Source organism: Cupressus sempervirens, chromosome 5 (assembly GCF_028749045.1).
Source record: "Cupressus sempervirens isolate cs-2001-9-10 chromosome 5, ASM2874904v1, whole genome shotgun sequence".
NCBI lineage: Eukaryota > Viridiplantae > Streptophyta > Pinopsida > Cupressales > Cupressaceae > Cupressus > Cupressus sempervirens.
The window spans coordinates 396,197,128-396,269,216 of NC_143122.1; positions in this window are offsets into that span (position 1 = coordinate 396,197,128).

The window sequence follows — 72,089 nt, forward strand, 5'->3', positions numbered from 1 at the left end:
TGAGATTGGAAACCCTCATTTGATTTAAATTGGGTGATTCATAATGGATTTGATTAAATTCGAGAGAAGAGTTCTGAAAAGAAAACTAGTTTTGAATTACTTAAATTTAATTGTTTAAATTTCATTGCTCTATCAAATCTAGATTGGAAATTTTATGTTTTTAGCAGGTTTCCATTTTTGGAAAGTTTCTATTTTTAGTAGGTTTCCATTTTCAAAAAGTTTATATTTTTAGCAAATTTTTCGTTTTTAGCATGTTTCCATTTTTGAAAAGTTTTTGATTTTAAAAGGTTTCCATTTTTGGAAAGTTTATGTTTTTAACAAGTTTCCATTTTTGGAAAGTTTCCTTTTTAACAGGTTTCTTTTTTTTGAAAAATTTCTATTTTTAGTAGGTTTTCATTTTTTGGAAAGCTTCCATTTATAGTAGATTTTCATTTTTAGAAAGTTTCTATTTTTAGCAAGTTACCATTTTTGGAAACTTCCCATTTTTAGCAGGTTTCCATTTTGGGAAAGTTTTTCCAAAGCTTAATAAATATAAAATTATTTTGGTAATAATTGATTATTATTATTATTATGCATTTTAATAAGCATTATTAAAATTTTAAATTTAATTATTTGAAAATTTGATTTATTACTTTATTATTTAAATATAATTTTAAAGTAAATTGAAAATCAAAAAAATTAATTGGGAGAATTAATGTTTTCTTTTATAACCTTGGATGTGTTTATATGGTTTAGATATATGAAAATGATTTTTAATACAAGGGAAATTTTATTATTCGAAAACCTTAGTAATTATAATACTTTGAGAAGACGAAAACATGTTATGAATGCTTTAAAATAATTGAGAGGGGGGGTGAATCAATTATTCAAGGTCCAAATGTCCTAATAAATTTTTTTTTCACTAAGTATAATAAGCCTATTTAAACTAACCATGCATCGAAGCTAAACTTTCTTCTTAACAAGTTACTTATAAATCAACATGCAAGAATAAGACATGAAAGATCAACACATAACATAGTGATTTACGTGGAAACCCAATTTGGGAAAAACTACCAGTAACATGCTACTCCTTTCTCACTCTTCTGAAGTGATGCCCTATTAAAGGTTACAAAACACATCGTTAAATGTGACATGGTTAAAGGATTTCAACCACCCTTTTAGAAGTGGGCCTAGTTAAAGGACTTTAGAACATTCACTTGGAATATCACCCTATTAAAAGATTTACAAAATGGCTGTTAAACCAACCTAAGTCCATAGAATTTTTTCCTAACTAATACAATTGCTAGAGAGTAGCAATAAGGCCTTTTGATATGATATAACTCACAACATAACTTATAGATTTCAAATCTCAATTCAGTTCACAAGTTTGCCCGGCTTTTAGTCTCTGTAGCTCTGACAACTTGTCCTCCTTTCATACTTTGTCTCCTTGAGTCTTCATGCTCGTTGTGCCAATGCAATCACCTCTGTGGTCACCTATTGAAGCAGAGTCTCTGTACTCTGTTCTTCCCTCTTGATGCCTTCTTCTTGACACCACACACTCTCTCCAACCTACTTGCTTCATGACCTATAGCTCCTTAAATAGAAATCTTGAATACTTTTCCCACTCTAATCTTTGGTTTGAATAGATTAGGTAAGATACGATGTATCTACCCCTTATCTTGTTTCTTCTAGAAACATCATGTAGAATCCTCCTATATTCGCCTAAAAATGGTTAACCTAGAATTCTGTGCCACCAACTTATTATTCTTATCTTCCATCTGGTTCACAAAATTCAAGGTAACAATCTTGTCAGCTCAAATCTGGTGAATCTTTGACTTTTCAAATAATGCAGCAGCTCAACATTATTGACTTTCTAATGCTTGACACATATTGTGTTACTCGATACCTACTATGGATTCACTCAGCATCAACTAAGTTTTACTAATGCTCGGCACCTATTACATTTTATCTAGCTCGACACTTGAACTTGCTCAACATTCACTAATGAATTTAGTCAAGCTTTGTAGACAGCTTTGTTACAACTTATTCTTCTAGAGTTTCTAAGTGTAGCCAAGCTCTGTATCTTTAAGTGTGTTATCAATACATCATTTTACCATTGTCTTAACTGATCCTTGTACTTCATTACAAAACCATAACTCAACCTTTCCGTTAGGTGCTTTTGTTACATCTTATTGATTAAATCAACTTCATCAATCAACTAAGTGATAGTACTTGGATCTTATAAGCAATTGTCATTCCAAAAAATAGTAGGTTTGTCATCAGTGACAAAACAATGATTGAAATAATTCTTTATCAAAAATCTCCCTTCAATCTCCCTTCTTCAACAATGATCTTTTCAATCAGATTTCAACAATCTCCCTCTTTGGCATTGAAGGCAAACCTAACTGATCAACCAAGTTATCAAAATGCTAACTAGGTTAAAATAGTAAGTCAAATGCCAAAAAGAAAACTTTGTATCCAAAAATATTCATTCTATCAGCAACTTTGAAATTCTTACGACTCCCTTTGAATTTTGTAAATAACTCCCTCTTTTAAAGTATTAGGGATATCTCTTTTGTTGATACACTGTCTTTCTCCTTTTTGTTCTACTCTCTCTCTGATCTTGTCATCTTGATTGATTCTTGTCTATGTTGTTTTCTCCTTCTTAGCTGCTATTTCCCCTTTTACACATTTAATCCTGTAGATTTGATCAGTTTCTACTATTTCTCCCTCTTTGATAACAATGTCAAAGACATATTGTTTCAACATCTTATCATACAAGTGTAGCATTTGTGGGAACTTCAATTTCTCTCTCTATCACCTTGCTTGTGACTTATTTGAAATTTTAACATTTTAATTATTTTAGGAAAAACCTAAAGTAAAGATCCTCTACATCAATTTATATCATTTGAGAAATCTACTCATTTGATGCAGGGCAGTCTTGATGTTACTTAAACAACTTTAGATAGGGGTATCACCCCTAACTTACCTCTAAGATACTCAAATTCATCTTTAGGTAAAGGTTTTGTGAAGATGTCAGCAATTTGGTCCTTTGAGTTGACATATTCCATCTTCACTTATTTGTCTTCCACCAATTCTCTTACATAGTGATACTTAATTGCAATGTGCTTTGTTTTGGCATGCATCACAAGATTCTTTGATATGTTGATGGCACTTGTGTTATCACAATAGAGTATCACAAGTTTAGTTATCTCTTCCTTCATACCTTTCAACATGTGCTTGATCCATATAATATTAGTGCAGTTGATAGCAACATCAACGTACTCAATTTTAGCTGTGGACTGTGAGGTACAACTTTGCTTTTTGCTAGTCCAAGTGACTAATCTTTTACCTAAAAGGAGCGCTCCTCCATTGGTACTTTTTCTATCATCAATATTACCTCCCCAATCTACATCACTGTAGGCATTCAATTCAAACTTTTTAGTCCTCTTGTAGTATAAACCAAAGTCATATGTTCCTTTTAGGTACCTCATTATTCTTTTTATTGCCATAAGATAATTTTCTTTTGGGTTTGCAGAAAATCTTGCCACCATTCCAACAGATAATGCAATGTCTAGTCTACTGTGTACAACATACTATAACTTTCCAATCATTGATCTATACATTGTTTGATTTACTTCAGCTGACTCATCATTCTTGGATAACTTATGTCCTATTACCATTGGTGTATGGACTAGTTTTGAATCCTCTAAGCCTAATGTTTTGATTATCTCCTTGATATATTTTGATTGGCTCACAAATATGCCATGTTTCAATTGATGTACTTGCAATCCAACAAAGTATTTTATTTCCCCAAACATTGATATCTCAAACTCATGTTTCATTTTATTAGCAAAATCTTTGCATAGTGCATCTTTTCCTCCAAATATTATATCATCAACAAAGATTTCAATATCAGGATGCCTTTACATTTTTTTGCCTTGATATATAGGTTGTTGTTGTCATCTGTTCTCTCAAATCCTATCTTCACAAGATATTTGTGAAATCTCTCATACCAAGCTCTAGGCACTTGTTTCAAACCATAGAGTTCTTTATGTAGTTTGCAAACCATATCCTTGTTGTTCTCATCAAAAAATCCATCTGGTTGTTCTATGTAGACTTCCTCTTCTAGTATACCATTCAGAAAAGCAGACTTTACATCTATTTGATAGACTTTAAAACCTTTGTAAGTAGCATATACAAGTAGAGTTCTTACTCCTTCCATCCTCGCAACAGGAGCAAAGGTTACCCCATAGTCCAATCTTTCTTCTTGAGCATAACCTTTACAAACTAGTATGGTCTTATTTCTTGTGATCTTACCATTCTCATCTAGCTTGTTCCTAAATATCCACTTGGTACCAATCACATTTTTATCAACAAGTCTTGGAACTAAAGTCTAGGTTTTGTTCTTCTTTATCTACTCAATCTCCTCTTCCATAGCTTTACACCAATCATCATCTAGTAGTGCATCTTTCACTATTTTGGGTTCAATCTTGCTCAGCAAACATGATTCATTTCCTAGTCTGTTCCTTGTTATTGGTCTGACTTCCTTGTCACCAATGATTTTTCTACAGGGTGATATCTTCTCACATACTTGGGTAACCTTGGTTTTGTCATTGTTTCCATGTTAGCTCTTTCAGCTTTAGAGTCACTATGCACATCTCTTTCAAGTAGCTCAACATCTCTTTCATGTGTACTAATTTCAGAATTAGAATTGGCATTATCTTCATTTTGTAACTCGGCTTTTGAATGTAACTCAACATTCACTAGTTGTGACTCGGCCGATACTAAAACTTGTTACTGATTCCCAACTTGATTGGCAGCTTCTTCTTCAGCAGACATTCCTTCATAGAGGTACACAAAGGATTTGTGCTCTTCTAATTTCTTGGATTCATCAACTTGAACTTCTATATGCTCATCAAAGTTTACATTGACACTCTCCACAATTTTGTTAGTGTTAGTAAACACTTATATGCTTTACTTCTAGTGGAGTATTCAAAGAATATGTCTTCATCACTCTTTGCATCAAACTTGCCATTACTAGAATCTTTAAGAATATAGCACTTACAACCAAACACTTTGAAATGTTTTACATTGGGTGAGTGTTCATACCATAATTCAAAAGGTGTTGCATTTGTACCTTTCTTGATTTGTACTTGATTCAGGGTGTAAATAGTTGTACTTACAGCTTCTCTCTAGTACTTTAGAGCAACATTCTTCTCCATCATTAATGTTCTGGCACAGTCTATCATTGATCTATTCCTCCTTTTTGCAATGCCATTTTGTGGGGGAGTTCTAGGTGCTAATGTTTGTCTTTTAATTCCTTTGTCATTGCAAAATGTCTCAAATTCTTTTGATGTGAACTCTCCTCCTTTGTCTGATCTTAGGCATTTCAGACTCTTTCCTGTTTCTTTCTTAACCTTGGCCAAATACCACTTAAACATTTGAAATGCATCAGATTTTTGCTTTAAGAACATGACAGTCATCATCCTAGAGTAGTCATCAACAAACAACATTATGTATCTATCTCCTTTGTAGCTTTGCACTTCTATTAGGCCACATAAATCAGTATGAACTAACTCTAGTACTTCTTTGTAAGTATAGATTTTTCTTTTGAAACTTGACTTGGTCATCTTTCCTAGCTGATACTGTTTGCACATTGTATTGTTAGGCTTCTTCAGTTTGGGCAATCCTCTAACTTTCTTTATTTTTTTGATGCTAATAAGATTATCAAAGTTGACATGACATAGTCTTTTATGCCATAGCCACACATCATCAAATCTTACAATGAGATAGGAAACACCCTCCATATTTAGGTAAAATAGATTACTCCTAGTTTGGTCTCCTATTCCTATTAGATTTCCATTAGTGTCACAGATTTTGGTAGTTTTATTTCCAAATTCTACTTTGCATCCTACATTGCCTAACTATGAAACACTTAGCAGATTGTAGTTCAATCCTTCAACATAATATGCATTATCACATGAAATTTTCTCTGTAAACTTAATGAAATCTTTTCCTTTGATTAGGTATGGAGCATCATTTCCAAATCTAACATTATTTCCACCATACTAAGTAAAGGTAACAAACTTACTTTTGTCTCCTGTCATGTGATGTGAGCACCCACTATCTATGATCCATCTATCATTCTTGTTTACACAGGTTACCAGTGCTATTGCCGAATCTTCATCTGACTCATTCTTCATAGCTACATAGACTAACTCGTCATCATTTTCATTAGAATTCTCTTCCTCAACAATGTAGCACTTTTTGCCTTTTTCTTTGTAATCTCTACCATCATCTTCTCTTCTGTTCTTGTGCTTGTTGCCTTCTTTGTAGTTCTTTTTCTCTGTGCATTTTGCAGCAATATGTCCAACTTCATTGCAATTAAAATAAATGATAGGTAGCTTACCTTTGAATTTACTTTTGCCTCTATGAAATATTCTGGCCAGTAATGCTTCCAATTGTTCCACATCTTCTTCATCTATGCTGTTGTCACTGGATGCATATTTTATCTTTCTTTTCTTCTTCTTTGGTTTCACCTCTTCAATGTCTTTCAATAACAACTTGGCTTTGAAAGAAGATTCAAGATTCTCAGGTCTATAGTTATCAAAGTTGAATAACTCAAATGCAATAAGTCTACCCACTATACCTTCAAGAGTTAGTTTGTTTCCTAGTATGCATCTTAATTCTTGGATGGTTAATACTCTAATAACATAGATGGGGAATAAAGTTCTTAAGAATTTTCTATTAACAATTTCATCATCTAAATGACCACTCAAACTTATTATTGCACTTACTACTTCCTTTATTCTAGAGGCATATTGAGTAATGTTCTCACCTTCCTCCATTCTCATGTCATCACACTTTCCTTTGAGGCTTTCTCTTTTTTCTCTTTGGACATTCTAATCTCCTCTATAAATATCTAACAAGGCTTTCCACATCTTGAATGTAGAGGTACATCCCTTGATGTCATCAAATTCAACATAGTTGAGAGCAGATGCAATCTCTAGCATTGCCTGATTGTGCTCCTTTTTCTTCATATCTTCTGTAGTAGGAACACTAGCTATATGAACATGTTACACTTTAATTGAAGTTTGTGCATGAACACCTATTGATCCAAGGTGCAATTTCATTAAACTTTTCCATTCAACAAAGTTATCTTTGTTGAGCTTGGGAACTTCTCTCTTAGACATCTTGATATTTTTTCTTCTAGTACCTTTAAACCAAATCAGTAGACGGATCTGATACCAATTGTTAGAAATGATTTAGAATAACTAAGAGGGGGGGGGGGGAGGGGTGAATCAGTTATTCAAGGTCCAAATGTCTTAATAAAACTTTTTTTTCACTAAGTATAGTAAGCCTGTTTAAACTAACCATGCATCCAAGCAAAACTTTCTTCTTAACAAGTTATAAATCAACATGCAAGAACAAGACATGAAAGATTAACACATAACTTAGTGATTTAAGTGGAAACCCAATTTGGGAAAAACCACCAATAACATGCCACTTCTTTCTCACTCTTCTGAAGTGATGCCTTGTGAAAGGCCTGGCCTGTTAAATGCTAAAAATGCATTGTGAAGTGTGATCTGGTTAAAGAATTTCAACCACCTTGTTAGAAGTGGGCCTAGTTAAAGGACTTTAGAACATTCACTTGGAATATCACCCTGTTAAAGGATTTACAAAATGGTTGTTAAACAAACTAAGTACATAAGATTTTTCCTAATTGATACAATTGCTAGAGAGTAACAATAAGGGCTTTTGATTTGATATAACTCACAACATAACTTGTAGATTTCAAATCTCAATTTAGTTCACAAGTTTGCCTAGCTTTTAGTCTGGCTCTGATAGCTTTTCCTCATTTCAAGCTTTGTCTCCTTGAGTCTCCATGCTCATTGTGCCAATGCAATCGCCTCTATGGTCACCTATTGAAGTAGAGTCTCTGTACTCTATTTTCCCCTCTCTATGCCTTCTCCTTGACACCACCCACTCTCTCCAACCTACTTGCTTTATGACTTGTAGCTCCTTAAATAGAAGTCTTGAATACTTTTCCCACTCTAATCTTTGGTTCGAATGGATTAGGTAAGATATGTTGTATCTACCCCTTATCTTGTTTCTTCTAGAAACATCATGTAGAATCCTCCTATATTCACCTAAAAATGGTCAACATAGAATTCTATGCCACCAGACATCATTCTTATCTTCCATCTGGTTCACAAAATTCAAGGTCACAATCTTGTCGACTCAAATCTAGAAAATCTTTGACTTTTCAAATAATGCAACAGCTTGGCACTATTGACTTTCTGATGCTCAGCACATATTGTGTTACTCGACACCTATTGTGGATTCACTCGGCATCAACTAAGTTTTACTGATGGTTGGTACCTATTACATTTTATCTAGCTTGGCACCTGAACTTGCTCAGCACACACTAATGAATTTAGTCAAGCTTTGCAGACAACTTTGTTACAACTTATTCTTCTAGAGTTTCTAAGTGTAGCCAACCTCTGTATCTTCAAGTGTATTATCAATACATCATTTTACCATTGTCTTAGCTGATCCTTGTACTTCATTACAAAACCATAACTCAACCTTTCCCTTAGGTTCTTTTGTTACATCTTATTGATTAAATCAACTTCATCAATCAACTAAGTGATAATACTTGGATCTTATAAGCAATTGTCATTCCAGCAAATAGCAAGTTTGACATTAGTGACAAAACAATGATTGAAAACATTCTTTATCAACAATCTCCCTTGAATCTCCCTTCTTCAACAATGATCTTTTTAATTAGATTTCAACAATGTGAACCTTGATTATAATAAAAAACTCTATAAACTGTATCACTTGGAAATGAGAACTGAAGCCCTGGTTCTATACTAAACTCTTATGTTTGAAGAAAACCTAAAGAACTATGAAAAAAAATGTTCAAAAGACTCTGATGAGATGTATGTGGTTATACATTTGGGGCTTTATGTTTAAAAGATTTTTTAATGATTTGTTGAGAGTTGAGACTCGTGTGGACTCGAGAACATTAGTAAACATGTGACTTAAAAATGATATGGAAACTAGAAAACCTTGAGTTAAAATTGAATTGTTGTATTTTCAAAACCTAATGAGTTATGTAAGTTACATTGTTATGTACTTCATGTGATGCGTGGTTTACTAGTGTTGGGGTTCGGGTTTGACTTAGTACTTTGACTAATCAAAATGTTTACTAGAGGCTCAGAAGTTTTGTTCTGTGATGATGTTATGTATATGATATTTTATACTTGACCATGCATTGTCTATGATGAGTTTGATATGTTGTTTGTTGATGCTTTCCAATTTCTTGTATAAGACTAAGGTGATTGTTATGTTTTATCTTCTAATCCTTTCCAATTGCTTGTATAGAACTGATGTGAATGTTGTGACTTTTATGGTGTAACATTTGAGTCTTCAATCAATTATATTTTGATGCTTTTAGTTGCTTGTATAGGACTAAGGTGATTAATGTGTCTTATCTTTTGGTGCTTTCCAGTTGCTTGTACAAGACTGAGGTGATCGTAAGATTTGCCTTTAGGTACTTTCTAGTTACTTTTAAAGGACTAAGGTGAATACTATGTTCTAGCTATAGGTTCTTTCTAGTCACTTGTCAAGGATTGAGGTGAAAACTATGATTCTATAATTTGTACTTTTATGAGCCTAGGGTAGGTAATCTATGTGTACATTGGGAAGTGGCTTGCAATGGATGCTGGAGCCCAGAGTGGTTACCTAAGTAACCCATTGTAAGTTTTTTTAATAAGTGATAACATTTTATTTAAATGGGTTTTAAAATAAATTAATAAGAGTCATTGTTTTTCCTCATCCATGCCTCGAGTGCTAGTACAAGATAGGATGGGAGTAGAGATGATGCTTGGTTACGATCTTGCTTTGTTAGTATGCCTTGTTTGTACGAAAGGATATTAGTCCCACACAGAGACACTAGAGGGCCAAAGTCCAGAGAGGATGCCAGGGTAATCTTAGATTTTTTCTCATGTGATGAATCTTGCCCACTTACACTAGTAGATTTCTTACGTTTCTTTGATGCCTTTGGGTTAAGATGATACTTGTGTCTTGGTACCCTCTAAGATAGTTTTCTATTAGGATTTCCTTGACCTAGATGTTGGTTTTGACTTGTGGTTTGATTCTTGTATGGGACTTAAGTTTATCTCCTCAGTGTGATGAGAGTGGGCCATTTGGGTTCCATGAGGTTAGGTGGTAGTGCTTTTTACTTTTACCTTTGAGATCTGACTGTTGGATGTTGTTGCTGGATGTACCTATACAGTTGATCCTTTCTTTTTGATCTTGTGCTTTCTATTGGATAGTTATACCTTTTTATATTGTATTCGATTTCAAAGATCTTATGAGATGATGTATTATATTCATGATGTATATTCTTTGAGCTTTTCATATCCTGTGACTTGTACAATGAATGATTAAGTATTCTTATTATTGTCAAGTGGCATCCTATAATTGTATATTATTTAAATAGATTCGTACTTGTAGTTATTCTTTAATGTGGATTTGTTATAAATCAGATTTATTATTAATTAAACTTAAATGTGATTCAACCTCATGGGACCCTTAAGAGATGTAATCTATTTTATGATGGTTGTTATGTATGTGAGTTAATGCTTCCACTATATTTGATCTCTTGATGTTATCTTAAAAAAAAAAGGTTTGACAAACTTAGTGAAACTTTTGGTTAATTTATTTTGGGTTCCCTAACGAGGCATTATAGATAATCTAGCATTTGAAGAGTTGGTATCTAAATTTTAGTTGTAGAGATTGAAATACTCTAACCCTTATCACATTGGTTGTAACAAGGATGAGCACAAGTTACTGGTAAGTGAGTGATGCCTTGTGAAATTCAAGGTCGAGGACTACTTTGATGAAGTTTTGTGTGATATTATGCCTACAGATTATTGATATATTCTTTTGAATAGACCTTAGAAGTATGATAGACAAGATTTGCATGATGGTAAATTAGATTAGTATACTATTTGGGCCAATGGAAAGAACCAAGTATTTTTACCTTCGATTGAGAATCTTGAAGAGAATAATTATACCACAATAAGAGTCTACTTGGTTGAAGGAAATAAATTTGTTAAGGATATGAACAAACATAATGTTTTCTTTGCTTTGATCCCTAGAAAGATTGAGAAACAAGATGAGCTTGAGCATGCACCTGATGTTAGATCTTTGTTGACAAAGTTTCAAGATGTTATTTCCAATAACATACTTGATGGTTTAGCTCCCATGAGAAGTATTATTCACTATATGGATTTGATACCTAGAGCTACTTTTCCTCATAAGGAACCACATAAACTAACACTTGCAGAGAATGAAGAATTGACAAGTGCAAGAATTACTTGAGAAAAGTTTGATTAGAGAAAGTTTGAGTCCTTATGCAATACCTACTATATTAACACCTAAGAAAAATGGAGAATAGAGAATGCACACTAATTATAGAGCTATACACAGGATAAAAGATAACTACATGTTTCCTTGCCTAAAATGGATGACATAATGGATCATTTTATTAGAGCAAAGTATTTCACTAAAATTGATCTAAAAAGTAGATATCAACATATTAGAATCAGAGGAGATGAAAATAAAAATTATTTTAAGACTAATGAGGATTTGTATGAGTGGTTGGTTATGCCTTTGGTTTAACTAATGCACCTAGTACTTTAATGATATTTATGAATGAAGTTTCAAAGAAATTCTTAACAAAATTTATGATCGTATATTTGGATGAATTACTAATCTACAACAAGACTAAAGAAGAACACCTAATGCATATTAGACAAGTGTTGTAGAGGTTAAAAGAGGAAAGTTCATTGATAAACCTAAAGGAATATTATTTTATGAAGGACAAGATTATATACATTGGTTTTCTTATCTCTACTAATGGATTGAAGGTGGATCTTGAAAAGTTAAGATCTATTCTTGATTGGCCTACACCTAAAAGTGTTGGATAAGTTAGATCATTTCATGTATTAACAAGTTTCTATAGAAATTTTATTAGGAATTTCAGTTTAGTATGTAATGCTATGATAGAGACAATATGAGGTGATAAAAAGGAATTCAAATAGACACATGGAGAAAATAAATTCTTTGAAATATTGAAACAAAATGTAACAAAACTACCTGTGCTTGTTTTACCTGTTTTCATTGAAGTTTTTAATTATGATGCTAGTGGGAATGCAATTAGAGCTATTTTCAGTTGAGATGGTAAGCCTATAGCTTTCTATACTGAGAAATTAAATAATTCTAAAAGAAATATTTAGTCTATGATCAAGAGTTCTATGCAATTACTCATACCTTTAATAAACGAAGACATTACTTGATGCCCAAGGAATTTGTATTGTACACTAATTATAAAGCATTAAAATATTTGGGAAGTTAGAATAAGTTGAATTAGAAACATATAAAGTGGGTTGAGTACATGCAAAACTTTTCGTTTGTGTTGAAGCATAGAAGTGGACAATCAAATAACATAGAAGATGCTTTAACTAGAAGAAGAAGCTTGCTGACAAAGATGAGAGTTGAAGTACTTGGGTTTGATGATTTAAAGAACTTGTATGAAACTGATCCTAATTTTATAGAAACTTGGAAATCTTGTAAGAATCACCTAATTGATGATTAGGATAAGTGGGTTTATTATTTGATTTGGGAAGACATGTTGTTTAAGGGAATTTAGCCATGTATGCCAAGAGGATCTATGAGAGAAAACATCATTAAGGAGAAACATAGTAGTGGACTTACATGATATTTTGGGATTGATAAGACAATGAAGTTGATTTATAAGAGATACTTTTGGCTACATATTTATAAGGATTGTTCAGAAGATGGCAAAGAGTTGCAAAATTTTCCAAGTAGCTAAAGGAACTAGTTAGAATGTGGGATTGTACTGCACCATTTTCCGTTCCTTGTAAACCTTGGAATGATATCAGTATGGACTTTGTTATGGGATTATCTAGATCTCAGAGAGGTAATGATTCTATTTTTTTTGATAGTTGACAAATTTTAAAAGATGGAACATTTCATACCTTGTAAGAAGACATTAGATGTAGTATGCATAGAAGATCTATTATTGAGAGAAATTGTGAGAATACATGGATTGCCTAAGACTATTGTTTCTAAATGAGATACTAGGTTTACTGGTTACTTTTGGAGAATACTTTGGAAGAAGTTAAATAGCAAGCTTAAGTTTAGTTCTTCATTTTATCCACATAAAGATGAACAAACTAAAGTTGTGAGTAGAATTTTGGGTAACTTGTTGAAATGCTTGATTGGAGACAAACCTACTAATTGGGTTTTGATTTTGGCACAAGTATAATTACGATACAATTCAATGAACAAAAGTACTAAGTAGACTCCTTTGGAGATTTTGAATTGAACACATCCTAGAGGTACTACATAATTGAGGAACTTGAATACTAAGTTGAAACATAGTGGCAAAGCTGAGGAATTTGTAGAATTTATGAAGAATTTGCATGAATAAGTGAGGAGTAATCTAAAGGACATTAATCAAGAATATAAAGAGAAAGCATATAAGAAGAGAAGACATAAATTTTTTGAGGTTGGTGATGAAGTGATAGTGCATTTGAAGAAGAATAGATTTCCTATTGGAACATATAGCGAGCTCAAGATGAAGAAATTTGGGCCTTGTAAAATTGTGAGGAAGTTGATAGTGGAAATGCTTTTGAAGTTTAATTGCCTGAAGACATGGATATTTCAACTAGTTTCAATATTTCCAACATATACGAATATTTTGAATTTGATGAAGAAGCATCTAATAATCCTAATTATCCTAGGAAGAAGACAAAGGGAATTGAAAGAATCCTAAATACTAGAATAAGAAAAAGTACTAGAGGAAAATATTACGAGGAGTATCTAGTTTAGTGACAGAATAAGCTAGTTGAAGATAGTTCATGAATATCTCAAGTTGAGTTGGATCTTTTTTATTCTTCTCAAAATATCAGGATTTCCTAATGTGGACATCAATATTCATTTAACCCATGTGTCTAATGCAAGAACATGTTGGGTTCTTTGGAAATATTGAATAAACCAAAAATATTTCCTATTTATTTTTCTTGTTTGCTATTCATAGAGTCACACTTGTTGTTTGTTTTATTTCTTTATGCACAATTGGTTACCTAATGTATACCTATCATGGATCATTCTTGTATGTTCACATAACTTCATTTGATCTCTCTAAAGAGTTATCCTTTCTCTTTTCTCATATCATGTTTATTTTCTGGCATGTCAAGTAACAAATGGTTATTTTCTTCTATGAGGTTTTTGTGTTATCAAGGATGTTCAAAGCCTTGGGGATCTCTTCTTGGATCACGTGTGGACCTATCTTTGATCATGCATATGTTTGTTTACTTAGTTGTGTGGTTGTTTATTTCCCCTTTGGGGATGGACCTATATTTTTTAATAATTGTATCTACCAAGCTAACTTGTGGTCTTGATGGCTATATTTATGAGCTAGGATTAGAGTAGGTAAGCAAGGAAGTAGAATGAACTAAGTAGAAGAATGATAATAGAAGTTTGCCTATATAGGCATGATATTTTAATCTTGCTAATTATATTTTGATTGAAAATGGTTGTAACCAGGTAGACCTTATGCCTTTAAATATGTAAAGAATATTGTCTCAACACATGTACATTGGACTCTATATAAATTGGCGTTTCTTTAAGATTTGTGTTGGCTTCCTTGTGTAACTCTAGCAGGGTAATTGGTGAGTGTTCCTTAGGTCCACATACCCAAAGGTCCCTTGCATCAATTTTTCATCATGTACTCATAATAAAAAACACCATACTTAGACTCTAAGATGAACATAATGATGTCAAAAGGGAAGATGTGAAGCTAGGTCTTCTAGCCTCAAATTTCTTCTATAAGGCCTTTAGGGATGATAAATATATTGTTTACTATAGTTTAGAAGACCAATTTTTGGACATATCCAAAGGTTTATTCCTAGGGATAATAATGTGTACATGATCCCAATCATGACAGAGAAAGTGTGAAATTTACCTTGTCTATGGGTGCCTTCAAGACACTAAGACCATGTGGTTTCCCTCATACTTTATTATAGTTTTTGAGATATAGTAGAATTCGATGTAACTAATGCCACTAGATACTTATTGAAAACAAGCAGGCTTCTTAAAGAATTAAATTACTCCTTCATTTTTCTATTTCCCTAAATATAGGAGTTACTCACTTTTCATGATTTCAAAGCCTTTGTAAAATGGTCTATAAAATCTTTTATTAAGTTTCAGTTAATAGAATTAAATCCATGCTTGATAATCTCATTAATTATAACCAAAATAGATTTTTCTCTAAGGTACAATTCCTTAATGTAGCCATTACTACCCATAAATTACTCCACTCTATGGAGAAATAAAAGCTCTCAAGGATGGATTTCACAAAAAATGAATGAAGTTTAAGTCAGAGAGTAGAATAAGTACCAAGCATAGTGATAACTGAGAAGTATGGTAATTGAGTATAGTTATGACTGAGTAGATACATTACCAAAGGACAACAAGGTTATTGAGAACTTGAACACATATATATATTGAGTGACACAAGAAGCATGTGAATGTTTATAAATACACAAAACTTTATTAAGTTGATCCCTATAGAGATAGGAAATGGTTTGAATAGATCGAGACAAAGATTAGGTAAGATTTATGGGATTGCAACATGACTTTATGGATCCCTAGCTACAAGTATTGACCAATGAAGTAAAGAGGCATATTGTGATGATGAGGACGAACAAGAATAATTTATCTAATTAGTCGTGAATTTTGGAAGTTTCCAAGCCCTAATTAGATCACGTGTGATGGAAGTTTGATATTTTCTATATAAAGAGAGATCAAGAACAAATTATTAATTTATGAGAGATGAAGTTATGTTGAGAGAATGATAATTTGACAATATTTTAGTAGAATAGAGTTATAGGGTAGTGAATGAGGGCATATTAGTTGAAATCAATCACTAGAAGGTGATATCAATACTAAGTATATTAGATCTGAAATAGGAAAAGTAATTTGCACATTTTTAGATCATTTACTATTACTTTCTTACCATTATAGAAAAAATCTCTAAATAGAGTGGACCTATCAGTCCTTGTGTAAAATCTCCTAGCCGAGTGCACACTTGAAGAGTGTTGCTAAAATCCTTTAACAAGGTGGATGTTAATTGATCCTATTGTATTACTCCTAACAGAGTAAGTCACCAAAAGTGACATTTTTGTATGCACTAATAGAATACCTTATTACTATAGTAGTGAAGGATTTATGGGTGTCCTCCCCACTATAATTTTACCTCTAACCAAGGGTTAATGTTTGACCAAATATGAGTGTCAAATTTGCTGATGATGCATGTGATGTTATTACTATTATTGTTCATAAAGTTATTCATCATATTTTATTATAAACATGCATGCAAATTGAGTTCATGTATCAAGAGGGTAAACATTATTAAGGGATACAAGTTTCAAGAGATATTGATTCACCTCCCTCTCAACATCTTATCTTTTCATAATATTTCAACAACTTGTTTAGCGGGCTAGAATTTTGGTTAAGACATGTTCGTATTGATATGTTTGAGGTAGTAGATGCTAGAATGTTTAGAATAACTTGGGGGGGGGGGGGGGAGGTGGTGGTGGGGGGGGATTAAACAAGTTACTCAAGGTCCGTAAGTACCAATTGAATAATCAAACAATTAAATATTATTAGTTTTTCTTATCGTACTGTACTTCAATCTCTATTATAATTTTAGTAACAAAATTAACTAGTAGTTCATTGTCCTAATATAACAAACTTTGTTGAATGTAAACATTTGAAATTTAAACCACCATAAAACATTCAACACAAGTTTGACACTATGATTTAACATGGAAAGCCAATTTGGAAAAAACCACCAGTAACATGTCACCACCTTTTCACTCTTTTGAAGTGAGCCCTATTAAGAAGCAACCCTGTTAAAGGTTTATAATACACACTATTAGATGTAACCTGGTTAGAGGATTTAATCACCCTATTAGGAGTGGCCTTGCTAGAGATCTTTAGATCATTCCATTAGAATGTCACCTTGTTAAAGGATTTATATAGATTGTTAAGTCCTTGAATGACTGTTAGGTCAACCTTTGACTAAAAGGATTTCAATACAAATTGTTTACAATGATTAGAAAGAAAATAGTAGGGTTTGATATGTATGTTTACAACTCACTTTGCAGATTTAGATCTCTATTTAGTTCATGTGTTTATTATCTAATAAGCCTTCCTTGTCACCTCTGTCCTTGATTTTCTTGGCAACCCTTCAAGCATTCACCCTTCTCTTCACAACAAACTTAAGCCTTCTTGTTTAGATTCACTTATCAACCTCAAAAACTTGAAACAAAAACAACTTTTCTATTTTGTTCTCTTCTTTGCATATCCCTCTTTTGCACATTCCCCATAAAGTTCATCTGAGCACCTCCTTAAATAGGTAATTATGTCCTTCTCCATTTTCACAATCACTGCAGATCTTAGGGTTCATGATTTGATCCAAAAAATTCATTGTATTTGTTCATCTTTCTTCTTTTCTAAAAACTTCTCATCGAATTCATTCATTAGGTATCTTACCTAATCCTCTCCTTGAAATAAATTATCTAACTCATGAATCTTATCTTCAACACACTTTCCATATCCCAAGAAATCAATCGAGTTAGCTAGAAGTCATAATTTCTCATACGCATTCAAAATACTATCAGTTGACCATTACTAGGTTTTGACACTCAGTCATCATTGAATTGCTAGGTCATTATAGAGCTTCTAGCTTAACATCAATACTGTCTACCTAGTCGATATTGATGCTCGATCAACACTAAATTTTATCAACACTTATTGTTGCTCAGTTGACACTAGCATCACCAACATGAACTTAAAAGTCCCTTGATCTTTTACTCTGTTGCTTGGTCAAATCTTACATAAGTGATCTATATTGGCTTGCATTGTCAAGGCTTGAACATCAACATGATTTAAACAATCACTTTGTCTTGTCAAAGTCTAACTAATCAAATGTTCATTGTAGCTTTCTCTTCATAACTCAACCTTTCCTCTAGGTGCTTTTGTTTTGAGAAAATTCTAAAAATATCTTCACCAATTAAATAGATATGACATTTATATTAGATAGAAACATGTCTCACCAATAGATTTGACATCAATAAAAATACAACAATTGTTCCACTTGTAGTTTCCAACAATATACCTCTTTGGCATTGATGACAAAACCTCAAATATATAAATACAATCCCCCTCTTTGTTACCATGCAATCCAAAAGATTTCACTTCCATGAGAAACCGATATCCTTAGTTTCATTCTAGTTCTCATCCATGCAATCTCAAAAACTCCCTCTAAGTTTTGATATTCAAATCTCTCCATCTTACATACATACTCTCCCTCTTTCATTATGTATTTTTATTCAAGTTTCTCTCTATGTATCTCTCTCTCTCCTTGAAAACAATGCCAAAGACACTATCTCTCCTAACTTCATGTTCTTCACACATCTTGATTATGTTACAGATATTTACATGTCATGCTGAATTCTTTCATCTATCATCTATTTATGACTGATATGATCTTCTTCTTTATTGTTCTTGACTACCTTAGGGACCTCCTAAAGTAGAATTGTCTGCATCAATGTGTAGGATATGTTGATTAGCACATTTGATGCAATGCACCATTTCTCCTAAAGTTTTTTTGCTTAGGGGAATCACCCCCACTTTACCTCTAAGATATTCATGAGCATATTTAGGAAATTTATTAGTGAATAAGTCAACAATTTGTTTTTTGGTGTCTACATATTCTAACTTCACTTCTTTGTCTTGAACTAGTTCTCTCAAGTAGTGATACTTGATAGCAATCTTTTTTTTTTTTTTGTGTGTATCAAAAAATTGTTTGATATGTTGATAGCATTTGTATTATCACAATAGATGACCACTAGATATGTGATCTCTTCCTTCATTCCTTTCAATAATTTCTTGATCGTATGAATAGTTCACTACAATTGCCACATACTCAACCTTGGTTGTTGATTGGGAAATACAGTTTTATTTCTTGCTTGTCCATGAAACCAATCTCTTTCCTAGAAAGAATGCATCTCCACTAGTACTTTTTCTATCATCAATATTTCCTGCCCAATTAGAGTCAGTGAATACCTTCAGTTCAAAAATCTCACTCCTCTTGTAATACAATACATAGTCTTTTGTACCTTTCAGATAACTCAATATGTTTTTCACTGCTATCATATGATTCTCTTTAGGATTTTATTAATTCTAAGAACTATCCCAACAACTAATGTAATATTAGGTCTACTATGAATAATATATTGCAATCTTCCAATCATTGATCTATATAGTATTTGGTTTACATCAACAGATTCATCACTTTTAGATAACTTATGTCCTGTAGACATAGGTGTGTTCACTGGTCTTGATTCTTCCATTCTAAAATTTTTTAGTATCTCCTTGGTATATTTGGACTAAGTAATGAAAATACCAAACTTCATTTGATATACTTGGAAACCAACAAAGAATTGGATTTCACCAAACATTGACATTTCAAATTCCTTCTTTATTTCATCTGCAAATGATTTGCATAGAGCTTCTTTTCCTCCAAATATAATGTCATCAATTTTTTTTAGATAGTAGTACCTCATTATTCTTTGCAATCTGCAAGTATAGATTATTGTTATCATTTATCCTTTCAAAAACAATCTTTGCCAAATAATTGTGTAGTTTTTCATACCATGCTCTTGGAGCTTGTTTCAATCCATATAGAGCTTTGTTTAGTTTACATACCATATTATTCTTGTCTAGGTCTCCATAAATCCTTCAACTTGTTCTATGTACACTTCCTCCTCAAGTATACCTTTCAAAAATGCAAATTTGACATCCATTTGATATAACTTAAAGTTTTTGTAGGCAGAATATGTAAGCAGAGTTTTGACTCCTTCCAATCTTACCACCAGAGCAAAAGTTTCTCCATAGTCAACTCCTTCTTGAGCATATCTTTTTCATACCAATCTTTCCTTATTCCTTGTAACTTCACCTTTTTCATTTTTTAAATTCCTAAAAACCCATTTTGTTCCAATTACATTTTTGTCCTTATGTTTAGGTACTAGGGTCTAAGTTTTATTCTTCTCAATTTGTTCAATTTCTTCATTCATTGGTTGGATCCAATCTTCATTGTCTAGAGCATGTTTCACTAATTTGGGCTCAAATTCACAAATTTAGCATGTCTCATTTCTAAGTCTCTTTCTTGTCATAACACTAGATTCTACATCACCAATAATTTGATTAGACTTATGATGTCTTCTTACATACTTAGCTAGCATAGGTGGTCTCCTTCTTTTTTCTTCAATAGGTTCATCTTGAAAAATAATCTCAAGTTCATTATCTCTTTCTTGTTTAGGTTTAGGTTCTGGTTCTACATGATCAACATTATCTATCTGATGGTTGGTATTGTTTGTCAGTGACTCGATAGCTTCTACCTATTGCTAGGTACCCACTGTTTGCTACTCAACAACCTATTGTTACACCTTGTCATTACCTCTTTGCTGGGAATCTGTAGCTTTGTTTTCTTTCTTAGTAGGAGTGCTAGGAGAACCATCATCCACATATATGATTGTTTTGTAATCTTTAGGTCCTTTCTTACATTCAATGTCATTTCTTTCTGCAAATTCATCAACTTTCACATTTGCACTTTTCAAAACTTTGTTAGTATTAGAATTCAAACACTTTTAAGCTTTACTCTCAGTGGAATATTATAAGAATATACCTTCATCACTCTTACCATCAAGTTTTCCATTCCCATTGTCTTTAAATATTTCACATTAGGAGCATACCCATACCATAGATCAAAAGTTGTAGTGTTTGTACCTTTCTTGACTTGTACTCTTTTTAAGGTATAGACAAAAATATCGATAGCTTCTCTCCAATATTTCTATGATACATTTTTCTCCATCATCAATGATCTAGCACAATCCATTATTGATATGTTTCTTTTTTTAGCTAGCCCATTTTGAGGAGGGGTCCTTGATGTTGACATTTGTCTTTTAATTCCTCTATCATTGTAGAATGTGTTAAAACCATTGGAAATGAATTCACTACTTCTTTCAAATCTCAGACACTTCAAACTCTTCCCTATTTCTTTTTCAAATCTAGCCAAATACCACTTAAATAATCGAAAATCATCAGATTTAGCTTTGAGAAACATCACAGTCAGCATCCTAGAGTAATCATCAACAAATAGAATGAAATAATTATCTCTACAGTAGCTTTGAACATCAATAGGTCCACATAGGTCACTATGAACCAATTCCAAAATATCACTAGATATTTTTCTCTAGAAACTAGACTTTGTCATTTTTCCCAAGTGACATTGTTTACACATAGCATTGTCAGGATTCTTTAGTTGTGGAAACCCTCTTACTTTCTTCATTTTACTAATGTTTACTAAATTGTCAAAATTCACATGACATAACCTCTTGTGCCATAACCAAACATCTTCTTGTTGTGCAAACAAACATGTTTCATCAGATAAATCTAGATAGAAAAAGTTACCTCTTGTTTGATCATCACTTCTAATCATCTTGCCATCATCATCATATATCTTGGGATTTCTATGATGGAATTCAACTTTGTACCTTGATTTTTTTAATTGTGAAACACTAAACAAATTATAGTTAAGTCCTTCCACCCAGTAAATATTGTCACACTTGATTTTGTCAGTCAATTGAATTGTACCTTTACCTTTCACAACACATGGAATATCATTACCAAATTTAACACAACCACCTTTGTATGGTCCAATGTCCTCAAATTTTTTTCTATAACTCGTCATCTGATTAGAGCATCCCTTATCAATTGTCCATCTTTTACCTTTGTTCACATATGAAATTAAATCAATTTGATTATCTTCATCTGAATCCTCTTTCATAGCAACATAAACAACTTCATCATCATTGTTTTCAGATTTAGTGTCAATTTCTCCTTTAGAAATATAAAAATATGTCTTACCTTTTTCATCATTTTTCTTCTTATAGTCCTATTCATCTCTCCTTCCTTTGTACTTTCTTTTCCTTCTCTCATCCTTGTCTTGTTTATCAGGACATCTTGCAACAATATGACCAACCTTGTTGCATGAAAAACAAATAATTAATAATTTGCCTTTGTATTTACCTCTACCTCTTCCAAGTCTTTTTGCAATAAGTGCATCAAGTTCATAAATCTCATCATTAGAAGTGTCACTGTCCCTCTTCACATGTTTGGCTTTTCTTTTGCTAAGAACCAATTATGACTTAAAAGAAGATTCAATAGTAGTAGGTGTATAATTGTCAAAATTAGACATCTCAAAAGCATTAATTCTACCAATTACACCTTCCAAAGTTAAATTGTTACCTGGAGTACATCTCATCTCTTGTATTGTAGAAACCCTAATGGAATATACATGAAGTAGAGTTCTTAATACCTTGCTTACCACAATTTAATCTTTAATCTCTCCATTGCACCTCAAATAGCATTGCCAACCTCTTTGATTCTTGTGCAATATTGCACTATGTTCTCACCTTCTATCATTCTCAATTCATCAAATTTTCCTCTCAAGCTCTCTAATTTATCTCTTAAGACATTGTGATATCCTCTATATATAGTCTTTAGTTTGTCCCACATCTATTTTACACTGTCACAATCTTTTATATCATCAAACTCAACATAGGTTAGGGATAAAGCAATCTCCAACATTGCCTGGTTGTGTTCTTTCTTTTCTTTCACTTGTTGAGAAGACAAATGAATAGTTGTTATCTTCACATATTCATTGTCCACAAATCCTATTGCAACATCACCAATACTAGATATGTGTAATCTCTACATCAACATTTTCCATGTAGGAAAGTTCTCCTTGTTCAGCTTTGGTACCTCCCTTTTGTGAGTCATGATCTTTTGCTTTAAGTACCTTCAAACTTATCTTTGGAAGTTTTTGGCCAAATAATAATATCAGAAATGTACAACAATGGACTATCTATTTAGGATTGGACACCCTAATTAGTTTCTAAATGAATTATTTAGTCTCATTTAATTATCAACCAAGGACGTAAACTTGGAATGACATTTACAAAGTATATGCTTTAAATCTTCTCAATCTAAGACTAACCTATGGAATTCAAATGCTTGATCTTCATGAAAACTAAACTAGAGCTATTAAATGAAATTACTCTAAAAAAGCATAAAATCATGGACAAAAGCTGCTCTAACTGCCTATGCTACAGGAATAGTCCACTAATTTTGTTATCAATGGTTACAAGAGCAAAAAAGTTCTACCTTACGTGGAAACAATAAGGAAATAAAATCTGTTCTAATAGAATAGTTCACTCACCAAGTGGGCCCCCTTGGATGAGTAAACAAAAAACACAATCAAGATAAGAGATATAAACTTGAGTTGTACATTCTATTCATTCATGGTGAAAGATTACACTTGATTAATAAATAATATCAAACTTATTTGCTATGAAAATTAACATATTCTATTTTCTGACTACCTTCAAAGTTACAGTTGTTATTATTTTAAAGGAAACTACAACTACTTCCTAAATCTAAGATCACTCCATTAATGAGGATGAATTGGAGACTCATAAAGTTTGAAATAGAAACAACATTAACCATGAATAAATCCTCTAGGAATATAGCAAGTTATGGAAGCTACATTCGTGTGCTGCAACAACAGAAAGTAATAAACAATTTGCTTTGCTTGCAAAGGTCTACAATTCTAGTTGGCTTTAACTATTCCAGCGTTGAAATGTTGACTCTTGAATACCTGCAGTCCTGCAAAATAATCAATGTGCACACAACCTCCATATACATATATATTCCATCATCAATATTATAGAAAAGGTGTAAATTTCTAATTACCACTCTTACAAATCCTATGGCTATAGGGGGAAAACTACCCAAAACATAACATTGATGGGGAAACATTTATCAACACATATAACTACTTCATTATACCATTTTTGTCTGTGAACTTAAGAAAATATAACATGTTTAAACTATCTATAATTCTACTTCATGTCTTCACTCACACGCACACATGCACACGCACGCGCACACACACACACACACAAAACATATACATATACATAAAAACCTTAAGTTCATGTGCTTGAAACCATAAAGTCATGACTATTTTCCAAGATAACTATTTGAAAACAAGATTAAAAGAACTTAGAAAGATGGCCTTTTGGAGACCCATCAACAAGCACTGGTGCTCTAATACCAATTATTAGAATATTTAGAGTAACTGGCGGGGGGGTGTGAGTACCAATTGAACAATCAAATGATTAAATATTATTTTTTCTTCTTATCTTGTTGTAACTCAATCTCTACTGTAATTTCAGTAACAAAATTAACTAATAGTTCATTGTCCTAATATAATAGACTTTTTTGAATCTAAACATTTTAAATTTAAAATACCATAAAACATTCAACACAAGTTTGACACTAGGATTTAACATGGAAATCCAATTTAAGAAAAACCACCAGCAACATTTCACCCTCTTTCACTCTTTCAAAGTGATCCCTATTAGGAGCCAACCCTGTTAAAGGTTTACAATACACATTGTTAAATGTAACCTATTTAGAGGACTTAATCAACCTGTTAGGAGTGGCCTTGTTAGAGGTCTTTAGATCATTCCATTATAATGTCACCTTGTTAAAGGATTTACATAGACTGTTAAGTCCTTGAATGATTGTCACATCAACCTTTGATTAAAAGTATTTCAATATAAAGTGTTTACAATGATTATAAATAAAACAATAGGGTTTGATCTATATGTTTACAACTCCCTTTACAGATTCAAATCTTTGTTTAGTTCATCTACTAATTCTTTGATAAGCCTTCCTTGTCACCTTTGTCCTTGATTTTCTTGGCAACCCTTCAAGAATTCACCCTTCTCTTCACAACAAACTTAAGCCTTCTTGCTTAGATTCACTTATCAACATCAGTAGCTTGAAACACACACATCTTTTCTATTTTGTTCTCTTCTTCGTATATCTCTCTTTTGTGCATTTCCCATAAAGTTCATCTTAGTACCTCCTTAAATATGTAATTCTAGTCCTTTTCTATTTTCACAATCATCGTAGATCTTAGGGTTTACGTGCAATGTCCCCTTTATGTTTTTTCAATTTTTGTTTCAGAATTTAGTCATATGTCTTATTCTTCAAATTTTTATTTTGTAATGTTCATTCAATCTTAATGTCTCTTTCTATTTATCCTTATTTTCCAATTATCCCCATATATCCTCTTCTCAATTATAATATTCTATATAAATAAGTTCTCATACCTAGAGTCATGTCCTTTCATAAGTAGTTTGTATATAATATTAATAATATATGTTATATTAAATATATAGTTTAAATTATATTTTTTTTATTAGCAATACTAAATAGTTTTTTTTTTTTAATATTAAGTTTAATTCTTATGTTTTAGTAGAAATATGGTATGATAATAAATCATAACTATATCATTTATTTATATTATTATTGATTTATAATTTCTTTATATTTCAATTATATTTATTGACAATAAATTTATAATTTAAATAATAATTATTCCTATATATATAATTTCTTTAAATAATCATAAAAATGATTATTATAAATTTATTTTATCTCATCTATCAATATTGTCATAATTAGGGGACATGACAAATCCACCCTTCCTCAAATTGCTTGTCCTCAAGCAATGAATGTTTACACTAAAACCTTTCTTATGAAGTTATACACTAGGATGAAAGAATACATAAAGTATGCATGTAGTTAATGTCGTAATGCCTGAAGTAAATATATGACTACTTGCAGACATGAAGAAGACACAAAGAAGACACATTAATGCATGAAGACATGAAGTAGACACGATGAAGACACACAATACACATGTTATGCATTTCCTTAATTGTGAACCTGCAACCATGAAGTCATTAATACATATTCATATACATATATCAAGGAATACAAGTTAGTACATAGAAGTATACTTTCAAAGAAGCTACTAATCAATCATTGCATTTATTTAATCAACATAATTCTTCATATGTATCCATATTTATGTCCTGTCGATAATGATGTGTGTATAGGCTAGGTCTTCTGGAGATTGGACTAGGACATCGCATTAAAGGTTTGACAAGACCTTGGTCTCCGCCTTTCAAATGTGATCCTTCCATCTCTTACCATGCTTGATTCATTATATATGTATATTTTCCCTTCCCAGACTATTACAGTGTACGTATAGGCTAGGTCATCCGGAAACTGGGCCAGGACAATACATTAAAAGCTTTACAAGACCCCAAGTCCCCACCTTTCAAATGTGAGCCTCCCATCTTCACTATGCCTAGTTGCTATACCATACCTCAGTCCTTGAACATTATGGTGGGGTTCCATGGCTCGACAATCCTAAACCCAAGAGGGCATTTTCCCCTCCTCTTGCCTTAGGATTCAGCTTCTACCCTCTTACCCACCTTTGCTCTTACTGAATGTAATTCTTGGGATTATTTCATGTTATCATCATTTCTTAATCAATTATATTGATTAGATGTTTATTTAATTTCAAAGAACATGTTCATCCCATAACTTTAATCTCTCGATGTACTTAAGTTTGCACCTTTGATAATATAATTAACATTAAAACATATTTATTTCTTATATAATTAAATTACCCTTTTAAATATTAAAGCACATTCATTTCTTGAATAACATTATTAATGTTTAACATATTTTAATTTCTTTATATCATTATATGATTTCTTTAGTGTTCATTGCTTTAATAGCATAATCAATATTCAATGCATTAAATACATTATTCTTACCTTAGAACCTTTTGGCTGTAGGGTACGAGGGTGACATGGAACCTTGTGGAATGCTACCTTCTCTGTTGTGTTGGAGATACAAGCCATGAACACCATTTCTTCTTAGTCCTTGTGAATGGGGAGACTCTGATTGTCCTTGCGAATGAGGAGCATTGTCTTCTATGCTTTGGTTTGATGCCTGTCCCCCTTTTTCTTTTGTGCATATTTTTTGTGTGGCTTGGGTGGATGCCTCAATGTTGGTGTAACTGCTGGTGTTCATGCCACTATTAATGTTGATGAAGTGTCCTTCATACCTTCGAGTGTGAGTGTGGAAGACAATGCTACTATTATTATCAATGTCCATTGCTGAGTTCCAATGATTTTAATGTGTTGTGAAAATTTCATGTACTTGCTTTTACCAATTGTTATATTATGATTCAATGGTTGTATACCTCATGGGTTTCAGTTAATGTACTTCAATGTACAAAACGGCTACAATGTGCCCAAATATTCCAAATATTTTACTCTATCAAACACTGCCAATACCATTCAATCTGCTCTTTTTACATCCCATAGTCAATGTCCTTTGTGTAGATGGAGTCCAAGATGTGATGGTTTTGGTTCCTGTCCATTTTTTCAAATGCTCTCTTCTTCCTCATATTGCATTCAATGAAAAACTTTAAATTCAACAAAGCTTGATAGTTTATTCTTTATTCTTTGGTGGTGTCCTTGGCTTAAGCTCATTGTTTGGCACTGCGATACCAAGGAACTGATGTATTTCTATATTAGTTTTGATCATCTATTGTGAGGGTCATTTTCACCATGGGTCGTGATATATATGGAGATTAAATCAAAATTGTTGAGATGGAAAACCAATATGATAATTATAAAGAGGACAAGACCATCATCAAGGCTTTTGGCAACACTTAAATTCTTCCTCACACAACATATTCAATTGGAATTTAAAATCATTATTTATGCTTCTCTTCAAATTTGGTATGTTGTTATATTTCATACCACCTTTGTTTTGATGCTCTTGATAACTATTTTGACAAGACCTTGAACATTAATCAATTCTTGATAAGATACTTCTATTTAATGACTTCACCAAGTATGATATGGAATTATACTCTTGGTGAGTCGACTCTTTTTAGCTTTCTACTGTTACCTCTCCATGTTCCATATATCGCTAGTTGAATATTCTTCTTTCTTGCCCATGGTAAACCTCACTCTCTGCTTGCCTCCTCTGCCATCAACCTTATTAGGGATGTGACCAACCTCAAAACTGCCTTGTTGTCTAACTGGTCAGTGTTGTCCATGATAAGCTTCCACCGCTTCCTGTCTTTGGCAAATTAGAAGATATGGTTGGCAGTGTTGATTTGTTACTTTCTCCCCTTTTCAAGGTTCGTGTCTTTTCTTTGTATGGATTTGGAAGTTGACAAATCTCACCTGCCGTTTATATGTACAACTTTCAATTTTTTTTTCGAGACTTGTCACTCATAAAATATTGCATTAAACTCTTCCTTCCTTTCTAAATTATCTGCACAGTGGTCTTGTGTATCTATCTGCTATGCATATTATTTGTTCTTCATACTTATTGCCAAGTTTAGAATGTAATTAGGAATTCTCTTTCTTTGTTTGTATAAGGTTAAATGGTGACATCAATTTTTTATCCATCTATATCAATGTTGGATCATAGATGATCCCCTATTTTTATCTACAACGACAATGTACATGGGTGTCTATTTTCTTATTATTCTTGTTTTACTTTATGATCGTCTTACCATCCATTTCTGATTGAGTTTTGTTGCTAATATGTATTATACATATCACTTTTTCTGGTCATGCTACGGTTTTTTTTTTTTTCTTGTCTCAAATTTTTCCCACAGTATGGCAGGATCATGCTCTAATACCACTGCAATGTCCCCTCTATGTTTTTTCAATTTTTGTTTCAGAATTTAGTCATATGTCTTATTCTTCAAATTATTATTTTGTAATGTTCATTCAATCTTCATGTCTCTTTCTATTTATCCTTATTTTCCAATTATCCCCATATATCCTCTTCTCAATTATAATATTCTATATAAATAAGTTCTCATACCTAGAGTCATGTCCTTTCATAAGTAGTTTGTATATAATATTAATAATATATGTTATATTAAATATATAGTTTAAATTATATATTTTTTATTAGCAATACTAAATAGTTTTTTTTTTTTTAATATTAAGTTTTATTCTTATGTTTTATTAGAAATATAGTATGATAATAAATCATAACTATATCATTTATTTATATTATTATTGATTTATAATATCTTTATATTTAAATTATATTTATTGACAATAAATTTATAATTTAAATAATAATTATTCCTATATATATAATTTCTTTAAATAATCAGAAATATGATTATTATAAATTTATTTTATCTCATTTATCGATATTGTCATAATTAGGGGACATGACATTACGATTAGATCCAACAGATTCATTGTATTTGTTCGTCTTTGTTCTTTTCTAGAAACTTCTCATCAAATTTGTTCATTAGGTATCTTACCTAATCCTCTCCTTGAATTAAATGATCTAACTCATCAATATTATCTTCAATAAACTTTCCATATCCCAAGAAATCAATTGAGTTGGCTGGAAATCATGATTTCTCATACGCATTCAAAATACTATCATTCAACCATTACTATGTCCTGACACTCGGTCATCACTATGTTGCTTGATCTCTATAGGGATTCTAGCTTGGCATCAATATTATTTGATCTGTTGATATTGATGTTCGATGAACACTTAATTTTCTTGGCACTTACTATTTTTTGGTTGACACTAGCATCACTCAGCATGAAACTAAAAGTTCCTTGATCTTTTACTCTATTGCTTGGTCAAGTCTTACATAAGTGATCTATCTTAGCTTGCACTATCAAGGCTTGAACATCAATATGATTTAAATAATCACTTTATCTTGTCAAAGTCAAACTAATCAAATGTCCATTATATGTTTCTCTTCATAACTCAACCTTTCCTCTAGGTGCTTTTGTAATGAGAAAATTCTCAAATCCTCTTCATCAATTAATTAGATATGACATTTAGATCAGATAACATTATGTCTCATCAGTATATTTGACATCAATAATAGTACAACAATTGTTCCACTTGTATTTTCCAACAAGAAATACAAGTGATGATTCTTTGAAGATTTCTAAAGGATAACATGTGGTTTATTCCCTAGGAGCTAACTTTTGATTATATTCTTTTGGGAAGTTGTAATTGTAATGTAATGTAATATCTTAATGAGATCCTATATTATTGATTATATATTAGAAAATCCTAAGTGCCAACTCACTTGGTTGTTAGGACTTGGTATAAAGGAAATATGATTGTGAGTATAATTTGTGTGTGTGATACTGTTGTGATCATTGCTACGCAAGCTTTGGATGTAAATTTGATGAGATCAGAGAATGTGACGTTGATGATGTATTGAGGAATTTTAAGGAATTGTATTGGAAAAGAGATTGATATATTGGTCAGTTCACCATTGGATATGCTATTGTATTGCATAAAAATGTAATAACGGAATAAACATTAAGCAACTAACATCTATTCCTACATGATCATGCAAACCTCAAAATATGGAAGATAAACATGTAAATAAGCATAACATGAAATCAAAATGACTCAAACTACTAATGCAAACCTCATGAAATCACCAAGTGATTAATGATTTCACATTATGTTATGTGGTTGCTCACAAATCCAGCAGCATAACAATGAGGTAGATGGTGCCTGTGGAAATGAGGAGAGAGCTCTCCTTTTATAGGAAAATGGATGCAATGGACGACTGAGATTAAAGGCAAGATGAAGGGCTAGGATCTCTTAGGATTGATGAGGTGTCAATGAGGTGGAGGCCAAGTAGACTCCATGTGAATTAGGGTTTTGACCATTCAAAGGGGCAATATTCTCACACATGTGTGAGCAACCTCTAATGGTGACATGATCAATGAGGTGTGAGACAACTTGACTCTCATGCAAGAGGACAAGTGTGCAAGAGGTGTGAGACACCTTGACTCTCATGCAAGAGGACAAGTGTGCAAGAGGCATGGAAGACATGAGGGATAAGGAAAGTGTGAACATCCCTCACACATGTGTGAGCACACACTTAGGATTAAAAGGTGATTAGGAAAAGCAAGCAGGATAAGGAAGTGGGTAGGTTTAGAAAGATGAGTTAGTTAGGATAGTGAGGTTAGTTGAGGGTTAAAGGTAGGAGCCATGTGCTCAAATAGGATTAAATGTAATATTTAATTCCAAGTGGGATTAGGAAAGGAATTAATTAAGTAAAAAAAGTACTTAATTAAAGTGAATGGGTTAGGATTTAAATAAACCTTAGTTTATTTAAATCAAGGAAAGGCTAGGATTTAGATAAACCTTAGTTTATTTAAATCAAGGAAAGGTGAACATAATTAAATAAATGTAAATTTATTTAATTAAAGGTAGGGGAATTAAATAAATAATAAATATTTATTTAATTGGTCAGGAAATGGGTTTTGGACAAATTTAGGTGCCTATAGCTATATTGAGAAATATTTTACAAAGGCAATTTGAAGCAATTTGGATAGTAGGTTCAATTAACATCATACTAGCTCCTAACATAGTGGAAATGGATCCTAATTTATTTGAAGTGGCTCTAGAAGGGATTCAAAGTCTCCTAACAAGGACTACATGTAGTGATTGTATTTAATTGGCTTCTAGTAGAATCTTACCCTTTCACAAGGAATATTTATATTGGTACATCATCTTGTGGGTATCATTCCCACCAAGGTTTTCCCTTTGATCAAGAGTTTCCCTAATTAAAAAAATCTAATGTTATTGTACACAAGTGTTATCTTAGGATTTTTTCATGTATTAATTAGATGTTTTAGATTTTATAAAGTTAATTTAAGTCATTTAACCCCACAAATTATTCACCCCCCCTCTACCTTGTTTGTGTTGGTTGACTTTACATTCTAACATATTTCACTCCTTCCATAAGGGTAAACTCCGATTAAGAAGAGAGTGCCACAAAATTTCTTTAGAAAATGAATAATTAGAGGGGGGTTCCCAAGAGTCATCTCGCCCTGGAGGTATTACCCTAGCACCATTGAGATTTAAACAAGACGAGTGTAGACAAAAAAATTTGTCCAATCGAGTGCAATTACCCTTATCTTACCCAATTAAATAGATATTTATTATTTATTTAATTTTTACCCTAGCCTACCACCCATCACTCCTATCCTTCTAATCTTTCCCACTAGTTAATCCCACTTGCTTAGCCTAAGTACCCCTTTGAATTCATTTTTAGCCCCTAAGTGGTTTCTCATGTGTGAGCAACTCAATCCCTAGGAACCCCTATCATTAAATACTCCAAAAGGTACTCTTACACATTTGTCCCTCATTCCTTTCCTAATGGTTTCTCACACATGTGTGAGCACACCACAAGCCACTCAAACCTTAAAGGCTCTTTTTGAATGAAAATCCTATGATGATAGGTTGGTTTAATAGCCATTTTGTAAGCCTTTAAACAAGGTGCTAAATCCTTTAATAGGGTAACATTCCAAGTGAGTGTTTGTAAATCCTTTAACCAAGTCACTTTTAACAAGGTGTAAAGTCTTTAACAAGATAGGCCTTTCATAGGGCAAAGCATTGGAAGTGGTCAAACTTTGTAAACTTAAACAATTACATATTGATGTAATGATACTTTGTGGGTGTCATCTCCACCCCAGTTTCACCTTCTCATTTTTGAGGATTTCTGGGTTACCAAATTCTCATGTTATTTGTTTTCATGCATGTCTTTACTTTTATGTTTATTAGATGAATTAGATGCATGTGAATGATATTAGTTAAATTTTTTTGAAAAGGTTAAAGTTAGTTACTTCTGATTCACACCCCCCCCTCTCAGAAGTATATCTTCCCACTTGTAAATTCCAACAATTGGTATTAGAGTTGAGTTCTCACAAGAAGGAGCCTTACAACTTGAAGAAAAGATCTAGAAATGGAAGTCTACAAACTTGGGAAGATAATAGAGAATTAGGCAATTGATATACAACTTGCTCTACACACTTTGGAAGAAGTCAGGGAGGAACTAAAAAAATCCTTAAAGAGAAGAAGAGAGATTACCATAGCTAAGAATGATACTCAATACAAGGAGATTGACACCTCAAAACTGTTTGCAAATGGAGATTCCAAAGAGTTTGATGCAACAATAGTAGACCTAATGAAGAAGAATAGAGCTCAAGCAGAAGAAATCAGAACACTCAAGCTTGAACAAGAGTCACAAACCATGATGCTTTGTGAGGTGACTGAATAGAAGAAAAGAGCCATTGAAGATAAGGCTATACTAGAAGAAGACAAGAGAAACCTTGCCAATAGACTAGAAGAAAAAATCAATTGAGCTTGCAAGAATTTCAAACATGTAGCTAGACATCCTAAGATAGATGATGAATGTACATCATGAATTGAATGTCAAGGACATTGAGATCTCTACACTGAAGATGCAAAATGAACAACTGCAAAATTACCTAAAAAGAGAGAAGGAAATTGTAGAGAGCTTCAACAAAATCAATGAGGCCATCAAGTACTTTGAGCAGCTACTAAAATCACCAAGGGCTAGCAATGATACTTTAGGACTATGATACATCAACATTGAACAAGGAGAGTCATCCAAGACTACTGAAGAAAGGAGTAACAAAGGTAAGAACACTAAACCTGCTTGTCATTTCTGTGATAAAAAAGGACATACCTCTAATGTATACATGAGCAAGAATGTTGATTAGCATGAAAAAGCTAAGAATGTGAGTCATTTTCATAAGTGCAAAAAGCAAGGACATCAAGCACATGACTATAGGACTAGGACTACCGAAACACCAAGATTTGAAGGTCACTGCAACAATTGCAAGAAGTATGGACATAGAGCTTTTGAGTGTAGATCAAAGCCTACGTGGACACCTAATTAGCCAACAAGAGGAAATAACCATGGACATCACTACAATTGGGACTACAACACCAAGTATAGCTATCATTACTGTTAGGAATATGGACACATTCTTAAAAATTGCATAAGAACACATTTCAATGGAAACTATAGCAGATGGCTCAGTCAAACCACATGCTTTAGTTGTTTGAAGATTGGTCATACTAGTAGGAATTTCCCAACAAGGTCAAAGGCACCCAACTCAAAGAACAACAAAGGTAAAGAGAAGATGGATGTTGAACACATTAGAGAAGAAATGGATAAGACATGGAAGAAAAAAGATGGAAGCAACACATCAAATGAAGGGATCACTTTTCCTAAAAGGTCAAGTGGTCACACTTCATCCAACTAAGCAAAAGAAGGGATGAGGATCTAATATACAAAGCTTTATCATACATCAGTTCCTAAACAAGCAAGTTCCAAAAAGAAGAGATCAACATGAATAGAGATGCAAAGATAAGATTTCAAGATTTTATAAGTGTTTTTTAGTTGCCCTTAGATGCTAAGTAAAATTCCAGTATATGCCGAGTTGGTAGTAGAAGTTGAGTAAAGAGAAATTTCAGTCGAAGCCGAGTGAGGGATACTCCTGTGAATGCTGAGTGATGAAAAGATAATGGAAGCCAAGTAATGCAGAAATGCTTAAGAAACCAAGTGGACAACTGTAAAAGAACTAAGCATTAAATGCTATGAAAATAAGGTATATTATCATATTTTGAATCATTTTTCTTCATCACGAACAAAGAGCTAAGATGAAGAAGAATGCAAAATGACTTTAAAGCAAAAGATCCAGCGTTTGAGCCAATTTCAATAGTAATTCAACATGATTTCATTGAATTCAAGGTATTTACATTTGTGCCAAGTTACATAGTTTCACATTTTCTTTGCATTCAAACCCTAGATCACACAAATGGCTTCTAGCTCTATGAAAAATTAGGAGAAAGAGCCGTTTGAGGTTCAACTAGTGTCCAATGAAGTAAAACAACCTGATTTTTGGCCAATCCCTAAAGTGGCATATAAAAATGACCTAGTCAGAGCCCTGTCTGTCATACCCCCTAAGGTAGTTATGGTTCAGGATGTTAGAAGATGTTACAATTGTAAAATTGGAGCCATAAAAGACATGGAGATGAGGGAAGCCTATGAGAGATTGTGTGATAATGGAGTTTTGAAAGAAGAGTATCAAATTGTTGAAAAGAAGGGTTTGATGCATGCCCTAGAATTCCCCATAGTTTTCAAAATTGAATGGATTAGGTTAGTGCTTAGTAGGATACATGATGGAAGTTTATGGTTGGAGGATGGTCTAGTAAAGATTACAAAAAGGGTTGTACATAGAGTAACAGGGTACCCAACCCTAGATTGGCCAAAGACCCTTAGAAGTGATTCCAAGAAAGCAATTGAAAAGAACATTGGTGCCAAATGGAACAAGAGAAGAATGAAAATAAACACTATTCAAGACCCTCTTGTTGATTTTGTTGTTAGAGTTATTGCACACAAATTCTACCAATCTAAAAGACTTAACAGTGTGACATGCATTGCAGTGGATGTGGGTTACAAACTAGTGAAAAAGGATCATACTTATGATCTTGCAAAACTACAATTGCAACAAATTAATGAGAATTAGTAGCAATAAAGAAAATCAAGGGAGCACAATGCAAGTTTGGTGCTATTTTGATTTGCATATTCTTTTATGTACATAATGAGTTTCCTTCTTTTGGTAAAGTTGTGTGGAAAGCAAATAGGTCTATCATAGCTCAAGTTAATGAATATCTAGAACAAATGGGAGCTAATTTTAAGACCCAAATGACTAGCTATTTTGAAGACTTCAAGAAAACTATGAAGCAAAGACTAAGAATACTAGTTTCATTGGTAGAGAAGCATGTAAATGATGTATGCTTTCTTGTAGTTATTGACTATATGTATATACAAGCTGCCATACCAAGACTTAGATGGTTAAGACCTCTTGGCTATGAAATAAATATAGATGAGGCATCAATAGCTATAACTGCCCTACTAGCTGAGGAAGTGGAAAAAAGTGCACCACATTTTGGAACCTATGATGTGGTTAGATCAAAGGTGGATATGGAGTTGAAGGTTGCCTCCACACTAAATAAAAAAGACAAACTTGTAAAGAAGTTAAAGGCCAAATTTGGTGAGGGCACTACAAAAGAAGAAGGTGAAGAAGTAGAAGATGATGAAGAGGAATAAGGACAAGAAACACTTGCTTTGACCCAAGGCATGGGTGAGGATGCAAAAGAAGAGGAAGGTGCTGAGCAGGAAGCACCAAAGCCAGAGCCAAAGAAGAGAAAGGCACAAAAATAGCCAACTACACAACCAAAGGGGAAGAAGAAAGAAACAAAGCCAAGTCAAACCAAGCCAACTACAAGGGCAAATACCAAGGCAACAACCCAAGTGGTAAAGGAATAGGGAAAAAAAAAGGCCATAGAGCAAGGAGGGCCTGTAGAAAAAAAGAAAAGAAGAAAATATGTTGCACCCCTAGAGTTAGAGGATGAAAAGACAAAGTCTGATAATGATCAATTCAAATTGGCAAGACATTCTACCAAGTCTAAATTGGAAATTTTTTGTGACAACATTAGAGACAATACATATTTGATTGGATTAAAAGGAATTGATTTTAATAAATTGTCAAGAAAAGAACAAAACATAGTGGAAGAGTCCATATACACTATGATGGCCAAGTTCAAGACCACCCCACTTGAACTTGATAATTCTATGCCTAAGGAGCTAAGCTTCATTGTAGAAAATAAGTGACATTACTACCTTAATATGGAGAAAAAAAATAAGGGAGTCAACATTGGCTCATGTAACACCAAACCTTACAAAAGGTCAAATAACTAAGGCTAGTAAGAAACATGGGAGAAAATTTGCACCCAAATACAAAGCCTTCTGTATTCAACAAAATCAAATTGAAGATGTTGTGCAAAAATTCACACAAATGTGGAAATTGATTTATGGATTGACTACTACCAAGGAAGGGCAAGAAGATCCCTTTGAGGGAAGAAACAATGAGGAAGAAGAGGAGAATGAAAAAGATGAAGAAGGAGAGAAAGAAAAAGAAGAGATAACAGTGGAGAAGACACAACAAGGTGAAGAGGCAACAACTAAGGAGTAGCAGCCAGAACAGAGTGTCCAAGACACCCAATTGCCCTCACCAAGTCCTCCATATAAAACACCTATAGAAACTATAATTGTAAAGGATGTTCCTAATACCTTAGGTCAGAACATCAATCCATCGACTCTAGAGGATATCAAAAAGATCCTTCACCAAACCCCATTGCAATCACAACTATGCAAAAATCTTATTTTGGTGAGTGTGGAAGAGTTACAAAAGGCCATAGCAGAGATCACTAGGGAGAAGGTGAACACACAAGAACCACCTTCACAACCTCCCATAGCTACAAAGGATCAACCAAAAGAGCAAGCGACACCAGATACAATTGCTAAGGTTGATCCCATAGTAATAGCAACAACAACTGCTGAGGAGCCAGCCAAGGAGTAGATAGGACGAGATGTTCCTATACCACAAAGCCAAGGTGTGCCTCCTCAAATCATTGTTATTGATCAAGGCAGTAGAGAAGAAGACCGGGAAGAGGAGAAAACCCCTAAGGAAAGAGAGTAGGAGGCAATACAGACACTGGTAAACTTGCCTACCTCAGGGACACCTACCAAACAACCGAGCACTGATGCAGTACATCTACAAATCTCAGCACTAGGCTAGAGCTCCACCAAGGTAGCAAGGGTACTTCACTATGCAGACCCTACACTGTTGGGTGATGTGACGCGCTCCCCTGCCCACAGGTGGTTAATTATGTGGTGTTCCATGTTCACTAACAGTCATGGATTTTGGTGCAACGACAAATGGGCCCTACAAGTGGTATCAGAGCTATGGTTTTATTATTGTAACCCTAGATTGAATCCATGGGAATGCATGAGAGGATAAAAGAAAAGGGAAAAATATATGAATGATTTATTACAGATCTGAGGGTTTTGGGTTTGCTGTTATGATGGGATGTTAAAAGATTTGGGCATGTGAAATTGTTGGACAAAAGAGTTTTTCAGATGTTTATTTTAAAATGAGGGTTTTGGGGGGTAGCATGTAGAAATGACCTCCTGGGTAAAAACAAACCTCACCAATGGATCTGGGTCAACATTTCCATAAATTTTGATATATAATATGCCCTAGTTTGGCCATGTTCAGAGGAAATGAAAGAGTTTTTTGGTTTCAGCCCATGATGGCCGTCAAATTTAATCCCGTCGAAATTTTCGTCACTAAAAAAATTTAAAAATGAAAAATCGTACTGAAAATGGTAAAAAGACTGTCTTAGTAAAATGGCCATAACTTTCTCTCAGAATATCAGATTTCAGAGTTCTTATAGGCGTTGGAAAGCTAATTTAGAGCACTACAAGATGGTGTAGGTTTGGTTCTATGATTTTGATATTTCGTCAGGTTTTCAAAGCCCTAAAGTCAGATGTTGTTTATTTTGAGCACAGATTAGGGCATAACTTGGGCATACAGAGTCAGATTTTGGACTTCGAGTAGTCAACAGAAAGCTCTTGGAGAGCTCTACACATTGGTTCAGATTTGGTGCAGGTTTGGCATGATTTATTTGTTGATATATTTATCTAAACAGTTTATAGACATATTTTAACTATGGTAACATTGTGAGTTTATGGCATTGGAAATTTAAGATTTGATGTCATTGTATACTCAGTTCATATTTCAAATTGGTCTCATAATGATATGGTTATCAGTGTTTGGATTTGGATATGTATGATGACTTGTTGGATCTACAAGTTGTGCAATGTTGTAAGTGATCTATACTTACAGGTTGTATTTATAGCTTGGTTATGGGTTGTCTTTGCCCATTGATCTTTCATTATTGATGCATATTCAGATTGGTAGCTTGGATTTGGGTTGTCTATGCCCTAACTCACATGATTTACTATTTTCTTCATGTAGAAGGGATGAGATGTTGTTACTAGGTATAGTCATGGTGGAGGATTGTGGTTGACTATTTTATGCTAACAAGTTGGACACTTTGAGAGCCAGATGCTCGGTTCATGGATGTGATCATGGTGTCAAGGATTTTTGGCATGACATGATTGGATATACAGGTACATCCTTGATGTTTATTAGCTTGGATTTTCTGATTTGGTTATGGTGGTATATCTTCTTGGTTGAGGATCATGGTTATTTGGTTTCTTTTGAGGAGCTCATGATGTGCACTTTGAGTTCTTTGATGGTTTGATGCCTTGGTTGATTCTCATAGTTAGAGGATGGATTTGTTCATCATATGTCATGGATAGCTTGGATACACAATTTAGTGGGAGCTTGTGACAGTGATGGGGTGACAGTGCAGGATTAGTTTCTGGTTTGGTTTATATCTTCTTGATTTGGAGAGGATGGATATTATAATGCCATAGGTGACTTGGTACCACAGTTAAGTGGGAGTTTTTTGGCATTGATATATTTATTGAGTGTTTGCAGATGTTGGAGGTTTGTCTTAGATCTTGTTGCTGCAGAAGCGTCTTTGACATTTGCATGGTGCACTTGTTATCTTCATGATGTTTGAAGATGGTTAGATCTTGAGGACTCATGGAGTTCTTGGTTATCTTCATGGTGTGTGGAGATGGTTCTTCATGGTATGTGGAGATGGTTTTCTTCATGGTGTATGGAGATGGTTGCATCTTGAGGACTCACAAGGTTCTTGGCAAAGGTGTGGTTTATGCTTTTATTTGGCATGTTATCCTTGGTATAAGGATGGTTTCATTATTATGTCATGGTATACTCTTGATACACGTTTAGAGTTGTGACATGTTATGGTGTGTTCATATGGAGCATGTTATCTCTTTAGTTGAGATGGTAAGATCATGTTGTCATGTTTATGTTCCTAAGGCCATGGTTGGAACTTTGACATTGATCTTGGTTTAGTTTCTTGGTATTGAGTACACTAATCATAAGATGGATACTTCATGATGTTGCTATGTTGCATTTGGAGTTGGCATGGATTGATTGGTTACAGGTGCTCATGGATACTTAGAGACGGCGGTGATGCTGATTTCTCTTGGATTAGAGAAGTATTTTTTGGGATGGTTAATGGTTTCAGTAGGAAGTCCGAGGGGCAGTCACCTGATATGGACTTGAGAGGAGATTGTTCTTAGATGAGTCTTGGTTGGAGACTTGGGTATCTTGATGAGCATTCTAATTCCCCACTCTTGGTCTACTCGGCAGTTTGCTACTTGAGAGGTATAGCCCATTTTTTCTCTCAGTTGCATTATATTTATGCTTGTCTTTCATGCATATGGATCTTGAGCTATGGTACATGAGTTAGTTCTAGAGGGTTCATTTGAGAGATGGTTTAGCATTGGTTATCTCCATGTGCATATGTTGTTATGCTGGTTGAATTTGGGAGATAGTTTTATATTGGGCATTTTCCTTGGATTAGGAATGGTTATTCCTTGGTTTAGTAATGGTTTTATTGAGTTTGATCTTCTTGTGAGAGGCTTACATCCATGATTAGCTATATGGTATGGTTTGGGTGTTGTTGAGGCTTCTTGTTGGAGTTTTATGGAGGAGATCATACTTGCACAGTTTACATCTAGAGGTGTGTGTAGAAGGACATGATACAGGTTATGATTTGCATGGTTTCTCTGGTCTTGGTTATCTTCTTAGATGTTTAGTTTTGCCTACATTGGATTTGAGATTGGTTAGAGATTATGATCACTAGTTTGTGCTCATGTATGTCATGTGAGAGATGACATGGTTATTACTTTATCTCTTTCCTCTGTTGGTTATGGAGAATTTGGGAGAGCATTGGAGACTTGTTATGAGAGTTGTTCTTGCAGGATATTAGTTTATGTATTTTGGATGTCCTTGATACTACATGGATTCACTTCTTTGAGATGTGTTGAGTGGATTGGTTATAGATTTGATATTATCTTTTGCAGTGGGAGCTTCTTGGTATATATGTGGCAGATATTGCTCTTGAGGCTTGTGATTGTAGGTTATAGATTGGATATGTCTGTGATATAAGATTCACTTGTTATACCTTTGAGGTATGGATAGTTGGATGGGTTTGGCACTTTGTTGTGGGTGCTATTTTAGCTATGGATATTTTGACAACTACGGATACATGTGATTACCTTTGGATCAGGTTATTTGTGCTTGGAATTTCAGTTGGTACAAGATTTTAGGATCTTCTAATGCGACAGGTTGGGTGGCTTTTCTCTTTGGATGGCTTCTATGTATGTCCAGTGGGAGTGGCATAATAGGAGGTGAGATCATTCATGTTCGAGATGCTGGATACTTTGATTTTGTTGCGGGTACCAAGATGGAGCACTCGGTGTATTTTGATCCATGATGGTGGATGTGCTGGGAGGGATTGTTCCGTTGTTCATTTTGTGTGGCTACGGATTGACCCTATGCAATGTATACAACAAGTGGGAGATTGTTGAAATAATGGGTGTTGCACACATTGCATAATATTGTTATTTTATTATTTTATTTTTATTATGTGATGTTGTGCCTAGTGGACGTGCAACATGTAAAGATTCCCATGGAATATTCTTGATGAGTTGTATTGTAACATTGTGATAATATTTCTTGTAATTATTTAATATTTGGGAAAAGAATTAAATGCCCAATATTAAATGTGGGGTCAGTGGGTTAGGTAGCACATGGTTTTAACACATGGTTTATGTAATACCACTTGGTGGTTTTGTGGGACTTGCTACTAAATAAGCAGCCAAAAGGGTAGTTGTTGTAGAGAGAGAAAGAGTGACAAGGAGAAGATAAAAGGCAAGAGGCAAGCGGGACAAGGCTTGACAGGTTATCCAAGGGAGCATTTGTGAAGGTTGAAAGCATGGCATGGGATGTGTGGATTCATGCTTGTTCACATAGTTTGCTCGGTTGTGTCTATGGCCATGAAGGCTTCCATGGATGTATGGCAATGGTATTTTTTGCTGAATAATACATGGTGATGGATGCTTTGGAGGCTGGGTTTTTCCCTCAATGAGGGTTTCTCAGGGTATATCTTGTGTCAACATTTTGTGGGTATGTTGTCTATTCTCTTGCATGTGGATTTTAATTCAGTGTTTATTTCAGATCTATTATGGGTTATGTGGAAAGGGTTATATTCTTTATTGCCAAGTTTCCTTACAAGCTTGATGAGGAAATAGTCATACCCAGTTATGACTACAAAGCAATGAACTTGAAACAAATAAATGAAGTGCAAGAGGCACTTGAAAGAAAGAAGAAGCAGGAGATACTCAAAAATGAGTATAGACAAAAGCAAGCATTAGTGGAAATCAAAGATATATTCCTTGATGCATTTAGCTTAGCTATACTTGATGAAATAAAGTCCATCATGGAGCAATTTTCCAACATAGTGGACTAGTTACAAAATGAAGACCTTGATACAAATGTTAGGTTATTAGAGTGTCTAAAAAGAAATTTCAAATGAAAGTTAATGAGAAGATATCTAGTGAGATAACACTTTCACAAGTGGAATTGGCTAAGAAAGTTGGAAAAGTGAAAATAGTACTTGAGAATATATTCTCATTGTACTCCAAATCATGTGACTCATCATATTTCACACAAGACACTAGCCAAAGAATATTGAGCTTGGAATGCAATCTTAAGATATCTAGCACACAGCTACCCAAAGATCCAGCTCAAAGTGAGAAGCATTTTGCAACAACACTTCACACCCAGAAGGAATTAGTTGTATTGATAGTAGAAGAGGCCAATGTCAAGGCCAAATTAATATAGATTTAGTCTACTATTACCCCACATTTGGAATTACTACATAAAGAAGTGGCCTATGCAGAAAACATTTTGAAGAAAGATCCAAATCTTTCTACCTTAGAACGCCTTGTACATCTTGCAGCAGAGACAACCATCTAGCTCAAAGCACTGGAAATAGCATTGGACAATTGGGATGCTTCTCTAAAGATGATAATGGAGGTAAATAAATTTTTTTTGGCTAAATATTCTATTCATTCTTAGGACCCTTTGACATAAGTGTCAAAAAGGGGGAGAAATTACATTTTTGGAGATATTCATTATGCATAATTGCATATAATAAGAATGGGGGAGATAATACATTCTTTGAAGGAGGAAATAAAGAATATCCAAAGGGGGAGATATTCATGTAACACAATTTTGAGAAGAAATAAGGGAATACAACCAAAAGGATAAAAAAATTGCAAGAAGATGTAAAAAGGGGAGCAGACACAAAGTAGAAATAGGGTACATAGAAATATAGGCAAAGGAATCATAAGGTAGATAATGACATACCATCATGAGACAAATTTAGCACAAGATTCTTTGTTTGCAGGAGTGGAATTTTAGTTACAGAATTGGCACATTAGCTCAGGGGGAGTTACAAGCTTTTAAGGTATACAAATTTTTTGAACAAGTTTTTGAAGTTTTGTACATATGCTGAACATAATGTGTAGTATACTCATAGAAATCAGATTCATAATGTTTAGTTAAGTTTTTTTACCACTCATGTCAAAGGGGGAGATTGTTGGTCTCAGATTCTTAGTTGATGTTGAGTATAATACAAATGTTGAGCTATAGTATGTGTCGAGCCAGAGATTCAATAGGTATCGAGTGAACTTCAGGTGCTGAGCAAAGTTCAAGTGCCGAGTGATAAGCGATGCCGAGCAGAGTATAAATGTCAAGTGAAATAGAATTACCATAGGAGCCGAGTGAGACTAAATTCCTATATGTGCTGAGCATTAGCAATTAGTAAGTGTCGAGTAACATAGAATCAACATATGAGTTAGTGTCTTCACAAACTCAGATGTAAACCATTTTTTGAGCCGACTTAGGATGAATCTCGAAGGATCTTGAAGATAAGATCGAATCTTTTACATTACCTATGTAATTAGCATGCAACCAATAAAAAAAATGGAGAAGGCATGCAACTAATAGGAAAAGTGAAAGAATTGAGTAGGAAATGAAGAATGAATATTGATCATAGATTCATACCTAAACCCAAGTCTTTGAAGCCTTTAAAAGGAGAATGAAACCTCATTATGTGTATGTTTGTGAGAAGTGTATGGGTGAATTATAGAGAAGTGCAGAGGGGTGTAAAGACTTAGAAAGAGCAGAACAATATTGCAGAATTTAGTTGATCAAGAACAGAGTATCAAAGTTTTGAAGAGACATATCAAATCAAGCAAGGATTAGAACAAATAGAGTAGAACAAGGATCTGGAATCAGTAATTAAGGATTGCAAGTCATCAGATCAAGACTTTCTAATACTCTCTAGCAATTGTATTAGGACTGAAAATCCTATGATGATAGGTTGGTTTAATAGCCATGTTGTAAGCCTTTAAACAAGGTGCTAAATCCTTTAAAAGGGTAAAATTTCAAGTGAGTGTTTGTAAATCCTTTAACTAGGTCGCTTTTAACAGGGTGTAAAGTCTTTAACATGATAGGCCTTTCATAGGGTAGACCATTGGAAGTGGTCAAACTTTGTAACCTTAAACAGTTACATATTGATGCAGTGATACTTTGTGGGTGTCATCCCCACCCCAGTTTTACCTTCTCATTTTGGAGGGTTTCTGGGTTAGCAAATTCTTGTGTTATCTATTTTCATGCATGTCTTTACTTTTATGTTTAATAGATGAATTAGATGCATGTGAATGATATCAGTTAAAAGGTTTTGAAAAGGTTAAAGTTAGTTACTTCTGATTCACCCTCCCTCTCAAAAGTATATCTTCCCACTTGTAAATTCCAACACTTTCATCATAAGTTATGTTGATCTTTTTCTTGAAGTGAATCCTTGAGCATCTGCATTCTTTAGTTCACTAATCACATTTCTCAATTTATCTTCTTTTTCTTTGATCTAAGATGTGTAGGTGTTCATATGTTCACGTCCAAGTGCACATTTCTCATATATCTCATTGCCTTCATGAATACATTTCCTCAAGTTTTTAATAGAGATATCTAAGTTAGCTAAGTCATCTTTCATGTTTTGGCATACCTCTCTAAATAGGTTTTCATCATGCTCTACTTGGGCATTGATTGTAGCTTCTTCTACTATAGTCTTAAAGTGACTATCAAATTCTTCCAAGACTTTTACTGCTCTCTTTTGTGGATTATCTTTGATGACTTGAATATTCAATAAATTCTTCATTTTTCTTGTCATCTTATCAAGAGTTTCCATGTTGGAAACTATAATTGGAACAATTGTTGTTTTGTCATTGATGTCAAATATACTAATGAGAAATGTTGCTATCTGATCTAAATTTCATATTTATTTGATTGATGAAGAGAATTTGAAAAGTTATTCATAATAATAGCATCTAGAGGAAATATTGAGTTATGAAAAGGAAGCTACAATGGACATTTGATTAGTTAGACTTTGATAAGACAAAGTGATTGTTTATATCATATTGATGTTTAAGTCTTTATAGTACAAGTCAAGATATATCACTTATGTAAAGCTTGACTAAGCTATAGGGTAAAAGAATAAGGAATGTTGAGTGATGCAAGTGTCAATCAAGTCTCAGTACAAGCTGATAAGATTTAGTGTTGACTGAGCATCAGTATCAACCGAGTGATAATGTTGATGCTGAGCTCTACAACAACCAAGCAATTTAGTGATGACTGAGTGCTAGAACTTAGTTATGGCTGAGTGATAATATTTTGAATGTGTTTGAGGAATCATGATTTCTAGTTGACTCAGTTAATTTCTTGGGATATGAAAATTGTGTTAACGATAAGATTGATGAGTTGGATCATTTAATTCAAGAAGAGGATTAGGTATAATATCTAATAAAAGAATTCGAAGAAAAATTTATAAAAAAGAAGAAGATGGACATATTTAATGAACCTAATGAACTAGATCATAAACCCTAAGGTCTATGGTGATCATGAAAAATGAAAAATAAAAAATCTAGAATTACCTATTTAAGGAGGCATAGACTCAATGAGAAAGTGTGTGAGAGCGAATCAAGAAAAAAAAGTGCTTGCACAAATGCCGCTAAAGTTGATAAGTGAATATGAGTAGAAGGCTTAAGTTTTTTGGAAGGAGAATATTGACTACTTGAAGGTTTTCCAAGTGAGTTAAGAGACAAAGTTGACAAGGGGGACTTATTAGTGAATCAACACATGAGTCGTTCAGTGATTTGAACTTGCAAAAGTGAGTTGTAAATCATACAGATCAAAACCCTACTATTTTCTTTCTAATCATTGTAAACAATTTGTATTGAAATCCTTTTAATCAAAGGTTGACCTAATAGTCATTGAAAGACTTAATGGTCTATGTAACTCCTTTAGTAAGGTGACATTATAAATGGAATGATCAAATTCCTCTAATAAGGCCACTCCTAATAAGGTGATTAAATCCTCTAACCACATCACATTTAATAGTGTTGATTGTAACCTTTAATAGGGTTGGTTCCTAATAGAGCTCACTTCGAAAGATTGAAAAAGTGACATGTTGGTGGTTTTTCCCAAATTGGGTTTCTATGTAAAATCCTAATGTCAAACTTGTGTTGAATGTTTTATGATGTTTTATATTTTCATGGTTTATATTCAAAAAAGTATGTTATAATAGGACATGGTATTGAACGACTAGTAATTTTCTTTATCAGTATTTAGTAGAGACTGAGCTACAACAAGATAAGCATAATAGTGAATGTTTAATGATTTGATTGTTCAAATGGTACTTATGGACCTTGAATAAATGATCCACCCCCTGGTTATTCTAAATATTCTAAAAATTGGTACTAGAGCATCAATGCTTATAGAGAGAATTTTGAAGGTACTTAAAGCTAAAGATCATGACACACAAAAGGGAGGTACCAAAGTTAAACAAGGAGAACTTTCTTGCATGGAAAACTTTGATGAGGCTACATATATCCAGTATCAGTGATGCTGTTATAAACTTTTTGGACAATGAGTATGTGAAAATAATGACCACTCCTCTGACAGTTGAACAACTAAAACAAAATCAAGACCACAATCAATCAATATTGGAGATTTCCTTTTCCCTAAGCTATCCAAAGTTTGATGATATAAAAGAGTGTGATAGTCCAAAGAAGATGTGGGACAAACTAAAAGCCATTTATGGAGGAGATGATAATGTTTTGAGAGCCAAATTAGAAAGCCTAATAAGTAAATTTGATGAAACAAGAATGATTGAAGGTAAGAATATAGTACAATACTGCACAAGAATCAAAGAAGTTGTCAATGCTATTCGAGGTGAAAATGGAGAGATCAAAGATGAAACAATGATAAGCAAGGTATTGATGACCCTACTCCCTATATATGCCATTAGATTTTCTGCAATACAAGAATTGAGATGTACTCTAGGTAACACTTTGATCTTAGAAGGTGTAATTGGTAGACTTACTAATTTTGAGATGTCCAATTTTGATAACTACACACCTTCCTACTATTGAATATTCTTTCAAGTCACAATTGGTTCTTAGCAATAGAAAAGGCAAACATGTGAAGAGTGATAGTTATAGTTTCGATGATGAGCTTGATGAACTTGAAGCACTTATTGCAAAAATATTTGGAAGATCCAAAGGTAAATACAAAGGTCAATTACCTATTATTTATTTTTCATGAAACAAGGTTGGTCATATTGCTACTAGATTTCCTGATAGGGAAGACAAGGATGAACAAAAGGAAACCAAGAACAAAGGAAGAAAAATTGACCTAGATTACAAGAAGAACAAGGATGACAAAGGTAAGAAATCTTGTTATATAGCTAATGAAGAAACTAACGTTGAATCTAAAAATAATCATGATGAAGTTGTCTATGTTGCTATGAAAGAAGATTCTAACAAAGATGATAAAATTGCATTAATCTCTTATGTGAACAAGAGTGATAGATGGATAATTGATATTGGTTTCTCTAACCATATGACTGGTGATAAAAAAAAATTCAAGGATATTGGGCCATACAAAGGTGGATGTGTTAAGTTTGGTAATGATATTCCATGTGTTGTGAAAGGTAAAGTGTTGATCTTAGATTGGTTTTGACAAGTGAGTGTCTATACAATTAAGTCATTTACTTAGTTCATGCCAAACAAGTAACATATGCCAAGAAAAACATATAAGTTACTGCATGTTGAGTATATAGTGAGTGTCGAGTCACTCAAGTGCGGAGTGATTCAATAGTTGAGCAAGCAGTGCATACTGAGTCATTTAGATGCTGAGTGTTAGTATTAAAGTCAGTATGTGCCAAGCAATAGGGACTTTAGATGCCGAGTAACATAGTTTTGTCATAGTTGTCTGTACTAGCACAAAATACTATGTAAACCATTTTTTAGCCAACTTATAGATTGAATTATGATATTTTGGTGATAAGGATGAATCTTAAGTTGGAATCCCTATGCATTGCATGCATCCAATTAGGTAAAAGGAAGGTTTAAGTGGTAAAATGGTTAAATCATAGCCGCTGATTTATATGTAACCCTAAGTCACCTAGATCTTCTTAAGGAAGATGAACCCTAAACTTTCTAAGAGTGTGAAAGGGAATATATGAATGATCAAGGAGATTTTTGCATGCACAAACTAAAACATTCATGATGACCAAGATATTATGATCTAAAATTACATTGTAGAATTAGTTAAAGGAGAATAGAGGAAGGAAATAGTTAACAACAGAGAGAAATTTGATCAAGAAGGATCAAATAAACATTAGTTTAGAGGTGATCTATCATCAAGCAACAAAGTGATAACTATAGGATCAATGCTGAGACATTCTAATAGGTGAATCAATTAAATCTCTTAACAGAGTAGTCCTAATAGGTTATATTAAAATCCTCTAACAAGGTTCTTAATTAATTGTGAGTTGAAGTCCTTTAACAACAAACACTTTTAACATGGTGTTGAAATCCTTTAATAGGGTAAGACCTAAAAATCTTTGTAAGCCTTTAATAGGGCAAATCTTTCACAAGGTAGATCATTGTTCATGATCAAACACTATAACCTTCATTGGATACACTTTATTACTATAGTGGTTAGGATTTGTTGGTGTCATCCCCACCCCAGTTTTACCTTCTCATTGGAGGGTTTTTGGGTAATCATATCTGGTGTCATATATGTGTGAATACTTAGTTGTTTATATGTTTTAGATGTCCATGCTTTACATGGTATTTTAGTTTACTTATTAAATATGTAAGATGGATGTGTGGTGAATATTTTATGGATCAAAGTTTGAAGTACGAATTCACCCCCCCTCTCAGAAGTTTACCTTTCCTATTTTAATTCCAACAATTGGTATCAGAGCCTAGTTCTCTAAAAGAGAAACTTTGCAGCTTTGAGGAGAGATCTTAGAAATGGAAGTCTACAAGTTGGGAAAGACTATTGAGAACTAGGAGATTGAAATACATCTTATTCTACATTAGTTGAATGAAGCAAGAGAATATTTAAAGAAATCTTTAAAGAGAAGGAAGGAAATTGCTATACAAGAGAATGACACACAATACAAAGAGATAGACACTACTAAGGTATTTGCAAATGGAAAATCTAATGAATTTGATGCAACAGTTACATATCTAATGGAAAAGACCAGAATCTAAGTTGAAGAAATAAAAAATCTCAATAGGGAACAAGAATCTCAAGCCATATTACTTTGTGAGGTGACCAAATAGAAAAAGAAAGTTATAGAAGACAAAGTTATGATAGAAGATGACAAAAGAGTTTTGACCAAAAGAATAGAAGAGAAATCATTAGAGGTAACCAATATTGCTAACATGTAATTGGAAACTTTGGGTCAGATGATGAATGTAAACCATGAATTAAATGCTAAGGACATTGAGATAACAACACTAAAGTTACAAATGAATAGTTGAGCAATGATCTAAAAAGAGAAAAGGAGTTTGCTGAAAGTTCCAATAAATCTAGTGAAGCTATCAAGTACTTTGAAAAATTTATGAGATCCCTTAGACCTAACAATGATACATTTGGACTAGGATACACAAGTATTGAAGAAGGGGAATCATCCAAAAGTGGTGAAGAAAGGATTGACAAAGGTAAGAATTCCAAACCTACATGTCATAATTGTGGTAAGAAATGATATACTGCTAACATGTGTAGGAGCAAGATTGTACATCAGAATAATAAGCAAAAGAGCATGGTTTATTGCTATAAGTGCAACAAACAAGGTCATCAGGCACATGAATGTAGAACCAAGACCATGCACACTCAAAGATTTGAAGGATATTGTTATAACTATCAGAAGTATGGACATAGAGCTTTTGAGTGTAGATCCAACCCAATATGGTCATCAAACAAATAAGCAAAGGTATAAATAATGACAACTTTTATAATTGGGACTATAATACAAGGTATAGTTGTCATTACTATCAAGAGTATGGAAATATTCCTAAGAACTATATTTGAACACACTTTAGGAGTGATTACAAAAGGTGGTTGAGTCAAACCACATGTTTTAGTTGTTTGAAGACTGGTCACATCAATCGATATTGTCTAACAAGGTCAAAGGCACCAAGTTGTGAGTTAAATAAAGGAAAAGGCAAGGCAAATATTGGAAATATTAGAAATGAAATGAACAAGACATGGAAGAGAAAGGAGGATTGCAGCACACCAAATGGAGAAGGGATCACTTCACCCAATGGTTCAGGTAATCACACCTCATCAAACTAAGCGATCAAGAGGTATGTGGGATTGATATTTAAAAGGTTATATCATATATTAGTTCCAAAGGATTTAGTTCTGAAAGGATTATATAAAGCATGAATAAAGATGCAAAGTGTTATTAGGAATCAAAGAAAAACTTTAAGTTTTGTCAAACTTTCATGTTACTACTGAGCATGAATAGTTTCCTATGGTTGCCAAGTGAAATTATAGTGAATGCCAAGCTAAAAAACTAGCTAGTTGATGTAGAGCTCATAATGGTTGTTGAATGAATGAAAATATGAGTGGATGCCAAGTGAGCTAGAAATTAATTGATGCCAAGTTTACAACTGTGTAATCACTTAGCATTAATTGTGGCATTTTAAAGGGATATTTGATTGATTTTTGCTAATTCAACATAACTCGAATTAGAGAGAGAGCAAGAACATCTAGAGGTGATTTAGAAATTTCATTTGAAGCATTTGCAGGAGATTTGAGCAGTTGTGCATCATTTCGTCAAGATTTACAAGGCATTTATCGTGTGCTGAGCTAATTCTTCGAAAGAAAAAGGTGTAAAGGGTAAAGAATTTTTAAATGTTTAGTTGGTTAGAAACAAGGTAAAACAACCTATTTTCAAGGCCATTCTAGACATAACATAAAAATAAGATCCCTTTGGTGCACTATCTATGATACCACCAAAAGTTTTAATGATTCAAGATGTCACAAATTGCTATAATTGTAAGATTGGTAGTATTGGTGACATGGAAATCAAAGAAGAATATGCAAAACTATGTGAAAATGGTGTGTTAAGGGAAGAATTCAAAATTATAGAAAAGAAAGGGTTAACTCATGTTAGATTGTGGTGACTGATCAGGAAAGTACTGTACATACTTCATAAATAGTGGGGTTCTTTTTTTTTTTTTGGAAGTAGCCGACATATTATGGCCGACATATGGCCGACATGTTATAACCCTAAAGCGGTTTAATACTTGTATAAAAAGGGCTTAGGGTTGGGTATTTTTATGTGTGGTGATACGAAATTGGTTCTTGCGGCGGTATTGAGCTGTAAGGGATTACAGATTGTAATCAGGTTGTAATCACTGGATTGTAATAAGATCGGACTTGCTGTTTGGTGGACGTAGCCCAGGGATTGGGTGAACCACGTTAAATCTTGGTGCCTTGTGTTCATTTCTGTGTGTTCTATTATTTTTGTTATTGGTTATATTTGCATGTAGTTTTTATTTCTGTCCGTGGTTTATCCTAACAACTCATGCCCTAGATTTTCCTAACGTTTTAAAAATTGAATGGATCAGGATTGTTTTGTATATAATTCATGATAGTTTAGTGTGGTTAGATAATGGACCAATTAAAATTAGAAAGAGAATAATCCATAGGGTAACATGGTATCCAACCCTAGATCAGGAAAAGACTATGAGAAGTGAGTCCAAAGAAGTCATTGAAAAGAACATAGAAATTGTGTGGAACAAGAGAGGAATGACCATAGACACCATCATAGATCCTCTGATAGATTTTGCAATAAGGGTAATTGCACATAAATATTATCAATCAAGAAGATTGAATGGTGTACCCTACATTGTAGTAGATATGGGTTACAAGATTATGAAGAAGGATCATACATATGATCTTGCCAAGCTATAGCTACAACAATTGATTAAAAACCTAGGAGCAATAAGGAAAAAAAAGAGTGCTTAGTGTAAATTTAGATATATTTTGATAAGTATCTTCTTTTATGTTCAAAACACATTTACTACATTTGGTATTGTTGCATGGAAAAAAAATAGGTCTATTATAGTTCAAATAGGAGAGTTCATTGAATAGTCAGGTGAAAATTTTGAATTAGTAATGACTAGTTACTCTGAGGATTTCAAACAATTCATGAACAAGAGATTAAGGATTCCAGTATCATTAGTGGAAATATATTATGATGATGTTTGTTTCCTAGTTGATGTTGATTAGACATTTATTCAGGCAACAATTCCTAGAGTGAGATGGCTAAGGCCATTAGGTTATGAAATTAATGTTGATGAGGCCTCTGCAGCAATAACAACATTACTTATAGAAGAAGTAGACAAAGATGCCAAAGCTTTTGGTAACTATGAGATGGACAAATAAAAAAATTATATTATATTTGAAGACTACCTCTATCATAAAAAGAAGGATAAACTAGTAAAGAAACTCAAAGAAAAATTTGGTGAAGGTGCCAAGTGGGAAGATGAAGAGGAAAAAGACACTCAGATTCAAGCACCACTTGCATTGACACAAGGACAGGGTGCGGATCAATAAGAGGAAGAAGGTGCTAAGGAAGAAGAAGCTGAGGAAGCACCTATTCCTACTAATTAGAAGAAGAGAAAGACTAAGTTACAAGCAATGATAAGACCTAAGAAGATTGCTAAAGCAAGCTAGCCCAAACCAATAACACCTACCACAAGGGCCGGTACATGTGTCATTGCAAAAAAGGCTAAAGAGAAAGCCAAGCATACAAAGGAGGAAGGTGGAGCACATAAAAGACCAAGGAGAAAAGAAATTGCTCAGGTTGAAACTGATGAGGAAAAGACTAAATTTGATGACAACAACCAATTCCAAGTGGTGAGTCACAATCCATCTTCAGATCTAGAAAACTTATTTGAGAATGTTAGAAATAATGCAGATTTATCAAAATTTTCTCACATTGATTTTGAAAATCTTGGAAAAGTTGAAAAGAATCAAGTGGAAGAGGCAATATGCCATGATGGCCAATTTTAAGAAAGCTCCTCTAGAGATTGCCAAATCCATGCCTAAAAGTTTATATGAAAGAGTTGCGCAAAAATGGCATTATTGTTTGAACTTAGAAAGGAAAATTAGAGAAACATCCCTCGCTCAAGTGATTCTAAGACTTAACAAGGCACAGATAGCTAAAGCCATAAAGAAATATATTGTTAGATTTGTTCTTAAATATAGGGCATTTAGCATACTATAGAACAACATTGAGAATGTTATACAAAAGTCCAAAGAGATGTGGAAGATCACATATGGACTAGCCATAGTGAAAGAAGGTGAACAAGAACCTATTGAGGTCAAAGATGATGAAGAGAATGACATTGAAGAAGGCATAGTTAAGGGAGGCCCTAACATGCACATAGATGATCAAGCAATAGTTGAGGTAGAGCAACAACAAGAACATAGTGTACAAGATACACAAATGCCAAATGCCAACCCTCCATAGATAATAAGTGTAAGTACTCATAGTAAAGGATGTTTCTAATCTCACTATTCTATACATCAATCCCTTAACAGAGGAAGACTTGAAAAAGATACTTGACCAATCTACACCATAGGCCAAATTATGTGACAACCTTGTATTGGTGAGTGCAGATGAAATTTAGAAATCAGTGACTAAAACTACAAGGGAGGAGGTGAAAACACAAGAACCACCTACAATTACCCCTCAAGTCACTAGTGTACAACCTTCAGAAGTTGCACTAGAAAAGGTTGAGACACAAAGTCAAATAGGTTAGGTAGATGTACCTACACCTACATCACAAGATCTAGGTACAATTAAAGTCAACAAGGCAAAAAAGGACAAGCCTAAATAGATACATTTGATAACCAAGCCGAAGGAGATAGAAGCAATTCAAACATTGGTAACATTACCAATATTTGGAACTCCTTCCATTCAAATTCTTTAGAGGTCGAGCATAGATGCAACACATTTTCAATTCTTAGTGTCAAGTCCTAGTTCATCAAAGGTAGAAGAGGTAATAACATATGGAGATATTAGTCTGGATGAAGAAATTGTTTTGCCAAAATATGATTATGAAACAATAATAATTGAGCAGATGGGTATACTTCAAAAATCCCTAGCAAGAAAGAAACATCAAGAAATTCTTAGAAGGGAGCATAGGCAGAAGCAAGCTTTACTTGATATCAAAGACAACTTCTTAGATGCATTCAGTCTATCTACTCTAGATGAAACCAAGCCAATTCTTGAACAATTGACTAACATAGTGGAAAAGGTAAGTGATGCAAACCTTGACACTAATGCAAAATTATTAGATTGGTCTAAAAAGAAGTTTCAACATAAAGTGAATGAGAAGATATCTAGTGAGATAACACTTACACAAGTTGCATTGGCAACTAAGATAGATAGTGTAAAGAAGATACTGGAGAATATTTTCTCTCTATATACCAAACTGTGTAATCCTACGCTCTTCACACAAGTGATGAAAGGAATCACATCCAGAGCTTGGAGATTCAAATGAGTTCATCAGGTGTGAAATTTCCCGTAACTCCAGTTCAAAGTGAGAAACACTTCAGGACCCTATTGCAAACCTAGAGTCAGTTAGCAACACTATTTGCAGATGAACCCAACATAAGGGCTAAACTGATAAGTTTCCAAACTACATTGACTCCTCACATGGAGATTATACACAAGGAGTTAGGCTATACAAAAAATCTTATGAAGAAATACCCCAATCTTTCTACATTAGATGTCTTAGTACACCTTGCTACCGAGCTGGCCATCCAGGTTAAGTCTTTGGAGGTAGCTTGTGACAATTGGGATGCTGCTCTTAAGATTATTCTTGAGGTCCATAAAACTTTCTTGGACAAACACACTATTAGTTTATAACCCATTGACATCAGTGTCAAAAGGGGGGAGAAAGAGAAAAAGGGAAGAGAAAGAGCTAAGAGCTAAGAGAGAGCAAGCATGGGAGAGCAAGAGTAAAGGGGGAGTAAGAAAAAAAAGAAGAGTATCAGAAAGAGTATCAATTGAGGTAAATCTACTCAATAGGAGACATTTTGGTTATAGAAATACAAAACAAAATAGATAAAACAACTCAGGGGGATTTATAAGATTCTGAGGTATAAGATGTTGCAAAATTTTCATATTTTTAAATTTTGTATAGAAGCCAAACCAGAGTTTATCTTATGCTTGGAAGAATAATAATATTAATGTATGACCAAGTTTTTTTGACACTCATGTCAAATGGGGAGATTTTTGATCTCAGATTGGTTTTGACATGTGAGTGTCTATACACTTAAGTCATTTACTTAGTTCATGTCAAACAAGTAACATATGTCGAGCACAAAATATAAGTTAGTGCATGTTGAGTATACAATGAGTTCCAAGTCACTCAAGTGCCAAGCAGACAATATGAGTTGAGTGATTCAAGAACCGAGCAAGCAGTGCATGCCAAGTCATTCAGATGCTGAGTGTTTGTATTGAAGTCAGTATGTGCTGAGCACTAGGGACTTCAGATGTCGAGTAACACAGTTTTGTCATAGTTGTTTGTATTGGCACAAAGTACTATGTAAACCATTTTTGAGCCGACTGATAGATTGAATTATGATATTTTGGTGATAAGGACAAATCTTAAGTTGGAATCCCTATGCATTACATGCATCTAATCAAGGAAAAGGAAGGTTTAAGCAACAAAATGGGTAAATCACAGCTGTTGATTTATACCTAATCCCAAGTCACCTAGATCTTCTTTAGGAAGACAAAACCTAAGATTTCTAAGAGTGTGAAAGGGAATATATGAATGATCAAGGAGAGTTTTGCATGTGTAAACCAATACATTCATGGTGACCAAGATATTATGATCTAAAATAGCATTGCAAAATCAGTTAAAGGAGAACAAAGAAAGGAAATAGTGAATAATAAGGAGACATCTAATCAAGAAGGATCAAGTATAAATTAGTTTAGAGGTGATCTATTAGCAAGCAACAAAGTGTTAACCACAAGATCAATGTTGAGACATTCTAATAGGTGAATCAGTTAAATCTTTTAATAGAGTAGTCCTAATAGGCTCTATTGAAATTCTCTAACAAGATGCTTACTTAATTGTGAGTTGAAGTCCTTTAATGAGGCACACTTTTAATAGGGTGTTGAAATTCTTTAACAGAGTAAGACCTAATAGTCTTTGTAAGCCTTTAACAGGGCAGACCTTTCATGGGGTAGATCATGGTTCATGATCAAACATTGTAACCTTAATTGGATACACTTTATTACTACAGTAGTGAAGATTTTTGGGTGTCATCCCCACCCTAGTTTTACCTTTCCTATTGTTCCAACATAAAGGTACTATTCAACTAACTAACAAGATCAAGTGTGACAATGTTTATTGGGTTGAAAGACTTAACTATAATTTGTTGAGTGTTTCAAAGATAAGAAAATTAGGATATAGATTTGAATTCCAACATAAAAAGACCAAGATATATGATGTTGATGGAAAGCTGATTGGAATTGGTGATCAGACAAGATGTAACTCGTTCAATCTAAATTTATCTAATGAGACATGTTTGTTTACACAACAAGAAGATGTTTGGTTATGGCACAAAAGGCTATGTCATGTAAATTTTGACAATTTGATAAACATTAGTAAAATGAAGAAAGTAAGAGGGTTGCCTAAACTAAAGAAGCCTGACAATACCATGTGTAAAAAATGTCAATTGGGAAAAACTACCAAGTCTAGTTTCAAGAGAAAAATATACACATCTAATGATATTCTGGAATTGGTTCATATTGACCTATGTAGACCTATTGATGTTCAAAGCTATTGTGAAGATAAGTATTTCATTCTATTTGTTGATGGCTATTCTAGGATGATGATTGAAATGTTTCTTAAAGCTAAATCTAATAATTTTTAGTTATTTAAGTGGTGTTTGGCCAAAGTTGAAAAAGAAATAGGGAAGAGTCTAAAGTGTCTGAGATCTGACAGAGGTGGTGAATTCATTTCCAACGAGTTCAATACATTATGCAATGATAGAGAAATTAAAAAATAGGTATCAACACCAAGGACCCCTCCTTAGAATGGGATAGCTAAAAGGAGGAATAGATCAATAATGGACTATGTAAGAACATTCATGATGAAGAAGAATGTATCACAAAATTATTGGAGAGGAGCTGTTAGCACTTTTATCTATAACCAAAATAGAGTACAAGTCAAGAAAGGTACAGATTCTACACCTTTTGAACTATGGTATGGATATGCTCCTAATGTGAAATATTTCAATATCTTTAATAGGAATGAAAATTTTGGTGCAAAGAGTGATGAAGGTATATTCCTAGGATATTCTACTAAGAGTAAAGCATATAAGTGTTTATACTGTAGCACTAACAAAGTTATGGAAAGTGCAAATGTGAAAGTTGATGAATTTGTAGAAAGAAATGATCTTGCATGTAAGGAAGAACCTAAAGATTACAACTCATTCATCTATGTGGATGATGATGCTCCAAGAACTCTTACTAAATAAGCAAACAAAGTTGTTATTTCCTAGCAGACTAGAAATGTCGAGGTGCAACAACAAGTTGTTGAGCAACAGATGATGGGTGTCAAGAAATAGGCTAAACATGTTGAGTCCCAAATATGCAATGACAAACATTAGATAGTCAATGAAGAGCATGTTGAACTTGGACCAAAACTTGAATAGAAAGAGTTAATGAGCCTAAAATTATCTTTCAAGATGAACCTATTGAAGAACACTAAAGGAAACCACTTGTGCTAGCCAAGTTTTTAAGAAGACATCACAAACCTAAAAACATCATTGGTGATGATGAATCAAGTGTTATGATAAGGAAAAGATTCAAAGATGATACATGCTTACTATGAGAATTTGAGCCCAAATCAATGAAGGATGCTCTAGACAATGAAGATTAGATTCAGGTAATGAATGAAGAAATTGAACAGATTGAGAAGAATAATACTTGGACCCTAGTACCAAGACCAAAAGGAAAAAATATTATTGGAAAAAAATGGGTTCTTAGGAATAAGTTGAATGAAAATGGTGAAGTAACAAGGCACAAGGCAAGACTAATATGCAAAGAATATAATCAAGAAGAACAAGTTGACTATTGAGAAAATTTTGCTCCTATGGAAAGACTTGAAGGAGTCAACACTCTACTTGCATACTCAACCTACAAGGATTTCTAGGCATATCAGATGGATGCCAAATCTGCATTTTTTAATGGTATACTTAAGGAAGAAGTGTACATTGAACAACCTAAAGGATTTATAGATCCAAACAAGAAGAATTTCTTATGTAAGCTGAACAAAGCTTTATATGGATTGAAACAAGCCCCAAGAGCATGGTATGAAAGACTGCATAATTACTTAGTAAAGATTAGTTTTGAAGGAACAAATGATAACAATAATCTATATTTGAAGACTGGTAAGAACAATGAAGTACTGCTATCTAAAATATTTCTTGATGACATTATATTTGGAGGTAAAAAAGCATTATGCAAATCATTTGTTGATGAAATGAAGAAGGAATTTAAAATGCCTATGTTTGGTGAAATTAAATTCTTTGTTGGATTGCAAGCATATAAAATGAAGTTCGGTATTTTTATTACTCAGTCCAAACATATCAAGGAGATACTAGAAGCTTTTAGAATGGAAGAGTCAAGACCAGTGAGGAAACCTATGTCTATAGGACATAAATTATCTAAGAATGATGAATCTACTGATGTAAACCAAACACTATATAGATCAATGATTGGAAAATTGCAATAAGTTATTCATAGTAGACCTTATATTGCATTGGTTATTGGGATAGTTGCTAGATTTTCAAAAAAACTTAAAGATAATCACATGATGATAGTGAAAAGGATATTAAGATATATAAAAGGTACAAAATATTATGGACTATATTATAAGAGAAGTGATAAGTTTGAGCTGAAAGTATTCACTGACACTGATTGGGCATGAAATAGTGATGACAGAAAAAACATTAGTGGATGTGCATTGTTTCTAGGAAAGAGAGTGGTTTCATGGACAAGAAAGAACAAAATTGTATTTCTCAATCAATAGCTAAAGCTGAATATGTGGTTGCTATACTAAACTACTCAAACATTACGTGGATCAAGCAATTACTAAAAATAATGAAGGAAGAAATTACATATCTAGTAGTTATCTATTGTGATAACACAAGTGCTATCAACATATTAAAGAATCTAGTGATGCACACTAAGACCAAGCACATTGCTATCAAGTATCACTACTCGAGAGAAATGATTCAAGAAAAAGAAGTGAGGTTAGAATATGTGCACACCAAAGAAAAAATTGCTAACATATTCACTAAAGCCTTACCTAAGGATGCTCATAAATATCTTAGAGGTAAATTAAGGTTGATTCCCCTAAATAAAGAAACTTGAGGAGAAAAGGTTTATTCCATCAAATGTGTCAATCAAAATATCATACACATTGATGTAGACAGTTCTACTTTAGGAGATACCTAAGGTAGTGAAGTTAAGAAGAAGGCTAGCATAACAGATTAGTAATAGACATATGACAAAAAATAGCCAAAAATATCTACATGATCAAGATGTATGAAGTATATGAAGACAAGAAGTGCTCTTGTCTTTGGCATTATTGTGAAAGAGGGAGAGATATATCAAAAGAAGGAATAATAAAAGAGGGAGAGAATTACCAAAGAAAGAGATAAACCTCAGAATGAGAGAATAATGATAGAGGAAGAGCTTATGAAATTGCAGAGATGAGAATTAGAATAAAACTAAGGATATTCTTCACTCATGTTAGTGAAATATTTTGGATTGCATGGTAACAAAGAGGGAGATTGTATTCCTATAATGCAACATATTTGATGCATTGAAAGTAATATTGTAAGATATATTGAGGGGCATTGATGGAAATAATTGGAAACTACAATTGGAACAATTGTTGTTTTGTCATTGATATCAAATCTACTAATGAGACATGTTGCTATCTAATCTAAATGTCATATATATTTTGATTGATGAAGAGGATTTTTAAAGTTACTCAAAACAATAATGTCTAGAGGAAAGATTGAGTTATGAAAAGGAAGCTACAATGGATATTTGATTAGTTAGACTTTGATAAGACAAAAAGATTGTTTATGTCATATTGATGTTTAATTCTTTATAGTAAAAGTCAAGATATATCACTTATGTAAAGCTTGAGTAAGTAATAAAGTAAAAGACTAAGGAATTCTAAATGATGCTAGTGTCAACCAAGTCTTAGTACAAGCCAAGAAAATTTAGTGTTGACCAAGCATTAGTATCAACTGAGTGATAATTTTGATGCCGAGCTCTATAGCGATCGAGAAATTTAGTGATGACCAAGTGCTAGAACTTAGTTATGGAAAAGTGATACTATTATGAATTTGTTTGAGGAATTGTGATTTTGAGCTAAATTAGTTGATTTATTGGGATATGAAAACAATTTTGAACATAAGATTGATGAGTTAGATCATTTAATTCAAGTAGAGGATTAGATATAATATCTAATGAAATAATTCAAACAAAAGTTTCTAAAAAAGAAGAAGATGGATAGATGCAATGAACCTGATGAACCAGATTGTAAACCCTAAGATCTACGATAATCATGAAAAATGGCAAAGCTAGAATTACCCATTTAAGGAGGCATAGAGTCAATGAGAAAGTGTGTGTGAGACATAAGCAAGAAAAAAGAAGTGCTTGCACAAATGCTGCTGAAGTTGATAAGTGAATATGAGCAGAAGGCTTAGGTGTGTTGGAAGTAGAAGACTAACTGCTTGAAGGGTTTCCAAGTGAGTTAAGTGACATAGTTGACAAGGGGGACTTATTAGTGAATCAACACATGAGATGAAAAATGATTTGAACCTAAAAAAGTGAGTTGTAAATCATACAGATCAAGACCCTATTGTTTTCTTTTTAATCATTATAAATAGTTTGTATTGAAATCCTTTTAATCAAAGGTTGACCTAACAATCATTGCAGGACTTAACAGTCTATGTAAATCCTTTATCAAGGTGACATTCTAAATGGAATAATCAAAGTCCTTTGACAAGAGCTCTTCTAACGAGGTGACTAAATCCTCTAACCAAGTTACATTTAATAGTGTAGATTGTAACCTTTAATAGGGTTGTCTCCTAATAGAGCTCATTTCAAAAGAGTGAAAAAGTGGTGACATATTGTTGGTGGTTTTTTCCAAATTGGGGTTCACGTAAAATCCTAGAGTCAAACATTTATTGAATGTTTTATGATGTTTTGTATTTACATGTTTTATATTCAGAAAGGTCTATTATAATAAGACAGTGAACTATTCATAATTTTGTTTATTGGTATTTAGTAGAGACCAAGTTATAATAGGATAAGAAAAATAATGAATGTTTAATGGTTTGATTGTTCAAATGGCACTTATGGACCTTGAGTAACTGATTCACCCCCCCACCCCCCACCCACTCCCAAGTTATTCTAAACATTCTAACATTTCTAATGTCTCCTTAATTCCTTTTTTTCTCTACCATCCTGCTAGTGGCCAAAGATAATATCTTATTGAACATCTCCATTTCAGGAGTCTGCAGCTGTCTATGGTGTAGAGCTCATCATACTAGAAGTCAAGGTATCCAATGGTGATTTTGAAGAAATAGTTACTTCTTTTCTTATGTCCTTAACATGTGTGACTATTTCTAGTTGTAAGTTATGATTATCTTCTTGTTCTTTATTCTTGTTTTCTTCCTCTATTGTTGTCTGGTCTTCCTTGTTCTCCTTATTTACTTCTTCCTCATCTTTCTTCTCATCTTTTGCATTATCTTTATTTTCTCATTCTACCTCTCCTTTTTCTTCTTTATCTTCCTCCTCATTTTTAGAACTATTGTAAACTACCAAATTTTCAACATTGGGTCCATAGTCCTTGAACGGATCTTCATATGTGTCAACTGTGATGTTGATACTATCAACATTTATTATATATGTGCTAATTCTAATATGAGGTTCCTCTAATGTTGGTGCTTTTGTTACTTTGTTGTCTTCTGCCTCTTTCATCTCTATGTTCTCTATTGCTTTAGTTGTTGTAGTTTGAATAGGGACTTATACCCCTAACACCATGCTCTCTTCCTCTCTTCTAGGCTTAGAAGTAGACAACACTATTTTGTCTTCTAAAGTCTTCTACACGTCAATAACCTTTAATTTTGTCATAACCTTAATGCCTACTTCTTCAATTTCTTTATTTACCTCTTCATAATAGCTTTCCACGATCAAGATTTCTCTTATCTTGTTCCTCAACAATGATTCTATTCTCTTCATTATTTTCACAAAGCACTCCTCATTTATAATTTTACAAAGCTTTCTTATCACTCTTTCTCTTATGACTTTATCTTCTTTTGCTACCCTTTTCTCTCTACTAAACTTTCATAAAAATCATTAGGTATCTGCCCTTGAATGTGTAAACCTTTTATTAGACACTATAAAATGTCTAATAGCTACATTTTCCAACTTCAATTTCTCAAAGTTATCATACAAATGATAATACTTGTTCATTTGTGTAAATTTCCTATCATAAATGATCATACAATTTAACTTCTCAATCTTGGGCTTCCACTTCTTCCTTCCTTCACACTTATCTATTTTTTTTTCTCTAGGTTTCCTTGTAGACCTTCAGGGGTGACCACTTGACCTCTCATCTTTCTTCCTTAATATGTGGCTATAATCTTTTGTTTCTTTCTTGGTCTAGTATCCATTTCCTTCACTCTTTTAGTTCTAGGTGCTTCTATTGGTTCTTGTTCCACTTCTACTAACCTCATAGATCTCCTTGTACCTTTAGATTTTGACGATTTAATTTCTACTATACTGACATCTTCTTCTTCTTCTTCTCTGTTGGGATGAACTGGTGGTGCTGGAACAAACTGAGATTGCACTGGTGCAACTATTGCATAGGATGTAGATAATTCTTTCACTAATGATTCTACAATCGTGACTCCCATAACTAATGGTGTTGATTCTAATGGTGTAGGGCCTACTATTTCCAATGGTGGAGCAAATAAGATATTCTTCTATATAATCTACTTTATGCCAGATATAGTTTTCTTTATTGTTGTGAACTCTTGTGGGATCATCTATGTTTCTTCCATAATCCTTTTCATTTTACTCTTCACTTTCCTTTTAGCATACTTCTCAAGCTCAACTTGACAAATTGACTACATGTTCTCCTCATAAGTTCCAAACCTATTAAATTCATCATTTGATTCTAATTGTAGAATTGCTTGCACATACCCTTCAACTTCTTCTTCAGTTATCTCATAACCAAGATGATCACCATATGACATTCTTTATGTAATTGCTTCAATGTAGGTAAAATTTGTATCCATCATGAAACATATTCTTTCATTATACTTACAACTATGGGTGGAATTTTGAATCTCTACTTTATTTTAGTCTAAAATGTCTTCACAATAAGTTCTACACTATTCTTAATTTTGTTAATTGGATTCCTTATACACAAGTCTGTGATCTTTTCCATGGTGCATTTTTCATTGTCATTCCAATCAGAAAGGGGCAAGAATGAAAATCTTCTCAAAGGGTGGAAAAACATGTAAGTGACCAAAGATTGAAACCTAAGCTATCTATTCCTAATGTCCTTGAATCTCTCCAAGTTTTATACCAATTAAACTCTCAAAATATAATGCATATTAACCTTGGTTCTCTCAATGCACATCTTGTATGTTGCATGAACAAATTTGGTTGTTATGTCATTCATCTCTAGAACTTGAACATAACTTTGTTGCCATAATATTACTTACAAACCTTATATCATCTTGTTTAATCTTAGTAAGAATTGTGCCTCTACCATTGTATGATGATTTGGTGTTCTTAATTACAGTCTTCTTAACATTTTTTTGATTGAGAGGAATATAATGTTCATTTCTTAAACTATTTACTTTTGAATTCGGTTTGCTATAATTTCAACTATATTATCTCCTATAAAAAACTTCCCATCATGAATCCTACTAAGGATTATCTTTATCCAACATTCTTTGTCAAATTCATAGTAAAACATATACTTCACAATATTATTTTGACCTAGGAGTTCATAACCATCCTTGAATGACATATCTTGATTGTAAATTTTGTCAAATTCATTAGAAATATTACCTTCTCCTATTTTTTCAAAATTTCATCATGTGTAACTACCAATATCCTTCAAATATTATACTCTATTTGGGGTTTGCAAAAATATGGTTCTAGGGTCATCCTCTAATGGTGGAATAGGGTTGAACTTGATATTGGGTCTAGGGATGTCCTCAACATTGTGAATCATTGTTCCTTCCATTTCATTGTTAAAACAATTTACCTTACTTCACAAATTAACTATGCAAGAGCGTAAATACCTTTAGTTTGCAATTAGCTCACTACATGTGAATGGTGAAATGCTTTGACAAATCTCTTAATCTCATACTAAATTGCTCTTAATTTGCCTTCAATTTCTCCTCAACTCTTCACTCAATCAAATGGTACACGTAAATCCAATGTTACCCTTTAAATCCTTTCAAATTAACTTATGCATTAATTGTGCAAATATGTAGCCATAAAAAATCTATTTCCATTAACTAGAGAACTTCTTTCTCTTCACACACTCACATATGAACTTAAAATAACATGCCCACTTAACAATAGCTTCCTCACATCCATATCTACCTCCTATTAACTACACAAACCTTAATTCTTTTTCTCTAAGGGTTCAAATAATTTTCTAATATTAATTTCCCTTTGTTTACTATAAAATATGTTGCTTAAACAGATAAGGGTTGGTTAGAAAAAATTACTCACTTCAACTTGTTTTCGAGTGTTTCACTTGACTTCACTTCTACACAATCTTGTGAACTTTTTGGAGTCTTAGCCTTAACAAATGTCTCATTGAGATTTTCTACATGTTCTTTTTGACTGTTTCTGATATGCTCATTCCTTCTAACATTGTTCACATTCCTCCTAAATTTTGGGTTTCTCATGTTGTTCCTCATGTTATTTGGCATTCATATATTGTTCATCCTACAAATCTTTTCGTATATCCTTATATTGTCGCAAATCTAATATGCTATCACATAGTTACCATATCCAGGTCCCAACTAATTGATCTGTAAATTGCAATCTCTAGCAAACACATTATTCCATTCCTTATTACATTGGTTCCTCCAATAGGTCTACTAGCTATAGGGTTAGTACCTTTAAATGCATATCATTATTAAATCTAGGTTTTGTACACTCACTAGCTCTATGTCCAAAAGCTTAACAATTCTAACAATAGTCATAAATAGGGTTAGTTTACTTACCTCCACAATCCTTCTTTATGTGACCAATTTCATTACATGCATAACATCTTCTAGTAAATTTACTCCCAACTTCTTTAGGTGATTCAATATTTTTAGGTACATCTTCAAATTGATTTGACTCAACCTTCTTTAGATCTTCTTGCTATGGTTCAGGTTGTTGGATCACAAGATCTAGTTCCTTAGTAACTTTAGACTTCTTAGATTATTCTCCTCCAAAGTATCCAAGACCAGTCTTTATCATAAGGATGTCTCTGTACCAAAAACAATTCATCAAGCTTTCACTACCTGAATACAACTTCTCAATATGTTGCTTTATTTGTGTAAGCTCTCCTTTCACAATGGTATTGTACTTCTCAATTTCTTGCATATTGTAACTTCAAAGATTCAAGTTCATATGTCTCCTTTGCAAGCTTTGCATTTAGATTTGCATTCTTTGATCTCAAATCTGATTTAGATTCTTTATCATCATCCTCAAAGCTCAATTTTAGATTCATAATGTCTAGCTCATGCTTCAGGATCTAATTCTCTTCTTAAACTTTAACATTTCATTGTTATCCTTTTTTTGATCTTTATACTCTTTCTTAGATATGATAGATTCTATCTTGTTTGACAACTTCTCAGTGTAGTCCTTCCCATTTTCATACTTGTCCTTCAAAGTATCTCTTTCTTTTGTGAGTACATCAAGTTTCTCAAGAGATTCATCCAAGTTCTTCTCTAACTGATCCATATCCATAGAGATCTTACTCAAGGTGTTAGGGATTCTCTAAGTAACTATTCTTTGATACCAATTGTTAGAAATAGGAAATATTGGTGGGGGGGGGGGAATCAATATTCTACAAAGTTTTGCCCAACTATAGATATATTTAACAATATTATAACTAGCATAAGTAACTAAACTATTTAAGATAAATAGTAAAACAACAATAAAGTAATGCAACACATAACATCATTATTTGTTAACTAGGAAACAAGTGGCCAAGCGAAAACCTCGGTGAGGATGGTACCCACAAAATGATCCACTAATCAAAAGTATCTTGTGAAATATATTGACCTTGTTAGGAGTCTATTTCATTCATATAGTGTCTCAATCCTTGTTTAATGGACTAGGCCTTGTTAGAAGCCTCATCCCTATTAAGAGTTGTTATTACAATTAAAAAATGTATGCAAGATGATCCCACTACCCAAACATGCACTATAAAATGATATTCTATATACAAAAGGAATAGGTACAAAAACCTCTCTCTCAATGCTGATATGTTCAATATTTGATTTGATCTATGTACCTCTCCGCAAAATCTTTGCATGTATTTCCTCTCTCTGCTCTAATCTCAAAGTTTGCATCACAAAATTAAAGCATAGTTATCACAATAACCACACAATTTTGCATTTTGTAAATTGTTCTTTATACCATATTTTTCTGTACTGTTGGCCTTCATACATTTACACTTGTCCCAAAATACAAAATTTCCTTTTTCTCACTTAGGTTTAACATCTAGGATGTTGTTCTTAATTAGTGAAGTAATTATTTTGGTAAACAAAATAATTCCCTAACTTAAATTATCCAATTTCTTAACTTTGTTTAGTACTACAATTGGTAAATATGTAATAACTCTATCCATACTAATCCAACTGACTCACAAACTTTTAGGCATGTAGTATGATGTCCACTCTATCATTTATTAACTGTTCACAGGACAATAATGTCTATGTGAAGCTCACAAATCAAAATAGTGTCTCTACTGATAAATAACCTTCATGATACTTAGATAATTTTCTAAGGCTTTTTAAGTTCCACTATCCATCATCCTATTTAAGTTCATCATCATTTCCCATCTTTGATCTTGCCTATCCTTTGTTGGAAATCTAGTGGAAAAGTAATATGCTAGAGGGGGGTGAATCATGATCTTCAAAAACCTTTACCACTTCAAACATAAACCATGTTCATACTTAATTCACCATTCATTACCCTTGACCTTGTATGATATCAAATATGGAACTTCAAGGAATATCAGATCTAACATATAATAACATGAATAAAACACATAAATACATAATCAACACATAATACGAGATATAGTAATACAAAAACCCTCCAAGGTGAAGGTAAAACTATAGTGGGATGACACCCACAAAATATTCACTACTACAAAAATAAAGTGTGCTTGTTAGGGTTACAAATTTTGATCATTTTTGATGATCTACCATGTGAGGGGTCTTCTATGTTAAGATCTTAGAAGACTATTAAGTCTACATTGATTAAAGGATCTAAACTAGACAATTGAGTGAGCACTCTGTTAGGATATTTGCTTAGGCTTGCTACGACCACTTTGTTAAGAGATTCACTCAAATACACCTGTTAGAATGTAATAGTACCTTGATCCTTTAGTTTGCACTTGAATGCTAACGAAAAATCACCTATTTCCAATATGTAATCACATCTCTATGATAGATCTGCAATAATTGCTCTCTACACTACTCGATTTCCTTCCTTCACAACTTGCTAATTCAACTCAGCTTCACACACATGTAATCCTTCAATTCTCAACAAAATAATTCTGGCTTGGAATTATGCTTAAATAGCCATCTTAGAAGTTTCCATATCTCAAGCAATGATCCAAATTCATGCTTTTTACCACTTAGTCCTATTTTTTTGATTAGTTGATCTCATTGCATAGGGATTGATGATGCATAATTACCTCCTTGATTAATTCCTTGATCATAAAAACACACTCCCATCTTTGAAAAACATTTTATATAAGATTTTGTGTCATTCCAAACATATATACAAAAGTTGTTTAACTCGGCATATACACCTTTTGTAATGCTCGATTATGATTTTTTCTTCATTTTATCCCTTGAGACATACTGTCCTCAACTTCTATTATTTTTCTTGGCCTCTATAGCACTTGGTTCATGTGTTGCCTCCTATATGATTTGGCAACCACTCTATACTAAAAAACTCTTGGATTTCTTGGCAATCACTATTGCTTGGCAACACCTGAATGTATACACTTATCCTTTACATAGCTCAACCTGTATAGAGTAGCTCAATCATAGTGTTGACCAACCAACTCTGCCTTGTAAATGACTAAGTATTTTTCACTAACAAACAATACTATGATTTCCCCCAGGGTCAATATAATTTTCCTTCCATCCATCCATATTCTCCTGTGCCACATCCCTTGCTCATTATCCACACATTATCCTACATACTTCCATCATCCTTTCACATATTTTATCTTGACATCCTATCCATACTTGCATCCTATAGTCCTTGTCATGCTCACTCCCACCATCCTCTATTTATAATCCTACATAATTCCATCCTCCTTTCATATGTCCTTGATCTTGATTATTCCATGCATTCCCTCTATTTCACATTCCACATTTCATCCATATCATTCATTTTATTATTCCTATCAAATTAACTTCCTCCATATCATATCCTTTGTCCATCCATATTCCACTTTCATACATATGCTTGTGATCAAAACTAGAAACACACAAACAAAATGACCACACATGCTTTGGAAATACACAAGCCTCTGCTTCCTCCATACAATAGCTTTCATAACACCTTTCTATTCTCATGCATCCTTGCCCTCTATATTTCCTTTCATTTTCCTACCCTTAGTATGGGACATTTCAACTCCTTTGCAATATGGTCCTTTCCTTTGATCTTGCTATTCCCCATCATTTGGTCCCCCATATCCTTTCATCATTTCTTCCATCCATCTATCCTCCCTTCCCATCTATTTTTCATGTCTTGGTTCTCCCTTTTCATTGGTCTCAATCGATTCTATCTCGTATCTTTTCATATCAAATTCCTTCTATTCTACCTTTCATCAATACAATCAAATTTATGAATCCTCTAATTCAATTGATTTCCCCTCCTTCTAATCCTCTCGTATAAAATTAATTGATCTTCTACTCATATCAATTTCTATACTATCTAAATCATTTTTTCTTCTACTTCCGATCTCATTCAAGTTCATTCTTCCAGTTGCATTCCAATTCAATTTATTCATCAAAATATTTATTAAATTGAAATAAAATTAAAATAATAATTAAAAAATCCCAAATCAAGTGCAATTGATACTAATCCAATCATGCAACCTTGTACATCATTCCTTAATCAATTCATCATTTTGACCCAAATCAGTTGATAATCTATTGACCATATTTAATCATCATCATGGGATGTTTCCTTCCCAATCATTGGATGTGTATTTTTATTATTGCTAGCTTTTCCATCCTCAATCATTCATTATTAATCAATCCATTAATTGGTTTTCAACTTGGCTAGGGGCCAAATTTTGGTTTGCTTTTGATTTGTTGTCCATGAATACTTGTTACTTGTATGCATTATTATTTTTTGCATTTATCATGGTCTTTGCATCTTATTGTCACAAGGTATCCCAATCTTCTATATCATGGTGTCATAAGGAATATGGTTGTACTAGACCCTTTTTATCACGTACTTAACACATGGTCATCTTGGTTCTTCATACCTTGGTGCATAGTGTTAACTACAATATCAAACTTAAGTTGTTCACACCATTGCAACATAACTTTATCAATTATATCATTTACTCATTCCTTTCAAAATCCTATCCATTTCGAGAGCATATACATGTTCTTCTAACTTGCATGTTCTCTCAAGGGGGCATACCTCTCCACCCTTATCATCCTTCTTCATCCTTTCATGATTGGGACATCATACTACTACCCTTATGGACCTTTATCTAATATATTTTATTTTTATTTGATATAACATCAATGATGCTATATATCAAAGAGGGGCAAAATGTAGACACCAATTTGTTTTCAATTGAGTACAATTACACTTAACTTACCCAATTAAATAGATATTTATTATTTATTTAATTTTAAGCCTAGCCTACCACCCATCGCTCTCATCATTCTAAGCCTGCCTACTAGTTAGTCCCAATTTATTAGCCTACGTACCCATTTTAATCCCCTTTTAGCCCCTAAGTGGTTGCTCAAACATGTGTGAGCAACTCAATCCCTATGAGCCCCTTTCATTAACTCCTCCAAAAGGTACTCTTACACATTTGTCCCCTAGTCCTTTCCCCAAGGTTTCTCACTCATGTGTGAGCACACCTTGAGGCACTCAAATCCTAGAGGCTCTTTTTGACTTTTCACATGGCTCGTCCCTTAACCCATATGTGTCCCTTGTGGCACGTTTGTGGATGCCACATAGATTCAACCTCATCAAGGTATCCCTCAAGCCTATAAATAGAGCCCTTTTCCCAAGTGTTTCTCATCTCCTCATTTGCATTGTTATCATACTAGTATTGTTTTAGAGATTTTTAGAGATTTTAGCACTAACCCTTTGGTAATTGTTTCATTTTCTAACATTTCTCTTGCATTTTCATGATAGTTTTGCATTGTAGTTTTGTTTCCTTGCATCATCTCATATCCTTTGAATGCTCTCAAGAGTGGTTTCTTTATAGCCATTTCTCGAGGTATTCTTCACTCATTTAGCATAAGTTCATATGAATTATGTATCATTTCTCACTTGGGGATTCAATAGTTGTGTTTGAGGAGAGTACATCCACATACCTCAATCTTAAGCATACCAAAAAGGTTCATTTGGGTTCCCTTGTTGAGCTGCAATGAAGTTGCGTGGAGGTTTTATTTTATTGGTTGCATTAGTGTAGTAAAACTTAAGATAGTCTGTAGAATTTTAATCTAATTTGAATCTTAATATACATGTACTACTAACATTTGCCTTATTTACGCGTGCTCCCAATAGATTAAATTTTCACATATACAACATGAATATGTTGCTAAAGAAACCATCACAAGTCAATTTAAGGACATTTAAAGACAAAGAAACCTAGAATGGTAAAATGCTTTCTTACCTATATACTTGAACAATATTTAAGTACTAGGAAGAGGTCCTATGAGGGGGGATTATGCTCTATTTTTGAGGACATGAGTGTGTCATGATTAAAAAATATTTTTTTCTATGGAATTATTTGGAATCTATTCCTAAAAATACAAGTCCGTACTTTTTTAGAAAACTAGTGAAAAAGGGGTGGGGATAGAAATTGTCCCACTAGTTTTGTTTATCACTTGTTAGAATATTTTAATTTGAGCTTTTCAATAAAAAAAAATATTTAGAATGAAATTGGTCCTTTGCCTTATTTTTATGCAAACAATATAAAAGACAAAAGTTATTATTTTCATGAGACCACCATCTTCCTAAAAATTTGGAGCTTAAATTTTTAAGAACTACATAATTCATGAGACCTCTCGTCTTAAAATATTCCAAAAAAAACATAAAGCAACTCCAAGTTTATTTTTGAGATGCTAAATTCCATGGAACCCCATTTAATAAAAATGAAGTAGTAAATTTCTTATGAGAGTTTCTTGTAGATTTTTCAAAAATCCTCATACATGGAAGATAGAGTAAATATTCTTATTGATTTTCTTCTCCCTTTTAGAAGCCCCTCATGTAAT